General features: G+C 31.4%; 2 protein-coding genes and 1 long non-coding RNA gene across 13 annotated transcripts; 1 reads left to right on the forward strand and 2 right to left on the reverse strand.

Moving 5' to 3' along the window:
* Positions 1-5,702: 5,702 nt before the first annotated feature.
* LOC114173434 (bifunctional 3-dehydroquinate dehydratase/shikimate dehydrogenase, chloroplastic-like) lies at positions 5,703-20,109 on the reverse strand. Its single transcript, XM_028057836.1, has 12 exons — positions 19,968-20,109; positions 19,657-19,874; positions 17,247-17,352; positions 16,513-16,731; positions 12,521-12,867; positions 11,727-11,790; positions 11,506-11,614; positions 11,266-11,409; positions 7,600-7,748; positions 6,963-7,125; positions 6,794-6,838; positions 5,703-5,987 (listed from the first exon to the last, which is right to left on the reverse strand). The coding sequence occupies exons 1-11, from the start codon at positions 19,986-19,988 to the stop codon at positions 6,798-6,800; spliced, it is 1,581 nt and encodes a 526-aa protein (XP_027913637.1). The 5' UTR covers positions 19,989-20,109; the 3' UTR covers positions 5,703-5,987; positions 6,794-6,797.
* A 6,069-nt stretch (positions 20,110-26,178) lies between these two features.
* On the reverse strand, positions 26,179-33,776 carry LOC114167295. 11 transcript variants are annotated; one of them, XR_003600168.1, is made up of 8 exons: positions 33,267-33,776; positions 29,879-30,230; positions 29,666-29,717; positions 29,125-29,188; positions 28,423-28,505; positions 27,054-28,306; positions 26,675-26,853; positions 26,179-26,592 (listed from the first exon to the last, which is right to left on the reverse strand). It is a non-coding gene; the product is annotated as an uncharacterized LOC114167295 (long non-coding RNA). The 11 variants fall into 11 exon arrangements; XR_003600181.1 differs by having other exon boundaries at positions 27,054-27,136; positions 28,256-28,306; positions 28,423-28,493; positions 29,666-30,230; positions 33,267-33,774; XR_003600167.1 differs by having other exon boundaries at positions 29,125-29,717.
* Positions 33,777-63,574: 29,798 nt separating this feature from the next.
* On the forward strand, positions 63,575-71,448 carry LOC114169230 (DNA-3-methyladenine glycosylase-like). The gene is made up of 6 exons (XM_028054285.1): positions 63,575-63,995; positions 66,013-66,070; positions 66,345-66,428; positions 66,531-66,672; positions 66,797-67,696; positions 70,757-71,448. Exons 1-5 carry the CDS (start codon positions 63,617-63,619, stop codon positions 67,073-67,075), a joined length of 942 nt encoding a protein of 313 aa, XP_027910086.1. The 5' UTR covers positions 63,575-63,616; the 3' UTR covers positions 67,076-67,696; positions 70,757-71,448.
* Positions 71,449-72,089: the final 641 nt, after the last annotated feature.

Genomic DNA, 72,089 nt, shown 5'->3' on the forward strand with positions numbered 1-72,089 from the left:
AAAAGGTGAATAATTTGTTGAGCTATGGACAACCCTACTATAAGTAAACTCAACATGAGGCAAACATGGTTCCTAAGACTTACGATTTTTCTTTAAAATAGTCCAAGTAATGTGTCTAAATTTCTATTGACTACCTTAGTTTGACCATCAGTTTGTGGGTGACAAGTAGTAGAAAATAACAATTTAGTACCAATCTTACCCCACAAGATCCTCCAAAAGTGACTAAGGAATTTTGTATCCCTATCACTCACAGTGCTCCTTGATAGTACATGAAGTCTCACTATTTCCTTGAAAAAGAAGTCAGCCATATGACAAACATCATCCACATTTTGCAAGATATGAAGTGTGCCATTTTAGAAAACCTATCAACAACAACAAACACATAATCCTTTCCATTCTTTGTTTTAGGCATCCCCATAACAAAGTCCATAGAAATGTCAGTCCAAGGATATTCAGGAATATGTAAAGGAGTATATAATCCATGAGGCTTCACCTTAGATTTAGCCTTTTTACACACAATGTAGTGACCATAAAACTTATGTACATCAAGTTTCATATGAGGCCAAAAGAAATGCTCTTGCAAAATTTCCAAAGTCTTTTGAACCCCAAAATGACCCATCAAAGTGCCCTCATGTGATTCACTCACAAGCAACTCTCTAAAGGAACACTTAGACACACACAATTTATTTGATTTAAACAAGAATCCATTATGCCTATAGTAACCATTTTTAGAAAAACTTTTCACATGCAATAAATATTTCAGCAAAATCTGCATCATCCTTATAAATGTCTTTCAAAGATTCAAGACCAAACAATTTAGTTTCAAGCATAGAAAGCACTGCATGCCTCCTTGAAAGTGCATCAACCACTATATTTCCTTTCCCCTTTTTATACTTGATGACGTATGGAAATTGCTCCAAAAACTCTACGCATTTAGCATGCCTCTTATTAAGCTTACCTTGTCCTTTCAAGTATTTCAAGGACTCATAATCACTGTGAATGACAAATTCATTGGGTAACAAATAGTGTTGCCAAGTCTTTAAAGCTCTAACCAAAGCATACAATTCCTTATTATAAGTAGAATAGTTAAGGGCAACCCCACTTAACTTTTCACTAATGCTTCACAACCTCAATGCCCATATTTGATGCATCACAAAATTAGGCATGGCAAGAATAGGTGCATTAGTTAGCTTATGCTTAAGGGCAGCAAATGCCTCCTCTTGTTTCTCTCCCTATTTAAAACCCACATTCTTTTTAACAATTTCATTTAGAGGTGCAGCCAAGGTACTAAAATCCTTAACAAATCTTCTGTAAAAACTTGCTAAACCATGAAAACTCCTTACCTCACTAACGATCTTAGGTGTAGGCCATTGTTGGATGACCTTGACCTTTTCCTCATCAACTTGTACACCTTAGAACTCAAAACAAAACCCAAAAACACCACATGATCAGAATAAAAGATGCACTTTTCCAAATTGGCAAACAAATTTTCTTTTCTAAGCACATCTAAAACAAATTGCAAATGCTCAACATGCAACTCAAGACTGGTGCCATAGATCAGAATATGATCAAAGTAGACCACAACAAATTTACCAATAAACTCTCTTAAAACATGGTTCATTAACCTCACAAAAGTACTAGGTGCATTTGTCAAACCAAAGGGCATAACCAACCACTCATACAATCCATATTTAGTTTTAAAGGCAGTTTTCCATTCATCACCTTCTCTAATCCTAATCCGATTATAGTCACTTTTAAGATCAATTTTAGAAAACACACACACACACCATTAAGTTCATCAAGAAGATCATCTAACCTTGGAGTTGGATGCCTATACTTGATGGTGATGTTGTTTATGGCTCTAAATAAGAACACATCCTCCATGAGCCATCCTTTTTGGGCACCAAATCACAGGTACAACACATGGACTCAAGCTATCCCTCACCCAACGTTTACTCATGAGTTCAGTAACTTGTTTTTCAATCTCTTTGGTCTCTTGTGGGTTGCTCCTATAAGCTGGCCTATTGGGCAAAGAAGCTCCCGAAATGAGATCAATGTGATGCTCAATTCCTCTCAAAGGTGGCAAACCATCAGGGACACTTGCTGGAAACACACCTTTATAATATTGTAAAAGAGACTCAATACTAGAGGGCAATTCAAATTTGTTAAATTGGTTAGAATTTAAAATCTAATTTTGACAAAACAATAAGTAGAGGAGCTGTCTTGCGCAAAACACCCTTCTTACCTCCCTTTCTCTTGCTAAATAAAGTTGCTTACCCTTAAATGTTTCATTTTCTCTCATTTTCCTCTCAAGTGTTTCACTCTTTCTCTCATTTAGGAGACAAGGGTTTGAGAACCACTTTTTTATCCTAATACATGAAAGAGATTTTGTTAGTGAATCCATCATGAATGGTTTTGATTTCATATTACCACGGTCTTCCCAAAAGAATATGGCTAGCCCCAATGGAAACCACATCACATAAGATCTTATCTTTATATTTCCCAATGGAGAAAGAGACTTCAGCTTGCTGTTTCACTTGGACTTTTTCTCCTTCACTAAGCCATTGAAGTTTGTATGACCTAGGATGTGGTTTAGTGTCCATGTTCATCTTTGACACTAATCTTGAACTCACCATATTGGTACAACTTTCTCTATCAATGATTACCAAGCATACATTAACATTAACTGAACATCTTGTATGAAAAATATTCTCCCTTTGAGATGCATTCTCGACCTTGACTTGACTTCCCAGCATCCTCCTAATCATGTACAACTCTCTTTCATTAGCTTTCAACTCTCCATCACTTTCTTCTTCCTCTCCATCATTATCATCAAAATTGCTTGTGTACTCCCCATTATCCTTAAGAAGAACTGTCTTCTTTGTAGGACACTCATAGGCATAATGTCTCATGCCCAAACATTTAAAACATTTAACTTCTCCAGTCCTCTTTGGTGGATGTTCAGGTTTCTTTTGAACTATTTTTCGTTCGTTAGAAAACACTAAATTGCTAGAGGAGGCAACACCTTCTTTCTTTACTCTATCCCTTCAGTTTGAAGAATTGAAATTGGTAGAACTCTTCCTTGTTTTACTATTTCTTTTAATTTGTTGTTCTACCTATATGGCCTTATGCAAAAGATCCTCCATCTCCACAAAATCCTGTAACTCAACAACATCTCTAATATCATGATTTAATCCATTAAGGAAACGTGCCATAGTTACCTCAGGATCTTCTTCAATTTTGGCTTGGATGGTAAGAATCTTCATCTCCTTATAATACTCATCCACTCCCTTGATTCCTTGAGAGAGTCTTTGTAGTTTCAATTTTAAGTCCTTGTGGAAGCTAGAAGGTACATACCACTTCCTCACGACCCTTTTCATCTCAGCCTAAGTGTCCATCATAGGCTCCTCATCTCTAATCCTCTCTCTTTGCAACCTGTTCCACCAAATTAAAGCATAATCAGAAAATTCAACTGCTGCAAGCCTTACCTTTTGCTCCTTATTATAATTATTACAAGAAAATACATGCTCAATTTTGAGCTCTCACTCCAAGTAAGCTTCAGGATCACTCCTCCCCTTGAAAGGTGGCACATTCAACCTCACTCCTTCTATTCTCCCTTAATTCCTTTGTGGCTCTGCCCCCTCCTCCTGGTTAGGTTTTATTCTTTGGTTGATCCAACCTATCATGAAACTTATCTTGTTGTTGCTTTATCAACCTCTCCAAATGTTGAGATATAATGCAGTAATTTGCATCTGAATATCATTCCTTTCTACTATAAATGAAGAAATCAGAGAAAATATACTAAAAAAATAGCAACTCTATACTAAAACATTAAGAATCAACAATAACAATAGAAATTCCTCCATACTTTGAGACAAAAACCAGATTGGTGCAGGCTGGACTCATTGTTTAGCATTTTTTACAATTGGATATCTTATTCTTTGATTATTGGTTCACTGAGAAGCATTTTAGTATTCTCATTATCAACTAGTTATAGCTCCTAAAAAATCTTTAATTGGTTCCCATTAACCTTGAAAGTTTCTTCATTATCCATCTTCTATATTTCCACTACTCCATGAGAAAATATGTTATCTATTTCAAAAGGCCATTCCTATCGAGATCTCAACTTCATCCTAGAATTGTATAGAAGCACTTTCTATCCAATCTCAAAGTTCTTTCTGATAAGCTTGATACCAGGAAATCTTTTTACTTTTTGTTTATAGTTCTTTGAGTTTTCATATGCTTCTAACCTTATCTCCTATAGTTCTTGCCTTTGGAATTTTCTTTGTACTCCAGCTGCTCCTAAATCCAAATTCATCTTTTTACAACCCAAAAAGCTTTATGCTCTATCTTTACAGCTAAATGACACGATTTTATGAAAACGACACTAAAAGAAGACATACCTGAGGGTGTTTGGAAATCAGTTCGTTGAGCCACAATGCATCCTCTAAAAGCTGACTCCAATTCTTCCTATTAGGATGAACAAGTTGCTGCAGCAAATTCTTAACCTCTTTATTAAATATTTTAGCTTGCCTATTTTTTTGTGGATGGTAAGGGGTAGTGTATACTTGCTGAATAACACAACAACAATCTGATTACAGAAATGAGACCCTTGATCACTAATTACTGACTTTGACACACTAATTTGAGACTTCAAAAATTGCACAACAGTTAGATGATCATTAGCTTTTATGGCCTTAGCCTCCACCCACCTGCACACATAATCAATAACTAACCAAATATAGGAATAGCCATTAGAACTTGAAAAAGGTCCCATGAAGTCAATTTCCTACACAATAGTTTATTGTGGTTCAAAGTGTGCTCCTACCGATGCTTCACAAAATTATATGCATAACATCAATTTAGTCCCAAATTTGTTATTTGCATTATTGTTATGCCTATATTTATATTGAAATTAACTTTTATTAAATATTTCTGAAATTAGTTTTAAACAAAATGTAATGATATTATTTAATTAAAAAGTTAATTTTAATATAAATATCAACATAGTATTAATACAAATAATAAATTTTAGTTCCATTTTAGTAAGGGACAACATTACTATATTTCAAAAAAAATTAGGGATTGAATTGAATAAAAAAATATATTGAATAAGACAATGATATATTATACTCAAAATGAGTATAATATACTCTGAGGGACTTGAGATGTGGATAAAAGTTTGAGAAACAATTAAAAAAATAAAAAAAATTAAATCAAATTCTGAGGAGGCATCTCATTCTTTCTAGTTATGTTTCCTTCGGCTTTTTAGCAAGCTTCAGAGTGCTTTACAAAGTTATATGCATCCTTGACCAATGTTAGCCAAAAAAATCCATCGTCAAATACTTTTCTAGCGGTCTATTGTCGTCCAAAATGTCCTCCTACCAATGTTTCATAGTGTTTTACAAAATTATATGCATAATATCAATTCATTCCTAATTTTTTTTAAAAAAATATTTTTAAATTAACACCAAATTTATTATTTATAGTAATATTATACTGATATTTATATTAAAATTAACTTTTTTATTAAATATTTTTAAAATTATTTTTAAACCAACCGTAACAATATTATTTTATTAAAGGCATGCTTGTAATCTTTTTAAATATGTTTGATAACTAACTTCTGTGTTTAAATTTATTTTGTTCTTAACCTTTATAAATTTTACTATTGGACATTTTATGTTTCATCAATTTATCTATTTATTACTAATAATCTGATCTGATATATAAATACTTCTTTTTGTACTTTGACAAAATTTTTCTTTTAATTACAACATAACTAAATTGGATTTTCACGGTACTTGTTGGACTTGACCTAATTTTGACAAAAAACAAAAACAAAAACAGAACCCAGCATTTTAGGGTTGTTATTGAATATACTCTAGCGAATAAAGTCAAGATTAGATACACGAATGGAAGAATGGAAGCCTCTCTTCTAAACCTGTCTCAATCCGTTCGTTCCGTTGTTTGGTGACAACTGACCACTGCAAAATTTAAAAACCATGTTAGATATTTAGCATTATTATTTTCTTTGTATTACATTAAAACACTGCTTACAGACTTCTCCCAATGCATACTCATAACAGAAAACAAATTAATTTACTTTATTTCATATGCATAATTTATACTAATTAAAATAAACTTTGGAGAAGTTAGGTTTAAATTTTTAAGAAGTCAGAATACATAAGTTAATTTTAAATCATAAAAATAATATTATCTTCTTTTTAACTCTATAAGTGATTATTGACAAGTTCACTTTATCCAGACCTAAGAAATTTCAAATAAGAACAAATAAGCATAAAGCTGGTTAATAAAATACTCAATAATTGTCAATGCTTCGAGGGAAAATAAAATTCTCTGCATCAACGTTATCATTGCGTGAGATCATGACAATTCAATACTTTAAAGTTTTAAACATTGAGATTTAAAAGAATAAATGGTGAGATTACAACACTTCTGAGGATTCAAGCATATTTTTGAAATGAAAATATCCTTCCGCTTAACAGATAAATGGAATAATATATAAATATATTTAAAGAGGTGACAACATACGTGCTGAAAGTTTTGAGATAAAACAAAAAAAAATAAAAAAAAAGCAGGTAGGAAGTAGAAAATTGACATTGCAATATGTCAATACTCGGAAATTATAGTTCATAAGTAAACAGTGACGACACAATTAGAATTACTTCCCTAAATTAAATCATGGATGGAATAATAAATTGGCAAAATTAGAACTTCCAATACGTGAAAAAACAAGATCGATCACATAGAGGTTATGTCTTGTGCAAACCTCATTAATAGTTTTCCATAATTTTTCTGAAGAGCTCCCTTGGTGCTGCAAATTCAAAATAGAATAAAAGGGTTTCAAAATCAATTGGATCAATTGAGGTATAGACCAGGGAACTAGGGTAAAAAAATTACATGAAACTCAGTTCATTAAACTTTAACATTCAGCTTACCTGGCAATCCAGTGAAATTCTCATATTGTCCGTATGCTTGCCCCATAAACATTTCCAATCCTGTTACAATAGTGGCTCCTGATTCTTCTGCTTCTTTCAAGAGTCTAGTAATTTTGGGCGTGTATACAGCATCAAAAACTAGGGAATAATATTTGAAAGCGTACTGCAAAAAAAAAAAAAAAGGAATTACTGGTTCTCTGGATTTCAATTTCAACTTGCTCATGTTATATGATGAAATTTCGTGCCTTTGTACAAGAATGAGAATATTTTTGCTGGATAGGTGTGTCATTTTGTTCAAGTAAAATTCAACTCTCTCCTCAGAGTGCATGAATATGTCAAACCAAAAGGCCGAAGTCATAGACAAGACTTAAGAAGCATTTAGGCATAACTAATCATATTCCCTACCAATTTTCCATTAAATAGGAATTATCCAATGGTAATATAACATGATTTTAGTGAAATCTAGTAATGAAATAAACATTTTCATACACCAATAATCATAATTCATCTGAATTGAAATCCAACTTCATTGGGAAATGGAAGTAAATATGATAGGCAATAACATCAAATTCAAAGCTTCACCAACAATATTTCAAGGTCTTAACTGGTATGACACATTCATATCGAAGGAGCGAACCTTAGAAATAGGCGTCTCATCAACTTTTGGTTGCATTCCAATTGATGTTGTATTTGCAAGAATCATACCATCCTCGGGATGGTAACTATCTAAATCACTAAGAGCTAAAGCATCTCCTCCAATTGCATCAGCAAGTTCTCTAGCACGGTCTATATATATGAATAAAAAAATACAAATATAATATGCCATTAAATATGATTAAGAAAAGACAGGAAATAGTAGTTATGCTTGTTTTTGTAAGAAACGCTCTACAATGAGTAAAATATATATACTTATTACAAAGACAATCAACATGTGACATATATTAATAACTCAATACTGCTTAGAAGTACTGACTTGGAAGGTTATCATATATAAAATGAGAATTTGGAACCATAGAATTTTTTTTTTTAAAATCATATTCTCTACTATATTCAAGTAACTAATTGATTCTCTCCCTCTACCACTCATACTATTATAAAAAGCTTACTTAAGAGTGAAAATATGAGAAAACATGCTTAAGAGACCAATTATCACTCAACTTATCTGGGTTATTTATCGAAGAAAATTACATTCGGAAGATCTAGGTAATTAATGCTAATAGTTTAGGTACAACATACAACAATTTTCAAATACAACTGCTAACTACCTACTACATTAAATACCTATTCTAATCATTACCTATATTTAATACATATTTTAACACTCTCCTTTAAGTTGAAGCATACATATTGCATGTATCAAGCTTGGAACAAATAAATTCAATCTGAGGTACCCTAAAGGATTTTTTACATATTTGCAAGTTGATCATTAGATCTAACAAACTCGATACAAATTTCATTGTCCAACAGGTTTTCTCAAATAAAATTCAAAGTCAAGTTCTATGTGTTTAGTCTTTTCATGGAACACTAGATTAGAAGTAATGTGGATGACAGCTTGATTATCACACAATACATCTTTATTTGTTGGATTTCATAGAGTTTTAAATTTTGAAGAGATTGTTTCACCCATACATGCTCCCAAGTGAGAGACGCCATTGTGTTATATTCATGTTCAATATTAGATGAAGTGAACACATTTTTTTCTTACTTTTCTAAGAAATAATATTTCCTCCGATGAGAACATATACCCTATAGTGGAGCGTCTATCCATAGAAGATCCTACCCAATCAGGTATCACAATACCTAGAAATTTGGGTATTCCCTTTATCTTCATATAATAAACCTTGCTATGGAGCATTTGAGGTCTCTTAAGATCGGAATAGTAGCATTCCAATAATCAATACAAGGATCTTGCATGAATTGACTAACAACACCCACTGTAATAGATAGATTAGGTCTAGTAATAGTGAGATAAATAAGTTTCTCAACTAGTATTCTATATCTCTCTAGATCAGAGAGAGGTTCACCTTGATCTGCCATTAATTTTTTATTTGGATGCACAAGGCTGTCTACTAGTCTGTAGTCACTCATGCCTCTTTCTTCCAAGATATCTAAAGTATATTTCCTTTGAGAAACTACAATGCCTTCCTTTGATTGAGGCACTTAAATGTCTAGAAAGTTTTTGAGACTTCCAAGATCTTTGGTCTAAAAGTAATTAAATAAGTGTTCCTTTAGCTGCATGATTCTAGTAGGCATAATTTCCTATTTTAACTATCATTAAATAAACACATTTTGCACGTGAGGTATGACAATAAAAACTGAATAATTTGCCGCATTACGTTTCATTCGAAATGTTTGAACAATGTGACTGTATTTTTCAAATCAAGTACGGGAAGATTGCTTGAGATCATAGAAACCGATATAACTTGCAAACCAAGCCAGACTACACGTAAGCAACAAAATCAAGAGGTTGCTTCATGTAAATCTCTTCTAGATCACCATGAAGGAAAACATTTTTCATATTTAATTGATGGAGAGGTTACTTCATGTAAATCTCCTCTTCTAGATCATCAAAATGCTTCTATATATCACCTCACTAAGTAATTATAATAAATGTGGATGACCCATACAATCATGTAGAAGGATAAAGATGAGGATGCTAACAAGAGATTGACGGTCTAGTGCCTAGATAGTAGAGTCCCTTATATTCATATCTTTCATCAATCAATCAACTTGTGTTGCGCTCTTGTATAACAACATAATTTGCATAAAAGGTTACAGAACAATTTAAAGATTTAGTTAATTGAATTAAGGAAATTAGGTTAATCGGACAATTAGGTGCAAAAAGAAAATGCTTTAGGTTCAAAGATAGAGAAAGGGAGATTTGACCAACTTCTTGAGAAGTAACTTTGGACCCATTAGCTAAAGTAATAACGTGACAAATTTTAGGATGAGAACTAGAAAAAATAAGGAAACATTACAAGAAATGTGATCAGAGAAGTACCTAAGTCAATTAATCATGGACTTTGACATTCTAAGGTTTGAGAGATGCAAGCGTTTTGACAAAGTAGTAAACAATTGTGCTTGGTTGTTGAACTTCAAACTAAGATATTCTTGATATTATTCATTAGAAAAATGTGGTTCAACCTTATTATATTGGAAGATGCTTGTTGTCTCGCTAGGAAAACCATGTAAGGAGAATCATTTATTTTTAGTATGGTCAATTTTCCTACAAAAGGAACATTAAGGACATTTGTATCAACTTTGAGAAAAGCAAGACATATTAAAGGAAGTATTCACCAAGAATCATAATTACCGCAACAATCTACACTTTATACTTTGTGCCAATTATAAAAGATCACAAACAATGGTGGAAGAAGAGTATGGGAGGGAGAGAGAGAGAGAGAGAGGAGAGAGGCCTCTCAACCAAAGCTGAAACCGGAGAAACAAGGGTCGAAAACGAGGAGAAGGTCAGAAGGAGGTCCGGTGAGCCTTGTGGAGAAGATGTGGACTTGTTCCAGTGATAAAAAGGTGGCCAGCAGTGGACAACTGACGGCGGCGACTGACAGCAAGTGGCAGAAGCTAATGATGTGCTGAACTCTAGTACCAACTTAAGATTGAAAATATGAAAAAAAAGAGCTCAAGAGATTGATTATCTCTCAGCTGATCTTTGTTATTTATAGAACGAAATTACATTAGGAATATCTAGGTAATTAATACTAGGAGATTACAGATGTTTCCCAATACAATTGCTAACAATCTACATTAAATACCTATCCTAACAACTACCTATATTTAATACATGTAACAAAATTATATAAAAATATTGTACTCATAAGAATCATAATGAATTGAATGAACAAATCTACTAGCTTGGGTGGACTACAAAATATAGCAGACCAAGAAATTACTACATCACAAAGGAGCATTAAAAGGAAAAAAAGGTGCGGGAAAATAAAAGATGAAAAGTAAAACAGGTTAGACATTATCATTAACAAAGTGCAAGTTGTCTTAAACTTGTAATCAAAATACCAAAAGAAATAAAACCCAAAACAAATGAGATGTTTCAAACCACCATTATTGTACCCAAAAGGGCAAAACAATATAACTTTAACTAAAATGGCTCTCCTTTTCTGAACCAGAAATGTTGAAGACATTTCTCATCCATGTGATCACATTAAGAGATTTGATCACATTAGTAATTATCTCCTACATGTGGTGCTTTGTCAACAACGTCTAAGAAGAAACTTTAACAATTCAACATGTTCCAACTTTAAGCAAGAAAAAGAAAAATCACGAAGCTTACCATAGGTACGGTTAGCAATCACAACCCTTGCTCCTTTCTCTTTTGCACCATAAGCAAGTGCCTTACCTGCACCACCAGCCCCAATAACAACAAACAACTTACCAGCTAATGGTGAAATATTTGTGCTTCCACCATTATGTTTACCTGCCAAGAAATAATGGAAGTGCACGACATTTTCAGAATAAGAGTTAGCAGCAACAATGATAGTAATATTGCTTAGTTACCAAACAAGACAACTACCTCGTAAACCATCCTCAATTGCAGAAATAGCACCGACATAATCCGTATTATATCCAATCAATTTCCCGTCAGTTGGTCTTCTAATAATGCAATTCACAGCTCCTATTGACTGTAATTACAAACAATTTGAAGAATTTAGAAAAAAAAACGGAATCAAATCGTTTCCCATTATTGATCCAAGATTGTCAATCGTACATTGTAATGCAAAATACATCAATTACCTTAGCCACTGGATCAACCTCATCACAACATTTAATTGCTGCCTCCTTGTGAGGAATAGTAACACTGAAAGCAAATACCAAAGATCAAATTCAAGCAATGCTCTTAGAGGTTTACAAGATATTCATAGAAGTGGAACAAACATAGGAGGCGTATATAGGTTCACTTAAGCATTTAAGCAAAGGTTGATGCATTACATGATATTAAGAAACAACTTCACAACTGCGTAACTTTTCTTATTTGTAATACCCGTAGGTCATGTATACCTGGATTTGAAAGGACCAGATACAATTATATGTTTATGATTTAACCAAATAATGCAGTATACTGAGGTATTGCATGTGAATGAATAAAACCGAATGGCATACAATATGCAATATACTGACTACATTCATTGTCCACCTGGTTGGAAATATTAATGAAATATTTATAGAACTCTAAACAATTATGCAACATAAAAGGGAAAGGCCTGACGAATTCCAAATTTGAAATCAAATTAATCACTTAAAGACTTTAAGGCACAAAAACAAATTACATACTTATTGGTTTTGTCAAATAAATGCTTGAGCCGTTAAAACACTTTAACTATAACTAAACTTGGAATAACAACATATCAATAATCCTAGCCACAAAAGACCAAGCAGTAGACTAATAGCTTATTTTGCATATATGGATCTTTATCAAACCCAAGAAATATTTCTAGCATGCAAAGAAGAACCTAGAACATGAAACCGCACTCGAGATAAGCAGCTACATTAGAATATAAACTCAAAATATCTTCAAAAGGAGTTGGAACCTGAATCCCGCAAAATCTGTAGAAGAGTAAGTCCTGAGAAAATTGGCAAGGTCATCCACCAATAAAAATACATAAACACCATTATAACCAACTGACTTGAAGACTTCATTGAATAAAATGGGTGATTTACTGTGACCGACAGGCTTTCCAATAATCCCATATACTTTTGTATCAGGTGCCACTAGTCTCAAATTGTACAGATATAATAAATCTTTAAGTGTAGGTTGTCCAGGAGCTGAAACTACTCCTGACTCGAGGGTACCAAAAGTAAGATATCCACCAAATTTTGCACAAAGTATACGAGAAATCAATCCCCTATCACCCATAACAAGTCCAATAAACGGAACCTGGAAATTAGAACAATGGTATACTAAAATGATTCCTTATCATATAGAAAGCCTCAAACAGTAATCATACTAGTTAAAATATAATTAGAACTATCGGAGCTATGAAATTTTGCCTACTTGAATTATAAATAAGTTTTATATAATATTTTGGTTATTGTCGAAGATTTAATTGTTCATGATTGTTTTAGTTAGTTAATTTAAACTTCAAATAAATCTAACATTACATTAGAAACTTTAGGTTTTTGTAAGCTTATCCATACACATTCTCACTTATGAATTTCAAGGATTATTTTCTTCCAATTTTAATCTCCTACATTTTCTGTGCAAGTTCCAGTATCTCTATATATTTATTTTACAAAATATTTCCAACAGTATCAAAGCCAACTTCCTAAGAATTGTGAGTAAGTGTTAAACACAGTGAGGCTTAATGTATACACTATTGACTAATTCATTTTTCTACTAGTTTGATGCATATATGCCTACTTTCAACAATTCTTTTGATAGGATACACAAAGATGAGAAATTAGATAAGAAGGTTAGAATACTCATGAGTTAGGTATTTGAGGTGTTAGTTAGACATAAATAGGAAAGGAGAGGACAGGGAAAAGGGAGGTGAGTTTCTGTCGAATGAGCTTAGCTCTTTGTGAGGGCAAAGCCCTTGAAGGAGAAAGTGCTCTCCTATTTTTGTTCTTTTCATTCTATTCAATAAAAAAACCTATCTTGCATTCTCTTTTCACTTCTTGGTTCTTAACATTTTTATCCGACATGTTGGATCTAATGTGAAGGAATCTTCAAGTGGGATGAATTTGAGGACAAATTATCTTAAAAAAGAAGGGTAGGATAGAGGACTATCTCGTGATTCAATACAGGAAAAACTTGAGGAGGAGCCTTTGGAATTCAAAGTACATGAAGACATGCAGATCATGGTTTGGAACACAATTATAGAATAAATTTTAAGCATTTAGGGTGTGTGTAATTTATTTTAATTTTGTAAGTTTGTTGAGCGAATAGTTTGGTTCTGTTTTAATTTTCAAGTTATTTGGGCCCAATATCTTTGGGCCTTCTTTTAGGATTTATTAGGTTTCTTATTTGTCTCTATAAATAGGGGCACCAAATACATTTGTAAACACCTTGGATGGTCATTATATGAAAATTGGTTTTTCTTTGATAGAGAATTATCTTGATTCTTGCATTAGAACTCTGATTCTTATCAAAGATTGAGTTCTTTGTGATGAATCTTCCTTGACTTATCAATATGTTAGACTGTGGCGTCTCCAACTCTGGTTCTTATCAAAGATGGCAATCTTTGTGGCGCATTTTCATTGACTTATCAATAGCGTCCTCATCTCTGTGTTATTCTGCGTTCTTCTCTGATTATTTTTGTTTGTACCTCTTGAACATTCAAATTCAGAAGCAATCGAACTCTTTCCGGGATTGGATCGTATCAAAGAGTCAATATGGAAAGAAGTGTGTTGAAAAGATGTGCCAGTGAACAAGAGAAGGTTGCGAAGCTAAGAGTTGATATGGTTGTTATTAAAGAAGGTTTTCCAAACACGAACGAAATCAAAGAATTGTTCCAAGAAACTAATAAAAGCAAGAAATTGTCTAAAGGAGGAGAGTACTTGGTTAATGATGAAGAAAAGCATAAAGAAAGATATCTACATAGTAGTGGATCAAAGGGGGAGGGAGAAGAATTGTTGAGGCCTTGGGTTAAAACGTGGAATTTCCCATGTTTGAAGGGAATGACTCCTCAAGGTTGGTGTCAGAAGCAGATCGAACAAAAGAAGCTCAATTGTAGGGATATTACTTTGCAGGGCTACAATCTAACGTTCAAAATCAAATTCCACCACAAGATCCAAAGGACTTGATTAAAGCTATGGAAAATGCTCAAGATGTGGGAGAGGGTTCAGTAATAAAGCATAACACCTTCTGTAGTGAAGAAAAAACCAAAATAGAAGTGAGGATTTGCAAAAGAAACAAAAATTATGAAGGAGAAAAGAGGGGGATGAATCAATAAGGAGAGTGAAGCTTATTGGTTGTGAAGGATTACAGAGTTAACCAATAACAAAGTTGAAGGTGGAGATATAGCCACACATCACTTTTTCCTAAATTCAAATTCACGTTATATGAATAAGAAATCATTGTTGGATTTAGATTTGATGACGAAAGTGGTTTGAACATCAATGACGTTGGAATCTTGGATTTTCAACTTATCGGATTGATGTTGGAATCTTGGATTTTCAACTTATTGGATTCAGAGACTTTTATAAAAGAGTTAAATATATTTTTAGTCCATATACTATGATGCGAAATAGCAATCCGTCTGTCTCAAACTTTGATACAATTTAGTCCCGAAACTTTAAAAATGAATAGACACAGTCTTCCTAACCCAATTGCATTAAACTTTTTTTATGTGTCAAATGTTCTTTTGGACTGACGTTTGAGTTGTTTATACCGTTTGACAAACCTTGGTATCCAACAACCATATAAGGAGAAAGAAAATTTACTATGATAGAGAGGAGAAAGAGAAAGAGAAATTTACTATGGTAGCTCTTTGAGAAAGGAGAAACCCTTTGTGAGGGGAAAATCCTTGGTGGAGAGAATTTTTCTCCAGTTTCTTATTTTTTTTCATCCTTTTCTTTAAACTTCCTTCTTCCCTTTTTTTCCCATATGATTCCTAACAAACTGGTTCAACATGTCAAATCCCAATCAGATGGAGAATTAGGTGGGAGCATTGGAGAAATTTGTCACTGAGCTAAGCCTAGAAGAGGAAGAATTAAAGTTAAAATGGTTTACATCAAAGATTTGATATAACATACTAAAAACAAGGTATCATCATCTATTGAGGGGGAAAATTATAATTATAAAGGTGAGAAATCAATGGAAGAAGAGGGGGAGAACATGGGTTTGAGGAAGAACATGACTTTTGAAGTTTCATTAATCAAGAATCACACTCTCTATGGTGGACAAGAAACCAAAAATGTTGAAGCGAAATTAGCAGAAACTAGCAAGAGAAAAAACGATTGAAGAAGTTATGATGGATAAGGAAATTAATATTTCCATGAATAGGGAGGAATGCATCGAAAATGAAGTTTTCTGCTGGAAGTGAGAATTGTGAAGAATTTGGGTTGCTAAGGCCATTTTCTACCTGATGACATAGTAGCAACTTGATCAAGAAGCAAGATGAAGTTCAACGATCAAGCTTAGAAATGGAGTCAAGAGAGAAGAAAGAAGGTCAAAGCCACTCTAACAACCTCCAAAGACAGTTTCTCAAAGGAGCCCGTGACTTGAAACTAACAACAAAAGGTTTTAAGTAGTAAATTGTGACATTCATACAAACCAAGTGTATTGCATATTTTTTATGCAAGGGCAATGTGCTTATGAATTCTTTCGACTACCATAAATACATGGTTTTAAATGGTTGAAAAATTGTTTCATTAAATTTACATTGGTTCTTATTTCCTCATATATGTATCTTGATAACATGTTTGACCTCTCTTCCTCAATTGAACTTCGCATCAATTTCATCTTTACCACACTCTAATTGAACTCATTAATGCTTAGATTAATAACTTATAAAAATAAAAATAAAAAATGCATATGGATTTAAAATCTTGCTCAAAATTTCCATTTCTAAAGCCTTACTTGAGAATGCACCATTATTTGAAACATGCGTGCCACATCAGTGATGTCAGTGGCAGTTGTTGCAATCTTCACAATGTCTGCTCCCGTTGCTTGTATTCTTGCAACAAGGTTACCAAGATCCTCAATTGATGGAGTAAGCTGATAGTTGTGAGATGAAACAATGACCTTCGTTTTCTTGAATGTCTTTCCACGTATAGAGTCAAAGAATCCATGCGCTACCTTTAGAGATACGACAAAAAATAGAAATTGTTTCATTAAGTTTCATTGTTCAGACGCAATACGAAGACAGCATTTGGCATTAATCAAATGGGGGAAAGTTTTAAATGGAGGAGAAAATCAAATTATTTTCTTTCAGGTCAACTATCTGATATTTCCAGATACTACTTTGATTATTCATATAATAGAAAAAGTTCAAGCAATTCAAATCTGCTGTTGAGTTTGCTCAATGTTAGATGTCATCTTTCCGTGAGAATCATGCAAAGACTTCTATTTAAACATAAAACAAGAAAACAATCAAAAGGCATCTTTGGGATTGAGATACATATATTTTCTTCAGCATAATGCACGGATACATATATTTTCTTCAGCATAATGCACGGAACTAGTTATCAAGATTTGTTCAGTTCAAGCGAACTCCCTCAATATGTCTAAATATTACATTTTGGCTCATATATTTTCAAGTGTATACAGCTTTGAAGTTGTCAGTGGCTTTATATGGACAAAGGGAACACAACCTGAAGTTCAACGTCAATATAATCAGCTCCCAACTCCATGGCTAACCGTAGTGCATCCAACCGTTTGTTTTCATCACCATCATACATTCCACCTTCCCACTTGGGCCTTAGAAAAGATATTGAATTTCATCATTCACAACGCTCAAATCTTCCAATTAAATCATACCATAGCTAATGGCCAACAAATTCAAATTTAAGCGCACAACTATAGTAGAGAAAAACAGATGATAGCTAAGAGAGGCTACAAACTATAGCTACATACAATATATTGCCATAGTATTGTTATTTTTTATATTTATAATAAGAAATGTTTTCACTTTTAGATTTAAAGACTGAAAATTCTAAGAGAAATTAACATAGCCTTTCAAAGAGAACTAAGTTAGACATTATGATGATTCAAAATTAGAAGAACTTCACTCTTCCTAGTTTAAAAAAAAGTAAAAATAAAATATGAAACATATAAATATCTTTTAGAACAGTTTAACCGTTTAGAAAAAAAATAAATCTTTTATGTATCAAATCATGTGTCTTTAACTAATCCATGAGAAAAATGTAAATGATACTAAGATTTATAAAAACTATTCTGACGTTAAATTTAGGTTAAATATGTTTTGGTTTCTTAATTTTCAGTGAAAATTGGAATTAGGCATTCTTTACAACTTTGGTCCAATTTAGTTTCTCAATTTTTGGAATGCGTGAATTTAGTCATTTTAACTAAATTTTGTTAAGTTTTTCATTTCAAAACGTGTTTCATGAGAATTAAAAGACTAAAATGGATTAAAATTTCAAAGAGAAACTAATTTTAAATTTCAAAAAGGACAAAAACAAATATTTAACCCTTAAATTTATAATGCATAATATTCATAATAAAGATTTTTCTAATAAATCTATAATATATTAACCAAATATTATATTCAAAACGAATAATAAGTTTTATAATGTTTTATCACATCACTTAAATAATTTTTTATTTCATACAAAACCATACTTAATATGTTCTGTGACTAAAATCGGTCATCTATTTGAAATATTTGCTATTAAATGCAATTAGCATTTAAGCTTGTAAAAGCATAGAATAACTTTATTATATGCATACAAATTATAAAAATTTAATCATATGAATTGAAATAACCTTATCATACTCTTTCTTTTGAGAGCATTTTATTATTTAATATAAAAATAAAAAATAATAATTTTATTTAATTTAAAGTTAATATCATAATATAACAATAGTATTTTAAGAACGTCAAGATTTATCAGAATTTAAAATAAAATATGATTAAATTAAAAGGGAAGATAATACACATTTATAATAAAAATAATTATTATATCTTAATTTCAATTTTAAAAAAATAAAGTAACGGTATTAAATAAAACACTCAATTAAAAACTATTTATATGATATAAATTTTTGTTGAACACATTTTTGTTTACTGCTTATCCCGATCATTTCTTCTTTAAATTACCACTTTATCCCTATATACACTTTTTAAAACATTGATTCAAGATTCGATGTTTAAATCGAAGTCGAACCAGGATCAAACTTTTATTAATAAAACTATTTTAATAACTAAAAATATACAACATAGTATGATAAAATTTAATTTCATAATCTAAAATAAAATATAACTTATAGATTTTTAATATTCAAAATAAAAAAATAAATAAAATATGTTGTCTAAAATTATATTTTGATGATAACATATAAATCCAAATTGAATTTCCAAAACTATAAAACATTGAAGACTAAATTACATCTTATCTTACTAATAATAATTATAATAACAGTAGTAGAGTAAATTGTAAGTATCACCTAAAAAATTTCTATAAAACTAACTTCACCAATTTTGTTAAGTAAATTTAAAATATTTAGTTCTAAAATTTAAATACTTTATTAAATTTTAATTTTAATATAATGATGTAGTAAATTATTTTAATTTTTAATTATTATTTTATAGTCATAAATCTATGAGTTGGACTAACTTATAATAAGATGAAAAAAATAAAATTAAAAATAATTCAATTCAATTTAAATCACATTTATTTTATATTTATTCATCCCAACTAACGTCCTTCTAATAATAATAACACGAAAAAGACTTAATATAAACTATGAATATGATAGGAAAAAAGAAATTATTTTGAAAAGTTTTATTTCATTTTGTATAAATTTTAGGTTTAAACTGAACTTTATGACGCTTTTAACAACAAATTCATCATTCTACCACTTACAAATGAAAATATTGTTTGTTTAGGGTTAAAAATTGTGAGTGAGACCATCTCCACAGAAGAGTGTAAAAGCAGTTGTTAAACTGTAATCATCGACGGTATTATTTGGGCCGCCAAAAGTGCAGAGCAGTAATAAGAAAGCGTGGGAGAAAAAGAAAAAGTAGAGATAGGAATTGCAAACCTGTAAGTGAACAACAAGGGTAAAGCGTGATGTTGAATGAGAGTGGTGAGATCTTGATGGGGATCAAAGCTGCTCAAAGAGTCCAATCGAATTTCGACAACGTCAACACCTCCAGCCTTGGCTTTCTCCACGTCAATCTTCATTTTCTCAATTGATTCTCCCATGATTGGGGCACAAATTAGGGTTGCATTCTTTTTACCCGCCGATGGAGCAGTGAACTGAAGAAGAACAAGCAGGTATCCAAATTGATATTGAAATTGAAATCGAAAGTGTTGGGAGAGAAAAAGAAAAGAAAATGAGAACTATCATACCAGAACGTTGGGAGAGTCCATTGGACCTTTTCTTGTTGGAGAGAAAAAAATGAGATGAAGATGAGGCTTGGGAAGGTTGGTGGGGATTCTGATGAGAAAATGGGAAGAGGTGTGGTGTAAAGAGTAGTTGAAGTGCTTGGTAGGTAGTAGGAGGAATAAAATAAGGAATATTATATTTTGAAAAAAAAATGACCAACTTGAAAAAGGTTTTATAAATAAAATTAAAATATATTAATTTTTTACTTTTTAATCAAAATAAAGCAATATAATTGTACTTTTTACTTATATTGATAGTTTGTTTTGTTAAAAATAAAATTGCTAAACTATATTTTTCCATAAGATAATAATATATTAGAAGTTTATATACAATTAAATTGAATAATAGTATTTTAAATTGAAAAAAAAATTAAAATATATCAATGGAGTTGTTTGGTTAAGCTTTTTTTCTTTGGGGTCTTCTTTTTCAAGGGTCCTCAGAGCCTTGCAATAGACCTATTCATGCAGGTAAGTCTCTCCTCAAATTTTGATTTAAATGTTGATGATTTGAACCCCAAAATTGGATCCATTTACTAGTTTGAAGAAACTCTTTAGACAAACTGTATTTTTATGCGTGCAAAGGCACGGAACTTTTTAAAAGATAGAATATAACTTTATGTAAATTTAAATTTATAAAAATATAATTGAAATTTAGTATAAATATTTTATTTTATATATTTGAATAATAATATATTACTATTTTTATGATAATATATATTTAATTATTTTTTTTAATATTTTAATACAAATATAATTAAAATATGAGTTAAAAATATTTTTAATTTGTAAAGTTGGACATTAAATTGAAATGAATGGATATGTTCTTTTAACTCGTAATTTTTTATTTATTGTTAAAAAGTGTTGTAAGCTAACATTTGATCTGAAATGTGTAAACAATGTAAAAAGTTCAAAATGCATATGACACGTGAAAAATATTTAATACGATTGAGTTAGAAGAATTATATTTATTAGTTTTTAAAGTTAGGACACTAAACTTTATCAAAGTTTGGAACAAAGACGAATTCTAATTTTATAGGAACTAAAAATAGTTAATCCTTAAAATAAAATATGATGAAAATTATTTTTGTTCTATCAAAAGTTAAGGTTAATTTTCTAATAAAAAAGTTTATTGGTAACACCTTAGAAAATACTTTAAGTAAGATAGAGCATTTATAATAGATACTCAATTAATTTTGTTATTAAAAATAAATTATATAAATAGAAATACGTTAAATCAAGTTCATTTATAAAAACTACTATTTCTCTAAAAAGTAAATCCTCCTTCTTGATTTTCTACTTTTACCCTTTTTAAAGTAGTTAGGTTTGCGGTTTTTTAAGACATGTGAAATTTAATTAATTAAATAAATAAATAATTAATAAATGCGATTAGTGAAGCCTTTATGGCATTTAATTCGGACATATATAGTGTAGAAAAGTATTAGTTCAATAATGACCTTGAATAACAATTATCATCACCATTAAACCCATTTTTCGTTTTGGCTAATTAATCACCATTAAGTCTTAATTAAAAGGCCAATTAGAGGTAAGGAGGAAGGTTTCTTTGATTCTACCATTGTATTGCACAATAGGGAGAAATAATCGAGAGTGAAACGTGAGGTTTGAGTGTTGGATTAGAGCTGAATAGTGGGAGAACTAAAGAGAAGCCAATTTTTTATCAAAGGAGTCAAGAACTTTCAAGTTTAGCAAGGAAATCCAGGTTAGGGGAGCTATAACTCGTTAGTCTTGCATTTTAAATTTAATTGCTTTATGAATGGCATGTATATGTATGAATAATGGTTGTCACATTTGAAATTCTAGGTTTCTGGAAATTTTCCAGAAACTGCCTGGAAGGCATTCAAAGCCGTTAGGCGACTTATACCAATTCTGAGCATTTTCGGGGTTCCTACAAGGAACTGCTTGGCGGTGAGCTAGGATCCACCAGGCGAGGCGTTACTTATCACCCAGTTCTGGGTTTCTCTGATGAAGGGCCTAGCGGTAGTGACTGACTCGCCAAGCGACGCGAGCATCGTTGCTCGATTTTGATGAAATTGAGGTTTTGGGTTGAGTCAATTGAGGAAAACAACCTCTGTAAACGTTAATCGATCAGTGGATGTTCGTGTAAGTGGAATTACATGGGATTGGAGATGAATTTCGATAAAATTGTTATGAACTTTAGTTAGAGTTGAAATCCTTCGGGTTGAATGTTACGAGAATAATTGGGGTTTGAACTAATTCGAAAAATTAATAATGGAGGCGCTGAGGATATGAATCATTATAATTAGAAGCTGGATTGCGTGAGAATTGATGGAAATCCGCATGCCAGGGGAAACTGGGAAAAGCTGAGGTTCACAGGTGCAAGGGAAGAGCTGTTGGATTCCTGAAACTGCAGGAACCGCCTAGCAGCACCCAATTTGCCGCCAGGCGCCATACCAGAGATGCGTGGTGTTCTGATTCACGAAAAATGTTTTTTTTTGTATTTTCGCGGAACAGGAACCATCGGATGCTAGTTTTGTACCGCCAGGCGCTAGGCTCCTGATTTCTGGGCGCTAGGTGCCATCGTTTTCTAGTTTGCACAGTTTTCGTAAAACTGCATTTTTCGTTTCGTTAACCGTCCGATTTAGGTGAAATTTTGACAGGTGGTTCATAACATGTAGTTCTTCACTTTGAATGGTGAGGATTTTATTTGGAGGCCATTAGCGAGAGATATATGTTATGCACGATTGCTGGTTTTGAAGTCTTTAAAATGCATGAATAAGCTCTTGATAATTTCAAGTAACTTCTAATGAAGCATGATTGGGTTATGCAATAAGTCTCTATCAATTTGAATGTTCCTTTGGGTTAGTCACATGTGGAGAATTGGTTATTGGTGAAGGCATGTGTGTCAATATTAATTTGCATTGGTGCATAGAATCATGTGCTTAAATTATTAGAGTGTTGCTGCTTATATTTTGTTTGAGAATGCGTTATTCATAAGTTAGAATTGAATGCTAGCAGGGATTTAAAGGGGGAATATATATCTGATAGATTGATTTTACTTTGTTCTGCGTGCTTAAAAACCAGTATTGCGCAAGTATTGGTGTAGCGCTTGGCGATGGTGTTTGACCGCCAGGCAATAACTACAAAACCAGTAGAGAATTGAAGCGTGTAGCGCTTGGCGATAAGGTTTGTCCCGCCAGGTGATACTTGTAGAAACAATAGCATCGAAGGCGCTTGGCGCCTGGCGGCACGTGTGGGGCGCCAGGCGATTTTTAATGAAGCAAACATTATGTTTTGCTTGCTTTGGATGTGCGTGGTCTACGAGACTTTGGGCGATATCTCAAGGGTCAGATGCTGGAGTATTCCTGGAGTTGTGGCTCAGGATGGAGGGTAACACGAGCATTCTTTGAGTTGTGGCACAGAATAGTAAGTGTTCCTGCACGTCTTCTACAAATGGTAGCTTGTAGGTTAGAAATCAACGATAGCTCGAGATTATCAACCAAAGACGTAGAACATGGATTACATGGTGGTGGCCATGTGTGATGAGACCAAAGGATGGAGTTCCTTTAATGTGTGTGTTTTGTTATATAAATTGTTGCATATATTTATATTCCTTTAGCTCACCCTATCTGCATGTGTTTGGCGATGATCGTGTACGTGGTACACAAGAGCATATGACATTGTAGGTGGTTCTGGTGGAGCGTAGATCCAGAGCGTGGGCTAGTTGGGAAACTTTGTGGCAGTGTTTCATCACTTTTATGAGTTATAGAATTATTAGAATTATAGAACTTGGCTTTATAATGAGACTAATTTTGATAATGTATTGTGTTTATAAAAATTGGATTTAAGTTGTTTTATCGGTGTAATAAAGTTTTAAATTCCTGCAGTTTTGGAAAATATGATTTATAATAAATGGAATAATATTATATTATTTTATTATTTAAAATTCGTAATATCTGGTCGGGATGTTACAATTTGCATGTAGGGTTTTTTAGGTTGCACGTTTGGTCTAAGAGCTCTTGATAAATCTCCTTTCAATTAGGGTTGTTAGGGTAGGACAGATCATTGATCTAAGTCTTTCTTGTGCATATATTATCTTTCTCTACTATTAGGAGTGCTTAAACACAAAGGAGGTTGTGTTATGCTCTTAGTCAAATAAAAAAAGAAGTTAGTTATTTAAAATTGATTTCTTTATGGTAAGAAATTGTAGTCTAAATATGATTTGGACTGGTTGAAATTGATGAATGAGATGAATTGGCTTGTTTAAGGAATTGATGTTGTGATTTGGTTGACTTTATAGTGTTAGTAGAGTTGTATAAGAGAAAAATTGGGTTTGATGGTATGTTTTTTTCAAGAATTGGTAATCTTGACTCAATTGGTTTTAGTTGGTGCATTTGCTAAGTTATAACTTGTTTTGGCTTGTGAAGAGAAGAGAAAAACACAATCCGAGACCAAAAGAGCATATTAGCCAATATGATATAATGCATGAATTATGCAGACTTGCTAGGCGATGTAATTCGCAATGTTAGAAAGGTAGGGGAGGGTCCACTTGATGGGCGAGTAATTCCCTCGCTAAACAAGAACACATTTTTGAGAAAGTAAAAAGAGTAGGGTCATCTTACTCATTGGGCGAGCTAGGACTCGCTAGCAAATTTATTTAAATGCTTCCAGTGGTCCCATTTGTTGAGCGAGCGAGACACTCACTTAGTGAATATTGGAAAGTTTTCTTCTAGTATTCATTCTTTGGGCAAGCCTAGTCTCGCCCAACAAGAAGAGGCTTCAACTATGATATATTATAATTGTATGTAATTTGAAATGTTATATATATATATATATATATATATATATATATGTCTCTATGTGTGTATGTATTGGTTTAATTGTGAATAAGTTGATAATATATGGTTGTGATGTGACGAATGCGGAATGACTTTCAAAAGAAAGTATATTCACTCTTGTGTTAGGTGTATTGACTAAGGACTCTGGTGTAGATTATCTAGACTCTATTAGGAATAATCTAACTCATATAGAGAAAAATAATTAGTTAGTGAGAGTCAACAGAGGTTCCTATGACAAAAATTGGTTTGAAATAGAACATTTTTAGCATGTCATAGTGAGCTAACCCCGTCACATAAAAGGGTTAGGTATAGAGTCATGGTATTATAAGCTAAAATCTATTGAGATCCTCATGAGGGGTGAAAATCTTTTATGTTTGATTCAATACACAAAATCCTCTAAAAATAGTTGTTATAGTTGGGCTAGATAATGGTGTATGATTGAATGGAGTTATTGTATGTGATTTTTTGATTTTAATCATTCGATTCAATTATAAGTATTTATTTTTTAAAATATACTAGCTTACCCTAATTTATGATTGTATTTCTTCCTACTATGATTATCACTACAAGAAAAATTATTTTTAACAGGGGTTATTTTTGGCATTTTCGGGGGTTTAAACCCCGCTAAAGGCGTTACCCGCAGTTTGCTTTTCCCCTAGAAAAACCAACGTCATTAACATATACAACGGTTTTGACTAACCCCTAGTAAAGCAACACTTACCGGCGGTTTTGAAACCCCTGGTATTTACCGGGGGTTCTGAAACCCCTGGTATTTATCGGTAGTTCTGAAACCCCTGGTATTTACCGACGGTTTTGAAACCCCTGGTATCTATCGGCGGTTCTGGAACCCCTGGTATTTACCGGCGGGTAATTGGACAAGTTTTCTAGTAGTTTGTTTTCCTTGTTTTATAATATATTCCTACTAATTAAAAACCTTATTATGGTTAATGCAATGAAGTTATAATAGAGGACAACCAAGACATGTAGACATTAGAGCTAGAAAGCCTATGATATCTTAGGAGCCAGCCAAGCACAAAATATAGATTGCATGTCTATAATAGCTCACTTTTTTAATGCGATTCCAACGTTTTCATGCTTATAATAAAGATATAATTTTCTTCATTTTAACTCAAGCTAAATGAGTTATGCTTCTTAAAGTTGAAAATCTACACCAATGCTTCTTTTTTTTTTTTGGTTCATGAACCCGACAAATCTAAAAATCCTAGTTAAATATGATAATGATTTTGCTTATTGTATCGCACGGTAAAGAAGCCCCCTACTAGGCCAAAATTGACCGTTAGATAGAATTACGAAAAAAAAAATGAAAAAAAATATAGTGTAGAATTCAAACATTCTTGCAATTACGGGCAAAGCATCTCCTCACAACCACACAAGCATACTTGTTTACTACAATTGAATTTTAGCATAGATAAAGAATGATATAAATAAATAGAGCTAACTGTACAAGTGAATTCTAAATGGAAGAAAGCTACCATGAAAGAATCACAAATAATGAATTAAATTAGGCTAGTAAACGACGAGGTCAACAGGTATGGAAAATTTGATGGCTCTCGTTGCCTAGCAAGTTCATCAATGTCCCTCACGATGTCAAACACCGCCTCTGGATGTTCTAATTTATGTGTTTTCTCTGACATTCTTTTCAGCTCATCTGATTTCGTGGTGAACCATTCTGCCACCATTTTTGCTGTTTCCTTAGGACTACGCGTGAACACACCAGCTCCATTGTCAACCACGTACGGCACGTTACCTTTCTCCTGAAGTTTTTACCCCACTAACATCTTAGAATCAACATGGAACAGTAGAAATAATAGAAGAAAACCCAATTTAACCACTCACCTGTCTTGGGATATAGTCGTTGAGAATTATGGGAAGCCCTCTGATCAATGCTTCCGCTATCGTACCTGGTCCAGCCCTCTGATCAATATTTCAAAACCCACAATGGAATATGCTGCATCAAGGGATGGGCGTTGATGATTATATCTGGCTTGTACTCCATCAACCCCGCCTCCACCTCCCTGAGAAAGACAGAGTAGGTATAAATAAGAACACAACGAACATAAAACAAAAAAAATTCTTTTACAGCTGCAGAAATGAATAGTTTTTTATCAGTAAAGGGGGAACCACCATTTTTCACATCTTCCCTTTTCACCGTCAAAATACTTGTCAAGATTACTTATCAAAGGTAACCAAGAGAAGCATGAGAATAGGAATGTACCTGGCATAGTATGCAACAATGGCAGCCAAATAAACAGAGTGAATCCATCTAGGAGAAGTACTTTGAAACGCAACATTCCATAACTGCACATGCTTAACCACATCATCTATAAAGTTGGCATATGTGTTGATCTTTGACTCTTGCACCACATGGTTCACAATATTGTTGATGGTAGAAAAAGAACTGAAACTTTAAATGGATACTTTTCTTGAGCTTTACATATTTATCTCTAATCCTAAAAATGTTCAGTAAAGAACTAAGTTTTCTTTTACAAAATTTGAAATGTTGTTGCACATAAACATAACAACTAATTCATTGAGCTTAGCTTTTATGATAAACATAGTACGCAATTACTAATGCTACTTCTGTGAATGGTAAGATAATTGTTGCAGATTGCTGATACATTTGACACGACAATTCCCCATTTTATACGTACAATTGCAGGAATTTTTTTGTTGAAAAAACTTCATGAAAGGTAAACGAGAGAAAGAGATAATTATTCTAAGATAAACCCAAATATAGCTGCAGACCTGCACAAACATGTGGCAAGGGGGGAGTACCATCAATTTAAGATCAAATGGATTCCAAGCTGAAAGAATGATCCCTCGATCATCAAGGTTATACTTTATCAGATGGGTTATGCCAACACAGCCAAATATCAAACTCACTAAATAACATAAATCTCATTCCTTATTTGAGGAATATTTTCGTGACTTTCGAAGTTTATCCTATAGTAAATAATGCTTGATAAAGAAGCGAGATAACGAAAAAGGGATACCATATAGATAGAGCATCAATTTGGACCTTCGTATTAAGTATACTCATAATTTTTCTAGGATTATTTTAACAAATTCAAGTTTTATCTTGCTAGCAAGCCCTTTATTAAAAAATTTCCTCTTTTGGATGGAGGAGGACAACAAAGCATATATCTACCAAATATTGATGGAATTTCATAACAAATCTTTCCTATTGTCAGTGCCACCTATTATAATTTCCAATAATTTCATACCACATCAATAATTTTTAAAACAATTTATAGACAGAACAAGAACGCCACTGAAAAGGGAAAACAATCCAAATAAAGTATTGTTACATCTACAACAATATAGATTATTTAAGCTAATAAAACACTAGATGAGAATCATCTACTTAAGACAATTTGACCTTTTGGATAAAATAAGACAGAGTTAATAAAACCTTACCAAATCGAGTGAGTAATTACTCAACATAAACATCTTTGATTCCATTAAGTCCTGCATTTATAAGGAATTTTGTTAAAATTCCACAAGCTTATCTAACTAATGATGTATCACAAATTAACATGTGCCAGTTGTGGCATAACATTGTTTGAATCATTGTGTTCTCATACCTTCTCAAAGTATAACGGAAAACTTCAGGCTGGCCTATAGCTGTAAGACTCGTGTTCTTCATTTAAATTAACTATGCCAAAAGCTAAACAAGAATTAACGACGTAAATAGAGTGTGTCTGTGACTCACAATTGTCAATGTTAAAGTATGTATATGTGTATATGTGTATATATATATATATATATATATATATATATATATATATATATATATATATATATATATATATATATATATATATATATATATATATATATATATATATATATATATTAGAGAATTGAAGCTATCACATTCAATGGAAAGGTGGTTCCATGCACCAGCACTACAATAAGAAAACAAATTGGTTAATGAGGTTGTGAGAGAGAAGTAATGTTTTCTTTCTCTTTCATTATAAGAGAAAGCAATATACTGCAGCTAGCATAATGAATACAACATGTTAGCAGGAAGTTGAGTAATTGAGATGGCAAATTTAAAAGTTAGCACTCTCACAATGTCTCTGTTCACTTTTTGGCTAACACTCAAAGTAAGATGAAAAAAGATAGACATTATAGCTCATAGTGATTGAGGAGGAAAGAGAGAAAGAGAAAGAAAAAGATGAAAATGAAATGACTGGAGAGGAAACCATGAAAGTGAATTAAAACACAAAACATCGTTAACCACTATTGCTACCAAACAGATATGATTAAAGAAAAGTGATCACCATCATGAAGCAGATTAAATTTATTGCTCCTTGTGCAGTCTTCAAGCCTTCAACCACGTTCCAACTAAGAAATTACCAATCATCACATAAGTAAATACGCATATACACAAACTTCAAGCCTTCAACCACTTCCACTATCTTCTCCATACTTCGTTCCAACTAATTTATTTCCAGATTTGTGCATAAACTCCAAAGTTATTTTCTGCACATTTTGTCTTAACAGAGAGGTGAGGTATGTTTGCTAGTGAGGAACTTGGTATTCATGTATTATTTCCTTTCCTAATTTTCTTTAGTCTTATAAGGTACAACGGAAGGACATAAGTCTTTAACAAACCCAAGCATTCAAAAAGAGCTTGAATGCTGAATCCAAAACAAAATAGACCAACAATGATTAACTTAAGAAGTACGTATAAACGAGGACACTACACCATTTAACAAATAGCTAGAAAGGAGGAAAGGCTTCAAATTAATTTTCAATTCAGAAAACTCCATTTTCATTTAAAATGCAAAGAATAAAAAAAGTATGTTTTGATAGAGCTACCTGAATTTGTCGGATTGATTACACGAGAACAAGGGTACTTGCATTCATCACCCTACAATTTTGGCAAGGAAGTTAGTAATTCATAATTCTCATGTATTACATAGTTCCATCATTCACCATTAATAACAAAATAAACAGATAGAAATATTATGGATTTCCATAAATTACAATATTATGGAAAATCCTATTATGATTTGAACAAAGACATTTTACTTGCAAGCAAAAGTCTGAACTTATGAGAGGCTCCACCAAGAACTTGAGCATCCCATCCTCGTTTTACAACATTCTGTAACATCCCGTCAGGATATTACGGATTTATAAATAAAATAAAAGAAATAATTAAATAACAACACATTTAGTAATACCCCATTTTCCCAAAATGCGGGAAAAATTTAAAATTTATTAAATGAGCAAATTAAGTTCATAACCATCCGTTCCAAAAACTAAAAGAACCATGTTATAAAAACACCCATCAGGGTTTACAACTGTTTCCAAAAGCAATAAAGAAAACATAAGAATTTCCCAAGTCGAACCCCTCTCCGTGACTAAGCTTCACCTGAGCCACCTGCATCAACAACATATGTTCCCGTGTACCGCGTACACGATCATCGTCAAATACACGCAGATAGGGTGAGCTTAACAGATAAATCATATATAGAATGTTACAGACATATATATCTACACACACACATATCACTATACATAACTTAACAGCCCACATTGTTCTATACATTAATTCCTACCAGCTGACCCCCAATCAGATTATTCGTGTTCTACATCGTCTAATGATTACTTCAAGGTGACATGCTGCCATACCTATCGGCCACAACCGATAGAGCACGTGCGGAAAATCATGTACGGATCATACACCGTAACGCCAGGTAGAGTTCCCATATACGAACATAGTCCGTATCATCCCAAGACTACCAAACTCGTCAGCCAACAACTGAGGAGGGCAATCTATCTGGACCCATCCGTACTGGCCACAACCACCACACTCACACCGGCAACACTCACCAACCCGAGCCACAACTCAAGGGTTCCTCGTGTTCATCCGCCATCCTGAGCCACAACTCAAGAGATGTTATTCCGAGCCACAAAACTCAAGGAATTCCACGTGCTTATCCCCTATCCCGAGCCACAACTCAAGGGATACGTTTCGAGCCACAACTCAAGGAACACCAGCAATCCCACCTTTAAAGCACCGCTAGACGCCTTGTAGATCACAATTACACAACCAAAATTCTAAGCTGCAGTAGTACAAATCGCCTGGCGGGTGACACGTACCGCTAGGCGCTGCCAGCTTCCAGACCGCCTGGCGGGTGTCATGTACCGCCAGGCGCACAGCGCCTTAAAATTTCTCTCGCCATAGAGACCGCCTGGCGGGACTGCCCCCGCCGCCAAGCGCACCAAGCCTCGAGACCCCACTGTGATCCCGCTACCGCCTGGCGGTTCAGGTCCCACCGCCAGGCGCCATGACAGTACAGCGCATACTGGTTTTTCTACTCAAGTCTAGCACAGTTTCGTACCTCATTTCCATTTGCTCAATCCCCGATATCATCTAACTTAAATGGTTACTAACAATGGTGAGGTCAAATCCTCACTCCTTCTTTTGGTAACAGAACCCATTCAATTATTATATTAAACTCCTTCCTTCTTAACCTATTAGTACTCTTAGATTCTTTACCATTAAGTTGTTGCCAAGCCTATTTCATTGTTTGGAACTCACATTCACAATAATTGGTCAATTCACTAAACCCCCTTGTACCCAACTTAACCAGTATTCAGAATCTCTACTATGCCATTATATAGAAAAACCTCTAATATTTGATATCACTACCTCCTAAGGAAATTCCCACCCTCGTAGTACATACACGACTCCATCATCAAACCTTTCCAAATATCACAAAAATTCCATCTACCGATCCTAACCCAACGGAAACAGAATCCAACCTCAGCGCACGACAAATTCAACCTGCAGCAGCACTGCCACTGCGCTGGCGCCTGGCGGCCAGCCCCCGTGCCGCCAGGCGGTGCTAACCATCTGGACATTTTTTCCAGATTTTTCCTGGACCCAAAACCCCACCATTTCTCCATCTTTGTGAATTTCGACTACAATGCAATCCCAGTCCAAGCACAATAATAACAATTCCATATTTATTCACATTGATCATTATTCCTATGTCCAATTCACGGTTTAGGGTTTAGGCATATTTATTCACATTGATCATTATTCCTATGTCCAATTCACGGTAATTCAGCTCAAATAGTAATCAAAGATATCACACCTTCAACCCTAAGCTTATACACATTGTTCCATTCATTTAAGCCATTAATTAGGTGATTATACCTACTGTTGCTGAACATCATCACTCTATAAGATTCCCCACTGACTTTTGCCCCGATCAGATTTAACCCAGAATTCCAGAAAACTCAAAACGAGTTAAACTACCCCGCGTCGCCTGGCGGTTCAACCACTCCCGCCAGGCGCTTCATCAGCAACCTAGAAAAATGGCTAAGACGCTTGCGTCGCCTGGCGGCCGAGAGTGTGCCGCCAGGCGGTTCCTCTTCCAGGAACCCAGAAACATGTGAAATTACAATTACAATTACAATTCAAGAAACGCAGAATTATAAGAATTTAACAGAACACAAACATCCAATATACCATACAATTACACATTGTTAATCATGAGCATAAAAATTACGGAGTCCAGCTCCCCTAACCTGGAATTCCTTCGCTTAAATTGAAATACTTGAGAGCTCCCAACAATCACCAATGATCCTCCTCTTGGCTTCCACTCAACCAACCCCAAAACTCACTCCCACTCACTAATCTCAGTAAATTTCGTGCTTTGTTTCTGGTGCCACCTCTAATATTTCCAAAACCCTTTCCAAAACTTCACTTTGGCCTTTTAAATGGGACTTAAGGTTAGGGGAAGAGTTAAAAACAAGCTGCCACTTAATTTGAGTGTTAATGACCATTCAATCTCCCATTATGGGGTGTTTTTACAGCCACCCTTGGCTGCTATTTTTCTCTAGGGTTTACATTAACCCTCCACCTTCATGCCAAACCCAAAACTAGCAAAAAGAGTGTCTAATTTGGGTTTCCCAAGACTTGAACCCATACCCATGCAATTGCCAAATCCATATCAAACCATCATGCCAAATTCATATTTCATGCTAACAATCATAATTCAATTATGATATTATACTAGAACACGATAGATTTAAATAATAAAACAATAACACCAAAAGTTGGTATACATAGGACTCAAACTCAATTCCTCTCACACAATCAAAGTACTCTCAACCACATAAGCTAGTATTTTTCCACGTCATACCAACCATAATTTAATGTCATAATCATTTTATCACCCGCATTTATTAATTAATTATTTATTTAATTAATTAAATCCTACTGGTCTTACACATTCTGCTTCTCTGTGGAGTTTGTTTTGAAAACAATGAATCATAAGTAATAGAAAACATAAAGAAGAAAAAAAAACAAGAAAAGAGGCTACATTAATAAAGATTCACAAAGCTTTTAGGAGAGCATTATAGAAAGTGGAAAACATTCCCGCAAGGATCCTCAAAATCTTACACTTGCGAAGCTTCTCGAACCTCGCAAGCAATCTAGCTAGCCCGGTGAGGTCCAGATTCAGAGCTCCATCGACATCGACGACGGAGGAGAGGAAGAGCGAGGTAATGACTAGTGAGTTAGGGTTGTGCTCTATTGAGAGCATTTATGCAAGTAGCTTCAGGGAGGAGATCAATTGTCAATTGACTCTCGCCAATAGCGCACTTCCAGATGCAATGCAAGCGACCTGCAAGGAGGTGACGCATGAGATTTGTGAGTCGTCGTGTGTATCGGAGATGGAGTGTGATAGAAAATTTTGAAGGTGAGGGAGGAGAGGAAGAAGATTAAATCGTGGTTGGGGTGTATAAGGGTTAGGCGAAGCAAAAGTGTGGTTGAGAAAATTGAACCGCGATTTCTGATGCTACGGCCTAAGGAAGAAGAAAAAATGAGATCGATAGAGATGGTATTGCAGAAAGGGAAATGAAATTTTACTTCATTACAATTTTCAAACATTTAAGAATTGCTATAATTATACTCTTTAACTTATCGGGGTTTATATAAAACCTCTGATACGTGCATCCATCACTGGAAGTTATTGTAACCTCCGTTAATAAACCCTCATTAAAATTAATAATTTTTGTAGTGTGTGTTACACAAAAGAATAATGCACACAAATAAACTAATTGTGATTGAGTCCTAGTTGACTATGGATAACTACTAATGAATAGCTTATTTCCAGTTGCATCAAATTCTTTTTTCTTTTGATAAAATTTAAATTTTGAAGAACTGTATTATGTATATTTTAAGGAATATTGTAATATTTTCTTAAACATGTTTTTTTACATTTAAAATATTTTCTTCAAAGAATACAAAATATTTATATATATATATAAATATATATATTCAAAATAATTATTCAATTTTATTACACTAATTAAAATATTGATACGATTAAAAATAAAATATGTACTCACAGCCTAAGAATATTTTATTTTTATATTTTTATAAAAAACATTCAAAATATATATATATATATATATATATATATATATATATATATTAAAAAAATTATGTCTAAAAGTTATATTTTCAGAATAAAATAACTAACGGTAAGAAATATATAACTTGTCTAAAATTATTTTTATGCACTAGTTTTAAAAAATTAAAGTTGATGAATTCAATATTTTTGTAAGTAATTAAAATATGTTAATTACATAAAATTTAATTTAACCTTTTTAAAAAAAGAATATATTATTGGGTAAAATATTTGTAGTAAATTAAATTTAAATTTTATCATTTTATTTTATTGAATATATATATATATATATATATATATATATATATATATATATATATATATGTGTTGTATGTATTATATTTTGTTTCATAACTAAATTTAAATTTTACTTTCTAAATCAAGTGTTTATTCTATTAATGAACTAGAAAATCTTTATTTATATATATATATATATATATATATATATATATATATATATATATATATATATATATATACGTGTTTTATTTTAATATAATTTAATAAAAATTAAAAGTTCTAATTATATAATAAGATTTAATAAAAAATTCATATCAATAAATGAAATTAGATATATTTTTAATTGTACTATAAAGAGAGAATTTATATTTATGCTTTATATTATAAAATAAAAAACATTAAAAATATTGTAAAAAATAATTTAAATATAATAATTTAACACAAATATGGATATAATTTTATACATTACAAAAAATATTTTTATATATTTTATTTTACATAAAAATAAACTAAAAATACATAGGACTATAGAATTAAAATAATTAAAAAAGGTAAAATTGTAGCACCCTAAGAAAATAGACGCTACTACTATCTCAGGTAATTAGATGATTGAGTATAGAACATACCTGACATTGCGATTAGATTCACATATACAAAAATATAAAATCATAATAATAATGATAATCTTTAGCAATTAAATTTCTTTCAAAGCCTTCTACAAACATCTCAATTTTTATACAAAATGACACCAGATTATCACCATAATCGATTCAAGGGTAAAATAGGTAAAACATTCACTTTAGGTCTCAAAAAAAATACCTCAAAATTTTTTTTAGTATTAATATTCATGTATGAAGTTAATTATAAAATTATCTTTAAGGAAAAAGCCTAAAAAAATAGTACTAATATATACCTCTATTAAATTATGAACTCATGTTTAAGATAAAGGCCTAAAAAAATGGTACAAGTATACCTCTATTCAATTAATTATAAGTTTATATTTGAAAATAAAATTCAATTAAATTATCATTAGTTTTTGCTAATTTTTACTCATATTAAAAGTGATATTTAATGAGTTAAAACTTTTTTTCAATAAATTATAAGTCTAATTAAGAAAAAAAGAATGATTAGTTATCCTTAATCTCTTATAATCAATTTTGATTCTATTTTCTTTATATGACTTCAATTTTGATTATACTTTCTTTTATCTTTATCTAACTTTAATTTTGATTCTATTCTTTATCTCTATGTGACTTCTGTTTTGATTCTATTTTCTTATTTTATCTCTTTGTGACTTCAATTTGATTATATTTTCTAGTTTTATAAGTGACTTCAATTTTGATTTTATTTTATTCTTTTATCTCTTTTTGACTTCTCATTTATTAATTTTACTCATTCCCTCTCCTTGCTTTCTTCTATTTTAGAATTCTTCTTCTGAGTGTTTTGACAAATTTCATTTTTTGAATCTCATACCGCTCGTATGTACCAATCTTTTTATTCTTATTTCTGGTTAGTATATTTATTTTTCTATTTGTGTTGATGTTGTTTTTATTATTTATTGAATTTGTATTAGGATTATAAAAGCATTTCTTTTGTTTGTTTTTGTTTCGAGTTCAGGGGTCTAGTTGAGAAATAGTAATATTTTTTAAAGATTAATCTTGAAATAAACTTTGCAGGTTTATGAAAAAGTTGAGACTTGAGAAAAAGAAAGAGACTTAAAACTTTAAGATATTACAAGTCTATGGTTGAGTTTAAGTTCTTGACAACCAGAACCAAGTTTTATTGTTTTAATACATTTTTTTATATACTTATTTTTAGAAGTGTTTTATATATTATAATTTTTTATTTCATATAAAATACATAGATATGTCAACTAGAAAATTTGAATCAAACAATTCAAAAATTCATAAGAAGAAAAAAGTTGAGACTTTAATTGCATCACAAAAAGAAGTTATGAATAAACTTATAAAAAACAAGACAAGAAAAATGAATTAGACAACACAAGTGGGTGCACTTTGAATGAATAAGATAATAACAATGTAGGTGTAAGCAACAATAGAGAAGGATAAGTAGTTAATAATGAGGACGAATATGTTTTCTCAAACTCATGATAATGATTAAAAATATATAAAAAATTAAACGGATTAGCCTCATTATCTATTGAAAAAAAATGTTAAATGAAATTAGTTTTGACAATTTAATAAATAATTTATATAAAAAAACTCAAAAAATAAAATTTTAAATAAAAGGGAGAGAAAACACACAACGACACACAAAAAGAGGATAAGTGAATGCTAACATGAACATACATAAACAATTTATAACTTCGTATCTCGACCAACCCCGCAAGTTTGACAACATTGCCAAGATCAACCATCACGTTCCAAAGGTATTGTCCACTTTGGAGCGTGGAGCTCCATCGCAGTTTTGTCCTTAAAAGGTTCCTCATAGGGTGGAGGGAGGAAAGAGTATATAAACTGCATTTGACCTCGACTCCTAAACAATGTGGGACTTATTGGGTGTACTAGAACAAGCCCTCAGTCGAGGCCAAGGGGAGTTGTCGTCCCCATAGATGTCGCCAATGTTCCAACCTGACCCAAGTCCATTCGACAACATCGTTAGAAATAATGATTGCATTCCCGAGGTATTGTCCGCTTTGGAGTGTGGAGCTCCGTCATGCTTTTGTCCATAAAAGGTGCCTCAAAGGGTGGAGGGATGAAGGATTATATAAACTGCGCTTGACCTCGACTCCTAAGCGATGTGAGACTTATTAGGTGTACCGAAACAATAATACTAGACTCGATATCTAGATTTATGCAATGACTCAGACTTCAAAAGTTATGCACGTGTCACCAAATGAAATTGAAATCCTTAAAACCTCAAATGTTTCAGACTAGTAATACTACCTAATTTCCTCCTCCTCGTGAAAGGATAAATTCTTTATAACTTAAAAGAAAAGAGGCCCCCAACCTTAGAACCAATTATATGAACCTCCTTCACTTTTCACCACCTAGACCCTATCCTCTACATAAGTCTGTGAGTTTAGTAGAGTATAAGGATAACATAGTCAATGCATACCATTAACTAACTTACCATTATTAACACAAATAGCCTTGATGATTTGGTGCTATAAGATTTGATGAAGATACATGAAGCCATTGCTTTGGAACATGTTGCAACCATGCTTAAATTGGTGAATATGTGAAGATTTGATGTTTCATGTGTTGATCAAGCCTTGTGTGCGTGCTCTCTATCTGGTTTAGTCGTGAAGAAAACAAGCTTGAAGATTGGAGTTCAAATTGTAGACCATTTAGCATTGTATATATGTATAAGGTCTTGGTTGCGTCTTTTAATCTGTTGAAATGTTTTTCAACAGGTTAAATGGTGTCTTTTAATCTATTGAATGACTTTTTAACAAATGAAAAGGTTTGATGTAGTAGTTTTAATTATTACAAATTCAAACAATTGATTTATTTTGGAATCCACTCATTTCACTTAACTTAAGTGAAATCAATCGATTAATTTAAAAATCAACCTATTGAATTTCGTAACAATTTGACTGTAAATTATGCTTTTGTTGAAAGAGAGGAAGAACTACCATTTTTAGCGCAAAAACTTTCTGGAATCAGTGAAATACTCTCTCTTTCATGATCATACAGACGTGCAGCTGTTGAAGATTGATCTCGAATCATTCTTGGAGCTTTTGGCTTGGTTTTTGAAGCTTGGAGGAAGAGGTTTGGTAGGCTAGGTTGTGTCACCACTCATGTTTGATCTTTCTCAAGCTTTTGGGTTGTGCCTTGTGGTTTTCCAGGTCTGCAAAGGTAGTTTTGTTGTGGTAGTGTTGATTCTTGTATGATTCAAGAGTCATTGGCTATAGTTTTGCATATTTTGAAAGTGTAATCTTGGAAACTTTGCAAATCTTTTGAAATAGTGCAAAGTCAGGCTCGGGTTGCCTTGACAAATTGGATGTAGCTCAGATTTTAGTGAACCAGTATAAAGCATTATGCTTGTCTCTAACTCTTCTCACTTGTTTAGCACTTTAAAGTTTAAAGAAATTTGAATTGAACCATCTTTTGGATATTCTTGTGTGTTCCTACATGATCTAAAGTTTTGCTCATGTTTGTATAACTCATTTGAATCAATCTTATTTGATCTTTCATGTTTTTTCTGGTTTAAATCACAAATTCGCATTTCTACAGTTTTTCAATCGACTATTTTGGTGATTTAATATGTTGATTCGCACAATATTGTATCATTTTAGTGAAATCAATCGATTGTCTCTGATTTTTATCAGTTGAAAGTATGTAGTTCAGTAACTTTTGCATCCTCATTTCGTGATTGATTTGATTCAAGTTAAAACTATTTTAAGCTTTTAAAAGTTACCTTAGTTTTTAATTAGCCAATTCAACCCCCTTTTTATCATTTCACCCATTTCAATACTTACAACCATAACCTTCCTCCTTAGGAAAGATATGGCCATTTAACCAAAACATAACATACAAAACAATATATCCCATTCCTTTCTATTGAACTAACCTCCATGAAACATTTCATTACACTCCTCTGAAACCATTTCATATGATATAACCTCCTCATTCATATATTCATAACACATATCCATAAAATATATATAAAATTATTTCATCACATTGACATGCTTTACACTTCATATCACCCACATTTATCATTCCCAAAATACATACTTTTCTAGCTACAAACCTCAAATAAAAAATCCCAAAATTTTCCTTCATGTTGTTCAAAATTTAATAATTTTGAACTAGTAATTGATTATCAAAAGGGTTGTAATCGATTACCAAAGCTAAACTAGTCTGTAGATAACAAAAACCTACAATTTACCCATGTCAGCCATACTAGTAAAGCATTTTATTCTTTACACATATCATAAACATTTCGAAAACCATATTAATACATGCCATTCTAGTCAATAATTATCTAGTTCACAAGTTCACTACTCATTCTATATCAAACAAAAACATGCATAAAATCCCAATTTTCTCACATATACACATAATTTTGCATTTGAATCTTTATGCCCCATTTAACCAACAAATACCAACCAACAAACAAACAAATTTGTCTTACCAGTACAAATTCAACACACAATAATCAATCAATTGGAAATCAGACAATGCAATAGCTAAAATTAGCGTCCTTCATCAAGATCACCTAAACAACCAATCAAAACCCCGATTAGAATTTTAAACTAACCTTATGATTAGATAACAACAAAGATTCATCAAGAATCATTGTTAACACACAATTTTCTTTCTTTTTCTTCTTTAAAATTCTCTTCTTAAATTTCATTAATTTGTAATTTTGTAGGATTAGCATATATTCTAGTCTTAGATGTAATATTAGAGTTTTACAAAAAATTGTTGTTAAAATCTAGTTTTTAAATAATATTTGTGTCTATAAATAATAATTTTCTTTCTCTTTTGAAAAACAAAACAAAAATATAGAGCTAGTTGTATTTTTGCTTAGATAAGCTTCTACTTTTTTATTTTTACACTTTAACCCTTGTTTCAATCTTTTGATTATGCAGACATACCTTTGGTCAACTCAAGACTTTGACCCTTTTATCTACTATATAATTAGGAAAACTTAAGCTTAATGAAATTACTTATTTACCCCAACTTATTTTCTTGACAAATGTCCATTTTTGTGGTTTTTTGGTCATTCTACATAATTTCGTACATCACTTCTCCAACTGACACATGTCAACTTCTTTTTATACTCCATATACTCACTTCATCATTCTTTGCACCTCCTTCTTCCATATTCATCTTCTTCCTTCAATCTTCCAAGCTTTCCACCTCCTACGTTCATATTCATCTTCTTCCTTCTTACTTGAAAGTTAGTTCATTCCTTTTTTCATAGTTTGGTTGAAAGGTTCCTTTTGTAGATGCTTTGATATTGTTTGGTTGAATTTTTTTTCTTCAACCTACTTTAAAGCTTAAACCTTTTTTGATTTTGTTTGGTTGAAAGCTTCAACCTTACGTTTTTTGTTGCTTTGATCTTCTTTGTATATTGTTTTCTTGAAGTTGCAAGATTTCTTATATTTTGTTGGTTTAAAGTTAGTTCCTTCATTTTATCATAGTATTTTTCTTACCTTTCTTGATTTTTTGTTTGGTTCAATGTTGAAGCTTAAACGTTTCTTTATATTTTTTTGGTTGAAAGCTTCAACCTTATATTTGTGGTTACTTTGTTTTTCTTTTGTAGATTGTTATTTTGAAGTTGTAAGGCTCCAATGTTTTAACTTTGAAGCTTTAACCTTTCTTGATTTTTTTTTGTTATATATTGAAGCTTCAACCTTTGATGTTTTTTTTTTGTTAAAAGTTTGTTCTTTTATTAGTTATATAATGGATCTCATGTCTATATTTTGCTTTTGCAGATGGTTAGGAAACTTGATATGATCAAAGATATTGATAGAAATAGAGAAACATTGAAACTAGCAATCAGAATTATCGATCTCTCGATTATGGGAAACAAGGATTTTTCTGGATCAAAATGACATATGGAGATGATTCTTATGGATCAAAAGGTAACTTACTTGTTCAAAGGTTCATTTTTTTTATACGAGGATATACTATGATTCTAATTTTTGTATAAAGTTGTTTTAAAAAATCAAACTCTATTCATCTTCTTCAAAATAGGCTATTCTACCTTTTGTTCTCAATTGTTCAGTTGTTATTCATCAAAGGTTGTATGTACTCATTTTTTTAACCCAACTTTGTTTTCGTATCCATAGTTTTCATTCATCAAAGTATTTTCCTATGCTTCTTATTCGATAAATATCATCTTCAAGGTTAAGTGTTCTTTAACCCAACTTCATATTAGTGTGTGTTTTCGTAAAGAAGAAGATTATGATGTTGTTCTACTTGTATTTTTGTAATTTAATTTTTAGTAAAGTTTTTTTTTGTAAAGTATTCTATTGTATGTGCTTATGTTTTGCTTCTTATGTTAAAGTTTAAACTTTTGTTCATTTTCTTCTTCTTCTTTGATTTATTCTTCTAAAATTTCTAGAAGCTATTGAAGAGAACACCAAATAGTTCTTGAAGATCAACATGATGTTTTCAGGCAAAAAGGATAAATATCAGTTTCAAAAGGTTTCATTTTCAAAAGGTACAATTTTTATCATTTCACTATTTTGTTTAAAGGTTTATTTTCATATGCTTTCGTGCAAGAAAAATTTTCCAGTTCTTCTTTTTGAAGGTTAAGTTCTTCTTCTTCTTGAAGGTTAGGTATTGTGTAATCCAATGTTTTTATATCTTCGTTTTGGAATCAAGTTTTCTGGCACGTAAGTATGCTCTCGTGCTCCCTTTCTTCTCAATTGACATTGGGATGTGATGCACATAGTGCAAAATATAGTTGTGGCATTACTAAAATTTTAGATTTTAGCGTTAGTTTAATATGTTATTTAGTGGCGATTATAATCACTAACAAACCCACGAATTTAAAAAATTTGGCGACGATTATAACTGCCAATAAATCTACAAACTTAAAAAAATTTGGTGGTGGTTACAACCACCTGTAAATCTAAAAATGTTAAAAACTTGGTGACAGTTGGAACCGTCAATAAATCTAAAATTTTTAAAAAGTTAATGACAGTTGTCACCGTCAGTAAATGTAGTCTATAAATTTAAAAAGCAAACATATATCAAATGTAATGAGTCTAACAATATAGTGTACTTGAAGGCATAAAAATTCTATATTCAGAAAGATAATCAAAGGATAATAATAAAAAGTAAAATTCTATATCCCACCTTGACCATGATTTGTATACAAGGTGCTACCAATTTAATATACTTAAATATACAAAAAAATGTATAATTTGCTGGTTATAAAGTAAATTATCCATAATAATAGTTGCAAGCACAAAGCTATTGTCCAAACTCCATATAATCATATTGACACCACGAGGCATAGGTAGCTATCTTAATGAGGAGGTTGGAGAGGCAAAGGGTGGTGGTGGCACTTTTAAATTATATGCACGAGTCCAACATCCTACTTTTCCCTGAAACAGAAGAGAAAAATATATTTAACATGGAAAGCAAGGGGAAAAAAGAACCTACACATGCCACATAGATCCCAAAACAATTATGGAAAAGAAAATGCCTTCAAGAATAAAAATATACCAAAATTCTGCACCTGCACTGAGTTTAAGTCATAGTCATGTGACTAGAATAAATATAGTTATTCATACCTACATGTATACTAATATACATTTACATTCATGTACAAATATAATTCCTCATACATGTAGATTTTCAAAACAAAACAATGTACAATATGTTTATACCAATAAATAGCTGGAGATACCAATAAAATTGAGTGATACAGAGGAAAATAAAGGAATCAAATACATACAATATCAATTGCCTTGCTGTAGTTTGATTCAAATCTAGTCATTCATGAGATTTGGGATTATTCTGGTCATAATATTGAACATAAATGAAGAACTTCCGAGCACGGCGCTTCCGAGTCTAAGTCCTCTGGTGTCTTGTCATCTGACATAAATAATTTACTAAACAACAGAAAGTGGATTTTAGTGTGAAAAATGAAGAAATTTGTATTACTAATCTAACAAGTTACCTGTGTAAGATTGAGAGATGTAGAAGCCCCTCCATAGTAGTCAGTTCAAGATTTACATGAAAAAATTACAATCGATTAACTCAGAAATTCGGCCACCAAATAAATGTAAATGGAACTGAACCGAAAGAGATGCAGAGGAAATGCAACCCAAGATGAATTGTACTTTTAATTTCAATATTTCTTTAAGATTCTTGCAAGTTTCAATTTGCTGTTCCTAAAGTTCCTTTTAATTCTTCCACTGCGTTAGATCTCTTGACAGGGTTATACATTTACGTATCCTTAAAATTCGTTTACAAAGTTTTTGTCTTCTTTAAGTTCAATTAAGGATTAAAGTAGATGATGTTTCTTTCAAATCTTACTGTATGTTCTAATTATTAGCTCTTGTTTCTTGGTTTATAGTTGCCATGCTATGTTCACTTTTTTAAGCCACACATAATTTAGAATTGAGAACTTCATTTGTTTGGGAAATTAGATGTAGAATCTGCATTTTTCTTGGTCTCTAACTCTAATCATAAACCCACAGGACCCCAAAGTGGGCCTATTTGTTTCCAAAATGTCTTTTTGAAGCAGGTTGTAATTCAACTAGCTAAATAAATCAAGTGATTAGTTTTAAGTTTTGCTATGTTGTTTTGATTTTTCATTTTACTGTCACCGTTTTTATTTTTCTTATTTCTAAACATGTTATTTTGAATGTTGTTCTTACCATTTGCCTATATTTGGGACAGGATAGTTCTTTGTGAATTTGATTTCTTTGAAAGCTTGTCCATATTCAATAGTCTATAGGATCATCTTTACAGTACATTGATTCTGCATCTGTAGTATATATTCTGATTTTAAATTTCTTGCCTGCATGCATTTTAATTTTTCAGTTTTATGCATATTAGTGGACACCCAATTGACGATTCTAAGTCTGAACATTTTCTGAATTGATCAGGTTTCAACTAGTGTCTTTCATGATGCATAGAGGTTTCTAGTATCTACATTATAGTTCTAGACTGTAAATTTAGGTTCAATACTGCATTAATTTATAATTTCTAGTTTTAACATGATAATTAGAACCCATTTAAGGTTTTTTTAATCTTTTCATTTGCTACATTGGTTAGGTAATTCTAGGATTAGTTCATCTTGCATTTGCACCGTAGTCCACTCAATTTTATGCATCAAAGATAATTTCATAGATTAAGTCCTTTTCACTCACACTTAAGTTGGGCTAGTTTTAGAGGCATTTCACGCATTTGTGCTTAACATTCATTTTTAGCTTGCATATTCCATTCAACTACATCAATTGCCATTTGATCAAATTGATACACTACTGTCATGATTCACAAAATCTGGTTTAGTATTAGAAATGTTGCATCTTAGTGTTGCTAATCCTAGGTTTGACTTGTGATTTTGAGTTTTAAGTGCATGTGCATGGTTTGAGAACATTGCATATCGTTTTTCCATCAATTCAGAATTGTCCAATGCCATTGCATCATAATTGCATATCACTCATTCTTATGGTGTATTAGACCTGTTACATGCACTACATCTTAGAGTTTTGCATTTTAGTTTCTTTGAACTTGCATCAAACACCTTTCTAACGAATAATCATTTTGCATTAATTTCACGTAGTTGCATTTTTACATGTCATGCATTTAGTCAAGTTTTACAGTTTCATTTTATATATCTCTTTTAATTTCCCCATTGCATTGTTTTTAACACGGATCATTTCTTTCGATTGATTCCGTCATCTTCTTAATTACATTAGGGGGAAATTTTGGATTTTGTTGCCCTTATGCAACTAAAAGGCATTTTAACAGTAACCTTAAGTCACATGTACGATTCTAAACCCCACATGAAACCGAAGACTAGAGAATACTTAAAAGAGCACAAATGAAAACTTATTTTGTTAAACTCTTTGATCGGTTAGAAATGTAAAATTTCTTGCAAGGATCTATCCTATGGTCTCTGATCTTCAATTATATGAGGATTGAAATCAGAAACGAATAGAGCATGCATAGAGAATTTAGAGAGAGGATTTTTAAAGAGAATTTTATAAAAATGAACTTTCCTTATTAAAACATTTATATAAATTAACCTACCTTTTATTATTTAAAATATTGTAGCGTACTATTTTTATAAGGGTTAAATATGTTATTGGTCCTTCAACTTTTATTGAAAATTGAAATTAGTCATTCTTGGAAACCTTGAACCAGTTTAATCCCTCATCTATTGAAATGCGTAGATTTAGTCTTTTAAACCAAATTTTTTGAAGTTTATTTGACGTTTCAAATGCATTTTTTAGCTAACACTAAAGCGAAAATGTGTCAAACAGTATAAACAAAATAAAATACTATAATGAAATGTGTTTGAAACGTCAAATAAATTTAATAAAATTTGGTTAAAATGACTAAATACACGCATTTAGAGACTTGAGGGACTAAATTAATTCAAAGTTTCTAGGAGGGACTAACTCCAATTTTCACTAAAAGTTGAATGACAAAAAAAAATATTTAACCCATTTTTATAAAAATCACCACTACTCTAAAGTCATTTTCTAGTGCTTGATCTTTCGGTGGAAGGCGGAGATGGGAAGAGTTGAAGCGTACTGTCATTTGATTTTAATTTTCTGATTGTTATATATTTTTCATTTGTTTTTTTCATTTGGTTAATTTTTTTAGATACAAAATTATTGAACCAAAACAGACACACACATTCATTTCCATTTATACAATCAATTTTGGTTTCTATTTTAATCGGGTGAACTTTAAAGAATTATTCCTTTTTATTTTAATTGTATAAACGTTTGTTTAATATTTTTTACAAATACATAATATATATAATATAGACTTCTTTTCATTATTTAATTATTTATTTGTTTTTTCTTGTTTTGTGTTTTATTTTTTTATTATTAATTTTTAAATATTTTGTAGGTTAATATAGTACTGAAATTTCTTTTCATTGCAACTATTCTAAAGATTTAAAAATTGTTCTTATTTTATTTGTAATAAATACATACAACTTTATTTTTATTTTTTGTATTACTTTTAAATTTTTAATATCATTGTTTTCTAACCATTAATTATATTTTGAAGAATAATATTTTGTACTTATAATTTTATAATTTTAAAATAAGCGATATATAAGTTAGTTGATAACTTATATATGTTTGTGTTTATGTTTTCATTTCGTTGCAGAGAAAAAATTGTTCATGTTTTTATTTATTGTTGGAAAATAATTTACCGTTTTTATTAATTTGTAGCCATTTGGATTTATTGATCGACACTTTGTTGTTGGTTATGCACATAAATTAGGTCCACAGTGGCACTTAGTAGATGTAAATGGTAAGAGCACGACAGTTACCTATAACATGGATTCAGATAACCCAAGAATCATTGAAGGTTGGAGTAATATGAGAGATTTGTATGACATCCAAAGTGACTCTCACATCCAGTTTTAGTATTTGGGAAATTCTTTATTTCACCTAACTGTTTTTAAAGGTGGTTGTACACCAAGGAGTTTGACAACATAGTATTTGGATTTATTGATCGACACTTTGTTGTTGGTTATGCACACAAATTAGGTCCACAGTGGCACTTAGTAGATGTAAATGGTAAGAGCACGACAGTTACCTATAACATGGATTCAGATAACCCAAGAATCATTGAAGGTTGGAGTAATATGAGAGATTTGTATGACATCCAAAGTGACTCTCACATCCAGTTTTAGTATTTGGGAAATTCTTTATTTCACCTAACTATTTTTAAAGGTGGTTGTACACCAAGGAGTTTGACAACATAGTATTTAGATTTATTGATCGACACTTTGTTGTTGGTTATGCACACAAATTAGGTCCACAGTGGCACTTAGTAGATGTAAATGGTAAGAGCACGACAGTTACCTATAACATGGATTCAGATAACCCAAGAATCATTGAAGGTTGGAGTAATATGAGAGATTTGTATGACATCCAAAGTTACTCTCACATCCAGTTTTAGTATTTGGGAAATTCTTTATTTCACCTAACCGTTTTTAAAGGTGGTTGTACACCAAGGAGTTTGACAACATTTATGTGTTGTATCAGTCATCAAGACATAAGATCTATATTTTCAGTAAAATTGACAGTATCAAAGCAAAGCAAGTCACTTGGTATATGCCTTTTGATTTCTTTTATCCTTACAAGTATAATTTAATATCAATTTACATATAATTAAATGAAAAATCTGAATGTACTAACAATAACCTTATGAATCATGCAGAACTTGCCATCAAAGTTTGCCAACTTCATTCAAGAGGAGAATATAGAATATGTGTTTCTTATAGGGCCTAAAACTATAGTCAATTGCAAAATCCTAATATCGAAGAAACATAGAAGTTCAACAAAGATAGGTCAAGGTTGGAGGCTATTTTGTTCTGAAAATGACTTAAAAGAAGGTGATATTGTTGTCTTTCAAGCAAACAATGATTTCATCGAACCAAATATTGAAGTGTTTGTTAATGGTTGTTGTTGTGATTATATTAAGCCTAATTCTGTAATGTTGTTGTTGAAGATGGTGTACTTCATCAGTTATGGTTATTGAACTTGGTTATATGACATATTTTCTTTGATGCTTCATGAATATGGCTTCAATTGTGAACAAAAATTACGTGTGCTTCAGAATATAACATATTGATGAAACAAAATATTTGATTTAAAGGAATAAATCATTTTATTGGAATGAAATTTTTAATTATTATTATGTAAACAATATGATTTCTGCAATATGTTGAACATAAAACATTATACTAATAACTTTATCAAAAACTTTTATGTTCAATCGAATCATTCAGATAGCATTCTCATTCTTCTGCGTTGCTAACTCTAATTACATTTATCTAAGTTTAACATTTTATATATTAATTTATACTTCATTAAATTTTTAAAATTATTAAATTAATAATAAAATATTAATCTAAACTTTTTCTTACAAATGTGTAATTTATAATCAATAATAAAAATAATCTCGTGCATTGCACGGGTCAAAAACTATATATATATATATATATATATATATATATATATATATATATATATATATATATATATATATATATATATATATATATATATATCAAGGTAGCAATAAGGGTCTGGTCCGGTGGGTCGAGACATTGAACTCGTAGGTTCGCTAAAGCCCGAACAGCATAGTTTGTGGCCCGTGCGGGCTGGCCTGCATAAAAAAACTTGCACTTATGTATATTAATTACTTTCCTTCTTAACTCTTGCATGAACGTTCCAAATTCTTACATGACTAGAAAAGACAAGTGAACTTTGGAGCAAAACCCGAGAGCTGGTGCTTGGCAATGTAAGTGGTCCTGCCAAGCGGTGTGTTGTAGAATTGGGCCTGTACCAAAATCCAGTGGGCTGGCGTCCGGCGGTGCCAAGTGTCTCGCTAAGCGATTTGGAACCAGGTTTCACCTGGAGACGTTGGAGATGCGTCAGGCGGTGACGTGCGCAGTGCGGGGTTGCATTGGAGGATTTTACACCACTTTGGATGAAAGCCTTAAGACGATGACTTGTTGAGGTCCCTTCACAAGTTGTAGCTTATACTAGGGGTTAAACACGTGATTATTCTAGGTTGGAGTCTGATGGTATTGGAATTCCACTGCGAGTGTGCTAGTGGTGGCTAGTACAGATGGTTCACTTGATTGCTCTTTAAGTTGTAGCCGGTGAAGCTGGTAGTCTCATGATGAATATAGATTGTGTTTTGTATTGGGGAGCTCCATTTAATGTTACAGATTGTATTTTGTAACTAGATAATTCCTGCATATGGACTACAGGTGCTGGCCTGTAGTCGGAGGGGCGACTTGCCACTCGTGGCAGCAAGTATCAACTTAAGGATATCATCAAAAAGGGTGTAGAATCAGGAGGTGGACAATGGAAAAAGTGAATGCTGGGGTTTGAGGGTTGTAGTCCTCGAAAGGAGTTAAGTTACCTTCAAATGATTTGGATGATGGCTTTAGGGTGGAGACTTGCTGGATCATTCTTTGAGTTGTGGCTCAGAATGACATCCATTGAGTTGTGGCTCGAAATGGAGGGTAAACACGTGGCGATCCCGAGTTGTGGCCTGGTGATATTGGTAATCGGTGTGAGGGTGCGAGTTGTGGCTCGTACGGATGGTCTCCACTTGATTAGGCAGTTACGGGTTGTGGCCAATGATATTGTTAATCTTGTGTCGAGAGTACGAATTGTGGTTCGTATTGGAAACTCCTCCTGGCGTTATGGATGGTTGTCCGTAACATGTTAGTCTCGCATGTGTATCTACAAGTTGTGACTTGTAGATGGTGGAACCACGAGTTGTGGCTTGTGACAACAAAGGATATCTTAAGGTCATCGTCTGGAGATGTAGAATGTGTATGAACATGATGGTGGTCATGTTTTCTGGTATTAAAGTATTGTGGTTCTCCGATGGGCGTGTGTGTGTGTACTCTTTATGTAGATTATGAGTTATTTATACTGTTAGCCCACCCTATTTGCTTGTGTTTGGTGACGACTGTGTAATTTGATACACAAAAGCAAATGATGTCGCAGGTGGAGCAAGTGATGCTTAGAGCCAAAGAGGGGCTAGCAGGGAACTTCTTTATGGACTATTTTTTTTTACTCTTTTGTAAATAATGATTTATTATCAGTTTTGGAATTGTGTAAACTTGGAGTTGAAATTATGGATTTTGAATTTTGAGGCATTTAATAAAGTTTTAAATTTTCTCGCGTTTTGGGAAAGATGTTTTATTTTAACGAGATTATTATGATTCTTATTTCTTATTTTATTAAATTAGTAATATCCTACCACGATGTTACACAGTTTCACATACATGTGCTTCTTGCTACAGCAATTTGACGTTATAGCGTAGGAATTTTCACATGGTGCTGGTTTGGAAATTTGATGGTTGGTGTGTGGGTGGTTGGTTGGAGGGAGGGGAGGTTGCCTCTTGCATAGGTATGACTTCTTCTTCGACCTTTCAAATGCCTTAAAGTTGCTTATAGGATTAGGAAAAGGAAAATCCATCTTCCACTAAATCTTCTTCAAATGTGTAGGCAACTTACATTTGCCCAGATCCTTAATAATGTGTGTGGTATTCCTTTGTTTCAATTACCTTCTCCTTGTATAAAGGGAGATATGATCTTTTTTCAAATTGCTAAAGAAGTTTATCTTGTTGGTCTGAAGGAGTGCAAAAGTCATTTGCATAGGCGTATCTTGTTAACAAAAGAGAATAAACCACTTACACACTTGGACCTTTGTGCGAAGCTTGTAGTGAGTTGGAAGAATTTAGGTCAATGGAAGGCAATTCCGCTTGGCAAAGGATTCTATGAATTCGTTTTTCTTCTTTAGAAGACATGCAAAGGGTTTTTGGTTGTTGGAACTTGGAATATATCTCCTAGTATTTTACGTGTTTTTGCTTAGACAAAAGAATGTGCCCTAACTTCCATGAAACTCACGAAAACTCAATGTTGGGTTCGCATTCATGGCCTTCCTATAAAGTATCTGTAGTCGAAAGTGATTTTCTCAATAACACATGGCATGGGCACACCTTTATCTTTAGATGATTATACCAAGGATAAGTCTTGAGGTTTCTTTGCACATGTTTTGGTTGGTGTTAATTTGCTATTTGATTTGCTTAATTAAATTTTGGTGGAAAGGCCAAAAATTGCTTTTATTATTAATGTGTATAGGAAATTGCCTCTATATTTTTCAAATTGAAAATGATTGGTTAAAATCTATCTAATTGTAGACGATAACAAGGGTAGAAAATAGTTGGCACAAAAGTACAACACCATTATCATCCTAAGGTGGTCGGTGCACATGATGGAACTAAGGGCTCTCTAGCTAAGCCTATGGTGGAGTCTAGGTGGAACTTGTAGTGGAGGCGATGGTGGAACCTGTGGTGAATCCTGTGTTAGAGCCTGTGGTGGAGCCTGTGGTGGAGCTTGCCTTTTATGATGCAACATGTTGTGGTAACCTACTGTTCAGTCATAGCCTGAGCCAATAGTGGTTAATCATGATAATATTAATGTTGTGCATAGATATTTTTTTGTAAAGAATATACGTGCTACTAATAGTGGTGTGCTAGTGGAGTCTGATTCCTTGGCTTATATGTCTTCTTTGGAGGATGTCACTCTTATTGTCAATAGTTTCCACATTTTACAATAACTAGATTCACCACATTAGTACTAAGGCAATTTCTAATTCTTCTATGTCTAAGGAAGTTCACTTTGTGCAAGAATTGAATTTGACTTTTAAATGAGCTAACATGCTTGATAAGAGGGAAGATTCTAATACTGAAGATGATGATGATGATGATGATGTGCTAGTTCAAACTACAAGGAAATCTAGTAGGAATAGACAAAAGAAAGTTAATACAAAATCATCCAAAGTAAGGACTTCTAAAAAATTAGTTTTAAAGGCCTTTTCAATGATGAGGATTTTGCCTTTTTCAGGTATATGGAGTTCAAAGTATGGAATGATTTTCATAGAGGAAATCATGGACTTATTATTAATCATTCATGTTTTACTTTATTCACATTATGTATCTTTTACATGTGTAACGTAATTTTATCATGGATTTAGTGTAGTTTTTTATGTTTTTTTTTTCTTTTTCTGTTTTTTTTTTTTTTTTATAAAATCTTCATGTAATACATTGATATCCAACAATAGAGAATGGTGGAAATGAGAAGGATGACAATAATGAGATTTCTTTTATATATATATATATATATATATATATATATATATATATATATATATATATATATATATATATATATATATTATTTTGTATACTCCTCTTATTTCTTTTATGAAGGACATTTTATTAAAGACTAATTTTCTTTATTTTCGTGGAGGATAGTAAATATATAATATATGTCTCCGTAAATTGTTTATTGTTTAATACCTTATTAGTAGTTGTGTTCCTAATAAAATGGAGTGGTAAAAAAAAATATTTACTTTGAATTTTGCAAAAAAGAAAATGAACTTATTTTGATTTAATATTTAAAATAGTATTATAAAAAAATAATTAAAATTTGATACAAAGAATGAAAAGTAGTTTTTTTAGCTATTTTATAATTGTTTTTAATGTACACATTTTATTATTAATTTTATCTTTATCAATATAAATCATTTTATTATTATAATTTTTAAATTTTTATTTTTTAAAATTTAATTAACTAAGATAAAAAAATACCTATAATCAAATTATAAAACTTATTTATTTTTTAAATAATTATGACAAAAATTCTTATTGTTTAGCTAGATGCACATGTTTCCAGTTTTCGCAAGTATTACCATGAACACTGTTGCACTGTTGTTACCTAATTAAAAACTCTAAAATTTCTTTTAATTTAATTATTACATTTTAAAATTTGAACTAAAAAATAATCCATAATTATTGAAAATTAAATAAAAATCTCCACCAATCACATATATTCTAATTACACAAAAAAAAAAATTGGTGTTTGACTTCTACAATTTAAGCAAGATTTGTGGTAGTGATTGTAACTAACATATGAGCCACGAGCCACAACATATAAAAAGATTATAATCATTAGTTTCATCATCTCACGTTATATGCACTAAAGCCAATTAAAAAACCCTAACCCCATTTTTTTCCTAAGAAAGTTTGAAATTGGAAATGAGGCATTGTAACAAAAAGAAGAAGATGAGAAATCTCTTTCTTTGCAGGCCACATGTATGTCTCAGAATTAAAGCACTAGAGTAGGAGTCAAGGATTTTATGGACCCATTACACCTTTCATTGAGAAAAACATTGCAACTAAAAGAGTTGTGATTTAGGTCTTCTCTATCATTAGGAATGCCATTTTCCAATTTTTCCATTTCAACCAATACTTTACCAATGTTCACTTCTTCTAACACACTTAATATATGCCTTTATTTGTACTACTATCAATACAATATATAACATTTTACCCTCATTAATTGAAATTTATCCAGAATAAAAAAAAATTATCATGAAATTAAGTATTTTTTTTAATAAACTAAATAAAAAATGAACTAGAATGTGTTAAGAGAACATGTTATTTGTAGTCTTCTATAGACTATGTATAAATGGTGAAATTAAATTAGAATTATATAGGTTTGCCCATTCAATTTATATGGTCAAATATGAAGTGTATGTTTTTATGTGTAAGAAATTTTATTTATTGAAAGTAAAAGATTTGTAAAGATGGGATTGTGGTTGCATAATCAAATATATCAACTAAGGCTCTTTTTTTTTCTATCATTTACAACCTTCTTTCTAACTTGTATATAATTATTTATCTCAAAACTTCTTAACTTTCTATGTTCTCTTTAGACTTTTCTTACTTCCTATTAGGTGAGAAATGAATAGAAAAAATCGTGTAATGTTATTTTAGGGCTGTATATTCAGTTAAGATTTCTAAAGAATTTTTTATATGTAAATAATTTTAGCAGATCTGTACGTAATAATTTTTTCAAAATTATTTTAACAGACATCTGTTATTAGAATTTTGTAAATTATAAAATTATAATGTATGGAAAGATTTGATAGATTTATAATAATTTGAAAAACACATGTAATTGAAAAAACATAAACATATGTAATTTTGGTAATAGTGACCAATATACTATAGTGACTAATTTATAAATTAATTTAGAAACTATTTTAACTATTATTTATTTTTAGTTTATAAATTAATATTTAAATTAGTTATTATAATAATTAATTATTTTTTATCACTGAATTTAGTTATGATTTAGAAATTTTATTGTAGTGTTAATAAAAAAGTTAAGTTTTAAATTAAACATATAAAAGGTATGAAATAATATTTAAATGATTTAGTTGCCTATAGAATTACCTAATTTCTAAGCTAACTTTAATTATTTTAAATTTTTTAATAAATAAATATTTGTGTTAGTGTTAGTTTTGTGGATGTTATCAGAGTTTGTTTACTGTTGGATGCTAATAAAATTGGTTAAACAACTCTAAATGTGATGCTAACTATTTTTTAGTAAGAAAATAATATTTATGTTAGTGATAGATTAATGTTCGCTTGGTTAATAATAACTAAAATAAATATTAAAAATAAACAAAATTAATGTAGGTTAGATTAATGTTAATTTTATTAATTTTCAGTATTTATATATTTTTTAAATTAGCATTAATTAGGACAACATTAATATCGGTTAGATTGAGTGTTGTTGTTGTTGTTAGGAAACCTAATCAGATTTTCTGTGTGATTCATAGGAAGTATTCATTCATCTCTTTGTCTTCAAGAAGAGAGTTGTTTTCTTTTTCTTACTCTTTTAATTTTATTGTACTCTGATTTTTACAGTGATTAAGTTAATCTCTTTATTTAAAGAGATTAACAACTAGACATAGGATCTTTTGATCCCAAACAATATATATATATATATATATATATATATATATATATATATATATATATATGTTGAATCTCCTTTCCTATCTTTCTGATTTATATGTTGTTGAATTTAAAGAAACTTAGGGTTTAATTTAAACGGTAAAATTTGGAAAAATTTTAAAAGTATTAATTTTATTAGTAAACTAATTCACCTCCAACCTCTTGGTTTTTGTCCATTAACAAATTATTTAACTGCTTAACTACAACAATTAAAATGTTAATGTTGGTGATCTCATATCTATTAGATATAATCTCAAATTATAGTAGGGATAAACCTCACATTACAAGTCAATTTTGTAAGATTGACCTAAAGTTCATGTCTTAAGATGGTCTCAAAGCTTATACTAAATGAGATTTGTTAAGTCTATTGTTGTCGGAAATGTCCAGTCTCAGGCTTGAGATATATGCAATCACTAGTGCAAAAAATGCATATTAAATCAGTTCTGGAGAGTATATTAAATCGGTTTCGGAACTGATCTAATATAGGTTGATGTAGTATGTCTTCCATCTATTAGATTGGCTATTGAAATGAGTCTAATATCTAAGTTATTAGATTGGTTATGGGAAACTGATCTTATACCTTATACCTAAAAGGCCAAGAAGACATTTTTTGAAAGGTGTATTAGATCGGTTGTGGAAACAACCGATCTAATATGTGCATGTATCTTAGAAATCATGGCGACCAATATTATATCAATTATGGTCTTAGCTGATCTAATATCTCTCATATTAGATCGGTTAAGGTTATAATCGGTCTAATATTGACTATTTTTTTTAAGATATCAACTAACCAAAACTTGTTGCAATCAAAATAAAACACTACAGTCCCAGACAAACAGAATTGAACACAATTGTACAAAAATTCAAATCTAATAACAATGGATTTTACAAAAATATTTCCTAAGTGATAAAGACAATACTAATACTAATGCAACAAAGGGAAAAGGTACATATGAACTAATTTTTACATTGCAAGAAGTTTTTAGCCCATTCAGTCCTAACTTCATCAATCTTCTCAGATCTCAATGGTTTGACATGGTTAAAAACCTACAATTCAAAGGAATCAATGTATATTATCAATCTTCTCAGACCCCGATAGTTCAACATTGTTAAAAACCTATAGTTCAAAGGAATCAATGTATATTAGCTAATTATTTCATAACAACATGTTTCAAAGATTAATCTTTTTATTTTTACCTCATTCCAAGAATATTTGAAAGTAGCACAAGCTATGTGGGGAACTGATCTAATATGTCATCCTGATATTGAATTTTGAATTTTAAAAATGGCATATTAGATCGATTCCCCACATAATCGATCTAATATGCCTATATTATATCGGTTCCCCTCATAACCGATCTAATATACTTCACAATATTTATAAATTTGCCACCGCGTCTTCTATTAAGTTGGTTTTGCTATAACTGATTTAATATCTTATTCTAAAATCATTGTTTTGCACTAGTGAATCTATAACATAAGAGGGTGTATTGACGATCCCACATTGAATATAGATTAGACAAAAGAAGATAAATTTAACCTTACAAATTATTTGTATAAATTTATAAAAAAACTAAGAATTTGACTTATCTTTGCCTTTAACATTTTATCCTATAACTATCGAGTTTGAAAAAAGTTAAATAGGAGTAGAAAAATTTCCAATATTTAGGTGACTTTTTTTTTTTCAGAAAATAAAAAGAAAAGATAAAAAACTAAAAACTTCAATCAATCCATTGATCATGGTATGATTTTGGATATCAAATGATTTTTATTTTTATTTTTATTTTGTTTTAAAATCTCAATTGAATTTCACCCGGTTTTATTATCCTCTCAAATTTTCTTATAATCTTATTTAATATTTTTAAATCTTAATTGAATTCTATAAGACTTTTATAAAAAAGAACTTTTGAAATCCAACTTAATACACCCTATCAAAATTAAAGATATCGAAAAAAATATTAAGTAACAAAAAAATTATATCCAACTAAAAGTATTAAAATACATTAAAATATTATAAAGTTTAGCTTAAATATCTTATTATTTAAGTTTGATTTAATCATCAATGTTTACCTAATTTACTTTCAACTAAAAATAACTTAGACCTATTTCATATGTTTTGAGTTAAATATACACAGTGCAGTAAGGGCTTTTGGCCCCGGTTATTTTCGTGATTTTGCCTCAGTTTTAGAACCGAAGCATATTGGGGTGAGGCCAAAAGGCACTTCTTTTGGTCCCGGTTATCACCCGAGACCATAGAATATCTCTTTTCTACCTCGATTGCAGAGAGACCGAAGCCACAAAACCCTCTTTTGTGCCAAGACTCTGCAAGTGGCTTGTTAACCACATCACCACCACCGTAATCACCTTCTCCCAACATATCTTCCCTTCTCTTCTGCAATAACCCCAACTTACTCCATAACCTACTGTGAAACTTGTTCAATCCTTGTTGACCATCCTCAATTGCAACATCACAAGCATCAACCTTGGAACCGGACCCCATTACACTATCAGACGACCAGAACCACTAGGACAACATTCTTCGCCATTCTCCAAAGTCACGTCTCCCTCTTCTTCTTCCTCGACCAAAACCTTATCACCAACACGAACCATGGGGGAAACCCTAGGGTATGCTTTCCCAATCAAAGAACCATCCCAAGGAAGCTCGAGGAGCTTCGAACGAAAACTGCGAATCATCAACGGATAACCTCGGATTAGTGTCGCACGATCTTCTACCCAACGCGAAACCGTATTCTCCAACCCAAAGAGCTGAATTTGGAAGCTGCGCCGCGAAAACTCGTCGCGATGTCTTTGAAATCTCTCCCTGCGCCCTTCCTGCTCCGCAATTCGAGATCTATGTCGATTCGTTGGCTTCTTGCTCTTGTAGTCGCGGGGAAGAAAAAGGGGGTTCACCAAATTGGAACCCTAAATAAACCCTATGGCTTCGGTTCCCTTAACAACCGAAGCCATATACCCCTTTTTGGCATCGGGTCTTGCTGGACCAAGGCCTATAGCACTCTTTGGCACCGGTTTTAGGCGAACCGAGGCCTATACCACTCTTTGGCTTCGGGTGTTAGGTGAACCGAGGCATAAAACTTGGCTGTAATTGCAAAAATGCCACCACGCCATTATATGTTTCGGTTCTTGGCCAACCGAGACATATAAGGCGAGGTAAAAGGGAAATTATGCACTAGTGATATTTTTAATCTTTTAACTTAAATGTGAAATTAAAATTAGTCCATATTCTAAATTTTGATTAATTTTTGTTTCCAAACTTAAAAATTAAATAGATATAGATATTTTAATCCAACATCGTCAACTTTTTCTCTTTTATGTGTTAAATAGTACTTCAAGTTAGCATTTGAACTCCTTAACCTATTTGACACGTTCCAGCTTAAATGTCATTATAAAACATCATTTAACACATAAAAAAGAAGTTGATATCATTAAATTGAAATGATTGCAATCATTCATTTTTTAAGTTTGAAGACCAAAACTTATCTAAATTTAAAACAATAACAAATTCTAATTTCATGTTCAAGTTAAAAAAAAATATTTAACTCGTTATAGTTTTTATCAGTTTCCTTTTTCTACAAAAAAACCCATAGACCGTACTTATAATGAATAGTAAAATAATAAAATGGTTGTTTCTAACTCTTTTATTTCGGAATATTTATCTTCTCTTAATTTAATATTTCTTAATTACGTGAGATTTAACGGTTAAATTCGTACTCATCATTTTGAAATCGCAAAAATCTTCTCATTTATTACGTTGAATGATTAGGCTAAATTAATTGTTTGACTCTTGTAGCATCAATCTTAATCTGCATAAAATTGAGAGCGCCATCAAACTTTGTTCTCACGAGACGAAGAACAATTAAATGGGGTTTTGGTATCTACAGTTTTCAGTAGAAAGTAGTGGTACTTTTGCTAAGAGCACTTTTGGTCAACACCTATTATATGTGTGTGTGTGTTTTTAATCTCATATTACCGCACCATACAATTTATAAATTTATTATTTTTATTATCTTTATATGTGTATATTAAGTATTGATAGAACTTTTCGGTGTTTATGAATCAATTTTCTTTTGGTAAAGAGAAAAAAATGTGAGTAATGAAGAAAAAATATCTTATTATAATATCATCTTTAATTTACTTTTTATTATTTTATAATTAAAAGAATTACAAACACAATATAATCAACTATTGGTTAACATAATTTTTAATTTGACGTTTACAAGTGAAAAATGCAAAAAAGAAAAATAACTTTATTATATTTTTATTATTATTAATTTTATTTATATTTTTTATAATAAAAAAATTAAATTGAAAAGAAAAGAAAAGTGTCTTATGATTAATTATGAAATTTCCTACATATGATTGTTTCATATTAAAAAAAAAATACCATGTATGATTGTTTCATATTAAAAAAAAATACCATGTATAAAGCACCACATGATTGATTATCAAAATCCGCTAAGAAATCACTAAGGTGTATTGTTGTCTTTGAATGTCGGAATGTTGGCTCGTCTAGGTTTCGGGTGCAATTAAAGGAGAGATTTACCAAAAAAAAAAAAAAAAAAAAACTCTTCGATACATAAATCAGTAAAAAAAGTAACGGTTGATTATATAATGATGATAGAAGTGTTCAGCTTATGAGATTAAGTAAGTATTTTCTGATATGGTGCGATATGTATAGAATTGTTAAATATGTAAATATTAGGTTAACAAATATAAAAAATACAATATATTACTCTTTGGGTACTTTTTTGTCAATAGATATTAAATTGGTTTTAAGTTTTTTTTTCTGTCTTGTTTTTTTAATAAAAGTGATGCAATTTGGTTATAGTCTTTAATTTTTCACAAACGATATTCAGAGATGGCAAATAAACTTGTTCCTGTGGGTATTATCTAAACTCGTCTCTATTTTGATGGAAAATTCTCGCATTGACTGAGTATGGGTATAGGTATGGAGAATCTCCGACTTTTTCCAAATGGGCATGAGGATGGGTATGGGGATGTACATATCCCACCATAATACCCGTTCCCGTTTAAATTATTAAAAAATTCATAATTAATTAAGTAACTATATATATATATATATATATATACTATATTTTATTTCTTCTAATTATTTGGTTTGTCATGAAACTCATTTGCATCTCAATTATATTTTTCATCATCTTATCATAACCTTTATATAATTATGTTAAAAAGATGTATGTCAATTAAAAACTTTTTATGTCTCACATTTGAATATTTCTATTATTTTTTAATATTTTTATTTATTGTATATTTTCCTTTCATATGAGAATGTTTAACACTCTCAATTTAATTATTTAATAGCACAAACATTTCGTCTACTAGGTAATATAAAAAAAAATCTTTTACTTATTATTAGTTTTTGTTTCATTTGAAAAACTCTTTTGTTTGACTAAAACAATTTTTGTTATTTCTCAATCATTGAGTATATATATATTGATATTTGAAAAGTTTTGGTAGATGTCTAAGGTATTTTTCATCTTATCATACTCTTAATTATACATTTGTTTTTCTTTGTGTGATTTATTTCAATAGCCTCTCAAATTGTTTATAAACATTTGTTAAATTTTTAATATTTTTATTTGTTGTTTATTTTCATTCTTTAGAATATTATTTCGATATATTTTATCTAATTATTTTTTATTTTCTAACTTATTATTAGGGATGTCAAAATGGGTCAGGCCTGCCGGGTTAGCCCGCCAAAAAGAGGGCGGGCCGAGTTGAAATTTTCATCCTGTCAACCCGCTGTAACCCGGTCCGCCTAGCTCACCAATTTAGCGGGCCAAAACGGCCAGTCTGCCAACCCATTTTTTTTTAATTTTTTTATGTTTAAAATTAAAAATAATTAAAAAATAATATTTTTATATATTATATAAATAAATTTATATATATAAAATAGATATATAAACAAAAATTTATAAAAAGTTAAAAAAAATTTAAAAAATTTTAAAAAAATTTAAAAAAATATTAAAAAAAAGCAGGCCAGACCGCGGGCCAGCCCGTGGGCCCGCCCTAAAACAGGACGGGTCACAATATTCAACTCATTTATGGGTGGTAGGCCAGCCCGATCCGGCCCGTTTTTGGTGGGCCACAAGCAGGTCGGGCCAAAACGGGCCGGGCTGGCCCATTTTGCCACCCCTACTTATTATCAATCATACTATAATTTTTTCACTATAATTGTATAAATAAATTTTATTTACTACAATATAAATATTTAATGTAATTGTCATGAATATTTTTTTATCACCCTCCAATATAATTGAAATTCAAAAGATACAAGATATATGTTAAAAATTTATTATTATGATTATTATTTGTTTTTTGTATCATTTTGATCAAGTGATGTATTATAACTTTTATTAGTGTATAAAAAAGAGATTTATTAGAATTTAAAAGATTGAAGTAAACAAACATTTAAAATATATTTTAATTTGAATATTTGTTTTCCTTTTATATTTTTTAAAAAATATTTTTAAATTTTATCAACTAGGTTTCATTAATGTTTGCAAATTTAATAAATGTGTTGATTTCATGAAATTTCTTTTTTGGTATTATAATCTAAAATGTAAAAAGTTATAATTTATTTTAAACTTTTATTATGATTATTATTTGTTTTTTGTATCATTTTGATCAAATAATGCATTATAACTTTTATTAGTATATAAAAAAGAGATTCATTAGAATTTAAAAGATTGAAGTAAACAAACATTTAAAATATATTTTAATTTGAATATTTGTTTTCTCTTTATATTTTAAAAAAAATATTTTTAAATTTTATCAACTAGGTTTCATTAATGTTTGCAAATTTTATAAATGTGTTAGTTTTCATGAAATTTTATTTGGTATTATAATCTAAAATGTAGACAATTATAATTTATTTTAAACTTTTATTATGATTATTATTTGTTCTTTATATCATTTTGATCAAATGATGTATTATAACTTTTATTAGTGTATAAAAAAGATATTCATTAGAATTTAAAAGATTGAAGTAAACAAACATTTAAAATATATTTTAATTTGAATATTTGTTTTCCTTTTATATTTTAAAAAAATATTTTTAAATTTTATCAACTATATTTCATTAATATTTGCAAATTTAATAAATGTTTTGATTCAAATGAAATTTTATTTGGTATTATAATCTAAAATGTAAACAATTATAATTTACTTTAAAGTAATTTATATCGAAGAAACAACCATCCTCCTAATATTGAATATTTGATAATATTATATTTTCTTTACCATAATTTTTTATTATTTTATAAAGATTAATTAAAATTAATATTGAAGTAGTAAGAAAATGGGTATGGGTATGGGTACGAGATTATACCCGTTACCCGGTGGGGATGAGGATGGGACAAAAGTTTGATATCCTTTGGATTTAGGTATGGGGATGATTTTTTTCTACGGGTATGGGTATGAGATAGCAAAACTCGTGCTCATCCTGCCCCGTTGCCATCCCTAATGGTATTAAACTAAAAATAATCACAAATTGACATGTGACAATGACTTTATCGTTGTTTGTAAAAAATTAAGGATCAAATACTAAATCAAATCACTTTAAAATAAATTTGGACCAAATTAAAATAAATAATTGAAAGATTAATTTGATATTTTGTATAAAAGTAAGGAAAAGAAGAATAATTTAGTCTAAAAAATATTAATATATATGCATAGGGATGTCAAAAAATGGGTATCTGTAGAAAAAATTCGCAATGGATAGGAAACGAATATTAAAAATGAATGCCCGCTACCTGCGGGTACGGGTATTTTTGATACCCGCATGTTAACGGGGCGGGTACAAGTATCATAGTCGATGGGTACGGGTATCATAGTATCTGTACCCATGGATACTCGTACCCGCTAAACTTTAATTCACAAAAATACCCTTATATATATATTAGTAAAAAACATTTTGACCTAATTTTTTCTACGTTGCACATCTTGTCTTGTCTTCTGTATTCATTCTTCCAGTTTCAACTATTGGTACGTTGTCTTCTTCCATATATACCCCTTGACATTCTTCTCTCTCCTTTATTATTTGAAATTGGGCATAGTGACGTTTATAGTATGCTTGTTGTCAAATGATGAAATCATAATAAGAATACTTGACACGTGTCAGTTGAGGTTTATTATTTGTTTATTTTTTTTTTATTTTTTAGAAATCAATAGGAGAAAGTGGGATTGTTGATCAAAGCATTTATTAAAGAATTCCATTTAACGTCATTTTATATTTCCTTTTATAATTATTTGGATTTTTAAAATTTATGACAATGATGTATTTTATTTTATTTGAATTTATGATTAGATATTTATTTTTTAAATAATTTTGTAAATACCAGCAGGTACTCGTGGATACCCGCGAGTAAATAAAAAATAAACAGGTATCCGCATATAATAGATATGGATACGGGTACGAGACATATATTTATCCGACGAGTAAAGTACGGAGAACTACTACTTATACCTGTACCCTAGTTGCCTTATTGACATCCCTGAACGTGGGAGATTTCATCCACATATTGTATTTATTAAAATCGAATAATCTATATAACTCCATTTTGAGTCAGGTATACACATTATAAAACAATTTAGACATGAAATATGTAAATTCAATCACGAACATAATCAATTGTAGATAGTATAGATTTTCCTTGGACCATTATTTTTTTCTTCTTGGTATCCCACACCTACCAAACCATTTTCTCTTTTAATTTTGTTTCTCTTTTTCTTCCCTCACCTCCTCTTTCATCCACGACAGATGCAGTGGTAATCTCAGCATTTGGTGTAGCCCTAGAGACATGTTTGCGTGGGCCAAGACAAAACCATCTTTATCAATAAAAATGTGTTACCCATCGTAAACAAACATTGCTTGAAAACCAAGACCTAAAATCCTTTCTTTCTTCTGCATGAAAATCACCCTTCAACAACGACCAACTCTCTTTATAAACCCCCTGTTTTTATGATTAATTCCCATTCCTAACACGCACCTCCAACAACGTTAAATTCTGTGTTGCCCACGATGTCTAAAACGAACGTAAGAAGACAGGGTGTGGAGAGGTGCAGGAGTGTGAAAGAGACACAGAAAATATTGAACCACAACTTTTTCAGCAGAAACCTGAAGAAAGTGTACCCCATTGGGCTTCAGAAAAGCACTTCATCTTTGTCTTTGTCTTCCATATCCTTGTCTTTGTCGCAAAACTCCAACGATTCTTCTCAGGCTGATTCTTTGACTCCACTGGATGAGAAGATTTCGCTGGCACTGCGTTTGATTTCACCTCGTGATACAAGAGAAGATACAATAGCTTCTAAGCCTCTTCAGCAACACCAACCACCAACTTCACCACCCACCACTGGAACTGGGGAGTTCAAAAGATGTAACTGGATCACAAAGAACAGTGGTATCATCACTTTCATTTCCAATTTACCTTTTATTTTATAATTTTCGTAGTCCACTCATAACTTCACATACTGCCATGTTTTGATACCTAAACCTTCAAGCTTATGACCTTAGCTTTGGATAAGATATTTTTATAGTTATAGGAAATTGAAATGAATGATTTTCTTTTATTTTTTAAATATTTTATTTGGATAGAATAAGTAAAATATTTTATATTTGAACTTTTTTAGATATAATAATTAATTTTTTCTTTAAAGATGAAATTTTATTCTATTTTTTAAAAAAATAATTTTTGATATATATATATATATATATAATTAGTTGTGATGTTTTAATTTCAAATTTTATTAGTTCTATTTAGAATATCTTTTAAATATTTTTAAATTTTAACTTTTTTTTTTAATTTTCTCATCTAAATAGTTTATTTAAATAAATTTTAAATTCATCAAATCAATGATTTAATCTCTTAAATTACCTCATTCAAAAATATTATAAGTGTTTTTTTAACTTTTAAGAGATTTTTTCATTAAAAGTTATTTTAAATATAGAAAAAACTCTGAAAGATATGTTTATTTTGTACCCATATATATAAACACTTAAATAGTACACAAAATTTTATATTGAAATCTGGTCAGACATTATTTTATTTTATTTTTATAGTTTTGAAAATTTTGGTTTGCTTTAGATTTCAACCATTACTCGGTGACGCCTTGTTATTTCTTTTTTATAAAACTAGTTAGATATATACTAAAATCAATTTATTATTTTCAAATTTTGGAGAAATTGAATGAAAGAGAATTTTTAAAAAATTAGGTTGAGTTTATAGCTTATTTGATAAGTTATATTCTTTTTATCTCTTATTAAGTTATTATAAGAAGTTTATCAAGACAAAACCAAACAATGAAATGTCATAATATACACATTCTTTTACACTTTGGTGATTTCACTTTTTGACTAAAATGTCTAACCATTTTGTTGGGGATATGGTTTATTCATGGGATAAATAAGACCAAAATATTTAATCTGGAAAACTAAGTCTTCTACCTAAAGCTCTATTTTATAACAAAGATTCAACAACTTGGGTAGAATAGGTTGTTTTCACTTCAATATCATGTGCCTCATCATGTAAAATCATGCCTATAAATTTGGATATTTTTAGCTGCTTAAATTAATTGCTGTTAGAGGTCAACAAAGTCACAAAGATTTTTATTTAAGTTGAGTAGTTGAAGTGTAAAACACCAACTTAATTAGCCTATATAATAAATGTAGCAAAAATTTTCCCATTGGTACTCGTTAGAATTAATTATCATAAAATAATGACAAAATTATATCAGATGTGTTATTAATTATGCTAGTTCTTTACAGTTTTGAATTATTTGTCACCTCATTTTAAGTTCTACTTCCATCTAGTTTACTTATATCTAAGGTAACTTCGGGTGTCACGAATAAAAATGAAGAAAAGGAAAAAGTACTCATTTTTCAATGAGAAAATGAGATCAAAATAAAGAAAAATTGTTATTTTAAAAAATAATAAATTAATTAAAGTTAAATAATTATATAATTACAAAGTTGTTTATACATTAACAAACTTTTAAAATCATAATTTTTTTGTTTTATATTTTAATATTTAATGATAAAATACTTTTTATAGTAAAATATTTGTTTCTTTAAGTATTTGACTTAAATTAGTAAATAATATTACTTTGACACTCTTATATCAATTTTTTTTTTCTTTTTTTTTCTCTTCATGAGAGATGAAAAATATAAATAGGCGAGACTTTATATATATATATATATATATATATATATATATATATATATATATATATATATATATATATATATATATATTACATTTTTTGCAAATATACTAGCAAAGTTTACGTAAATATTAAAGAAATGTAACTTTGTTGACTGAATATAGTGTATATAAATTATTTAAATTTATGATATTTGACTATATTTAATGTAACTTTTTCATAATGGTCCAAAAACTGATCTAGGGTTTTTATATGCAGATAATGCCTACATAGAATTTCATGATGAGTGCTGGGGAGTTCCAGCTTATGATGACAAGTAAGATCTAAGAAATGAAAAGTACTCTCTTCATTTCAATAATTTTTATTTGTTTTAAGATTTTCTTTTTCACTTTAAAAATTCAAGAAAGCAACAAGTACTTGTTTTTATAATGATACTTTATGCATTGGTATATATGTTACCTAAATATCTATTATTAATTAACAATCATTCTCTCTAATTATCTTAATGCTTATAATTAATTATTAGTATATTAATTCAGTAAGACGTGTGGTTTACTTTACCTGATATGATTGGGTAAACCATGAAACAGCAAATTGTTTGAGCTGCTTGCAATGTCTGGATTGCTCATGGATTACAATTGGACAGAAATTCTTAAAAGAAGAGAAACTCTTAGGTATTTTTGTCTCTGACAAATTTCTAATTCTATGCAAATTGTTTTGTTGGTAAATCAAATTATAACACTACAATGTCGTACAATATTTGAAAATTGACACAGAGAAGTTTTCGCTGGATTTGATGCAAACACTGTTGCGAAAATGGAGGAAAAGGAAATAATGGAAATTGCATCAAACAAAGCACTTTCTTTAGCCGATAGCAGAGTGATGTGCATAGTAGACAATGCCAAATGCATAACAAAGGCAAGTAACCCAAAGTGATGATATTTGAAATTATTGAGCTAAAAAATTCAGTTTTATGTTTAAGATGATACTGTTTGATGTTAGAAAAGATGGTAGTTAAGTTAGTTAGTTGCGTTGATGACAGATTGTTAAAGAATGTGGATCATTGAGCAGTTACATATGGGGTTACGTAAATCATAAACCAATAATAAACAGATACAGATACCCAAGAAATGTGCCATTGAGGAGTCCGAAAGCAGAGATCCTAAGCAAGGACTTGGTGAAGCGTGGATTTCGGTTCGTGGGTCCTGTCATTGTGCACTCTTTTATGCAAGCTGCAGGCTTGACCATTGATCATCTTGTCGATTGCTACAGGCACCATGAATGTGTCAGCCTTGCAGAAAGACCTTGGAGGCATATCTAACATTTTTTTTTTTTTTGAGAATTTATTGCAATATCCAACGTCTCAATTCATATTCAAGTAACGTGTAATTGAGATTTGTTACTTTTTTTTCTTATCATAAACTGAAAATTTTGATTATATTTTGTCATGTGAAGTTATAAATATGCACTCATCCTGTAATAATTCTTTCAAATTTTCAACCAAATAGAGAGACATGAGTTATGTATAGTTACGTTTTTCTCTTGTTATATTTTTGGACACCTGTACACTCAAATGAATATCTCTCTATATATTGTATAGATTTTTTTTTTGAGAAAGTTTGTTTGAGACTGAAAATTACTCTCGACACCGTGATGATGACGTGTTGGGGGCTAAATTCTTCAGTGATGAAAGGGCAGAATAGGGAACATAGAAAAGTGGAAAAAACAATGAAAGGGCAAAAAGGTGAGAGTGGGGAAATTGAAATGTGAATGAATGTGGAGTTAAAGAAGGGTGAGTGAAATTTCAAATCTGAAACAGAGAAGGGTGGAGGGAACGTCAACTTGACTGGTATCGTTGCAGTTGCGGTTGGTGATTCGTTGAAGCAGCGTTTGAAGTCGACGGTTTGGAGCGTGACCACAACAGGTGCAAACTGCGATTAAGGTTGGTTTGGGTTGTAAATTTGTGCAATTTCGTTGGTGTGTGATTATTTGAGTTTTGGGGTTTACGGATTTGTTGCATGTAAGCACCTATTTTTCCTTCTAAATATGTTGGCCAGTTGTTTTTTTCTTGTTTGTTTTTTTTTATTTATTTATTTCAGTATCATGTTTTGGTATAATTTAGCATAGGGGATGAATGGATTTTTCTACCCTAAGAAATGTGGAGAAGAATTCCTTGTTTGATCATTTACAATTGTTGAAATAATAAAACCACTGTTCTGGAGGTTGTACAACTCCCCTGAGATCTTGGGATGACTGCGTTTACTTTTTTTAAACGGATTCAAGAAAACAGAGGTGAAATGAGATTAAAATGGTAACAATAATCTAAAAATTCCATGCTACCTGTTTCACGCATTTCATTTCCTGTTTCTTGGGGATGACCATCAAAATCATAAACCATTTCTAAAATTGTATACAAGAGGTGATAAGAGTTCATTTTATGTTTTTAAGATTGCAAGTTAGTGGTGTTTAGGTGATTAAGAAAACATCAAGGAACATTCTCACTCCCATTCGACATTAAGATAATCAAGAGGTTATCTAAGTGTGAAGGTGCACTTCCAAGAACTCAAGAGAAAGAACGAGACTCAATTAACAAAGAAACAAAAACAAGAGAGATGAAGCAATAAATGGGCGTGCAGATTGAAGAGCTTGAACTTAAAGAAGTGAAATAAGATAGCAAGAAAATGTAAGAAAGGAAGAGGAAGAAAGGGCTCGCCAGGGCCGTGTGGGTCGTTGGCCCGTTAGGGTTGTCGGGCCCGCCTGACCCATCCGAGTTGTTGGGCTCATCAGGGTTGTCAGACTTGTCCGACCCGTCCGGGTTGTTGGGCGCATTCGACCAATCTGGGTTGTTAGGCATGTCTAGGTCGCTGTGCTCGCCAGGCTCGTCTAGGTCGTCGTGCTCGCTCAAACCGTTTGGGTCGTTAGGCATGTCTAGGTCCTCGGGCTCGCAAGGCCTGTCTTGCTCGATCAGACCGTTCGGGTCGTCGGGCACATCTAGGTTGTCGGGCCCACCAGCTTCATCTTGCTCGTTCGGACTGTTCGGTCGTCAGGCCTTTCCAGGTCATCTAGCTCGTTTGGATCTTCGTACCCGTCCATGTTGTTAAGCCTGTCCGTCCTGTCCGGGTCATCAAGCCTGTCTGTCCCTTCTGAGTCATCGGGCCTGACTGGCCCGTTCAGGTCGTTGAGCCCACGTGAACCGACCAGGTCGTGCCGACGACCGAAATGAACCGGGCCAACCTAGACGTGTCGACCCTAATCCAAGGACGAAAAGTTTAATAATACATTTTAAAAAATAATATATTTTTCATGTTTAAGAAGAAAGTTCATGGGCTGGCCTTGTGGGCTTCTTTGATGGGGGGCTTTTAATGTGGGCTTTGGCCCTAGCCCACATGGACTAGGGTCAAACCCTGTGGGCTGGGCCAAATTGACAGATATGATATATGGTTTGTGATGTCATTTTTGGAAGTGTTATAGTTATGCAAAATATCTTTGAATAGGTGGAATTTGGAATTTGTTTCATATTTGGCTGTCATCCTAACATAGTTGCTGTGAACGCTGTAACGAGACATTATCATTTGGTACTAGTAAGAAAAGAAAGTGAGTAAGCAATGACTTTGGACTTAAGAAGTGTTAAGTGAATCTGACAAGCTAAAATAGCAACCTGAATTAGTAAGTTTCGTAGCATATTCAAAGGAAAGCCCAAAACTGCAAACAAAGATACTAAGGCAAACAAAGATTATATTAAATTGTTTCAATTTCGTTGGTGATCATTTTGATGAAAAAGAACTACTTCTACTAATAATATTGTATTCGCAGAAGTAAACATAAACAGCTTAGGTACATAGAAAAAGGTCCCCAGAATTGAATTCAATCAATAAATGTGTGATAATGAGATTTTAATCGCAGACTTGAAATACTGTTTCATCAGTTTGTCAATGATATGCCATCAAAAAGATTACTTAGAGTAGCATTTTGTGAATTGGTGATAGTAGTAAGTGTTGAATGGTTTTGTTAGGTAATTTGAAAGTAGAATAGATTGTACAGGTTTTATAGACAAATTTGAAGATGAAATTGAAAATGGGTTGGTTGGCATCTTAAATATTTTCATTCTTTGTACTGCGTTTATGATTTTATGAATATTTCATTCACTTTAGTTCGTCACATGTAGGGACATCAAAATCATGATGGTGGAGAAGGTTTACATTGATATTTCTTTTTCCTTTTTTTATGATTACATGATAGTTTTGGACCTGCGAAGATTAATCAATGATGTGTTATGTAGGTGTCATTGCAACATTTGTGTAGGACCAAGTATTTGACTCATGTCAATAAGAGGTTAATAGATAAGCAAAAGTGTTGTATATAATCAAAACCCATTTACTTGGCTATTGTGTATTGGGTGAGAATGTTAAAGTAGAATATTACTAATGAAATTATGTAGTAGGTGGGTAGAGGAAGGGAGGATTCCAAATTAGGTCTGCAAATGTTCCATTTACATTGCTGGATGTCTGTTTAGGTTTGGGACTTAGGGTGAGTGGAGAAAAAGTTTATTTGTCGATAGAAGACAATGAATGTCATACTCAAAGATTGTTTTGATACAACAGATGTGAATACGAAGGTGGTTGTGGATGAAGTTGAGAAATGTGTTAATGGAGTGAAGTTAATGATTTTTGTAGGTTGTAGATACTTTTAGGTCTTACCCCGCATTGCAAGTTAATTTTAATCTTTGTAATTTAAGGCAATATTGTGTAAGATTTTTAGTAATTATGTTTGTTATCACTTTTATGTATGTTATGTTAATGGTATAAGTTTGGGCATTCGAGCATGTTGTATTTTGCAAGAAAAAGATGACTTCAAGTAAAAGTTCTTTTCCTTGCATTCTTCATTGGAAGGATGTTAGAATTGGTAAGCAAAATTGCATAAACTGTTAGGCATAACGTGGTGAGTGAAATGTTTGATTTTAAAATTTTGATAATTATTTTTTGTTGTTGACGTTATGATTAAGGTCATTACTGAGATCACTATGTCAAATGAGGAGCTTGGTTACAAAGCATTGCTTCGGGAAGTATCTGATCAAGAGGCAAGTCTTGCGGAGCTTGAGAAACATGTCAATGAGTTAAAACAATCTTTAGCAGAAAAGCGAAATGAAGAACTTGGTTACGATATTGTGAAAGAAGCCTTTGAGAAATTGGGGTTTGGTATTGAGGAGAAGAAGCCAACAATGTTCGATGTGTGTTCTCCTACTGCAGAACAGAAGGCATTGCTTCAGCGGACACTCGATGTAGAGGCAAGAATTGCGGAGCTTGAGAAAATTGTCGCTGAGTTTGAACAACTTTTAGCGCAAAAGAGGGATCAATGAGCGATTACATTCTTTGAATGTACCGAAGCGTAGTAGGAGGGGTTTGAACACTGGTCATAAGACAAAGAAGTTGAATTGAATGACAATGTGCACAATCTAATGTGTACACATGGCGAAAGTATGAACCGAGGAAGTGAGTAAAAAGTGTTGTTCAAACACCTTGAACCATGTATTCAAGGAGAACGAAGAGACATCATCAGTTAGCTGTGAAAAAATAGGGTTTAATTAGGTTTTTGGAAGCACATTATTTTTGTAACAGAATATGTTGACGTTGTTCACTTGAAGACATTTCATGATTTTGCTTTGATAGTAACTTACGTAATTTATATTGGTTGGTGCAAGGGAATGGCCACATACATCACCTGGGATAACCTCTCCTTGGAAGTCCAAGTAGGAGTAATAATTGAATTAATTATTTTTTTTTGGACAATCACATTAAGTAACTACATAGTAGACATATTGGACACCATTTCTTTTACTGAATAATAGTAAAATTTTTATCACAAATCTGAGTAACCACTTGTTTGAAAGGGTACTGGACCATTCAATTTTAAGTATGACGACTGATTACGTGTCGCTTTATGTTTTTGTGATATGGTTTTACTCCCCACTGCAACTTTCTTTTTGCCATTGTAATGTCTAATGACAACAAACATAACATTATATATATGTTGTATCTGTTTTAAATTACCCATTCACTTCAAAAATCAAACTATAAGTAGTACTCGGTTATCCCATATTATCTATGCAAATAGTCTTGTAAGAGTTTTTGGCCAATTATTGATATAGTCCATGTTGTACAAATAATAGAATTAACTAATTTTCTAATGAAACATACACCATAGGAACAATAAATTTCAAACTTATTCACTGTGAAAGTCTTCTAAAACAGGTCCCAAACATATGGTTTCCTTCTTGATGTTATTGATATCTCAATAATTGCTTTTGTACATAAACAGGGCCATTTATTCCTGCACCC

This window comes from Vigna unguiculata, chromosome 2 (assembly GCF_004118075.2).
Source record: "Vigna unguiculata cultivar IT97K-499-35 chromosome 2, ASM411807v1, whole genome shotgun sequence".
In the NCBI taxonomy this organism is placed as follows: domain Eukaryota; kingdom Viridiplantae; phylum Streptophyta; class Magnoliopsida; order Fabales; family Fabaceae; genus Vigna; species Vigna unguiculata.

What these genes read in the sequence shown, in the direction of transcription:
- LOC114173434 (XM_028057836.1), bottom strand. Translation starts at nt 19,988, where the DNA reads ATGGACTCTCCCAACGTTCTG. An exon ending in AATTGAGGATGGTTTACGAG is followed by an intron (nt 11,410 to 11,505) that starts GTAGTTGTCTTG and finishes ATTTCTTGGCAG; the next exon opens with GTAAACATAATGGTGGAAGC. An exon ending in ATGAGACGCCTATTTCTAAG is followed by an intron (nt 7,126 to 7,599) that starts GTTCGCTCCTTC and finishes TTTTTTTTGCAG; the next exon opens with TACGCTTTCAAATATTATTC.
- LOC114169230 (XM_028054285.1), top strand. Translation starts at nt 63,617, where the DNA reads ATGTCTAAAACGAACGTAAGAAGACAGGGTGTGGAGAGGTGCAGGAGT. An exon ending in CTGGATCACAAAGAACAGTG is followed by an intron (nt 63,996 to 66,012) that starts GTATCATCACTT and finishes TTTTATATGCAG; the next exon opens with ATAATGCCTACATAGAATTT. An exon ending in ATGCCAAATGCATAACAAAG is followed by an intron (nt 66,673 to 66,796) that starts GCAAGTAACCCA and finishes CGTTGATGACAG; the next exon opens with ATTGTTAAAGAATGTGGATC.